Here is a 72,089-nt window from a genome sequence, read left to right on the forward strand (position 1 = left end):
TGGGTAAGAAACTTCTCTTTATGTTCTGTTGCAACCACTTCCTCACTATTATCATGAAGACGGTCATATTCTTATATCGGCACATCAAATATGTAATTAGCTTGTAAATTCATACTTTCTTTAGCCAAATAGTTGTTGGTTGTAATGACATTCGCACACTCAAATTTTTGTTGTGGTTCTATAATTGCAGGAATTTCAGCAAACCCATACTTTTGATTCATCTTCATAACCACATCTCCAAGTTGCTTTTGTATTTTCTTGATGTCCTAAGAATCTTTAGTACATTGCTTCTACATCTCCAAATGTCCTTCAGATAACCGTGGCAATAACTTCTCAATATTACTTCCACTAGTTAAATTTTGACGGACAAGCTCACTTTGTTGGAAACCAGAATAATAGGAAGTCTCTTGTTACGGAAACTGATTTAGATTGTGATGACCATGCCTCAAGTTAGAATGACATCCCCATCTAGGATCGTAAGAATCTAAGAACGAATTCTCCCCTTGATACTCATGCCTTAGAGCATTTAAATTTTCATAATAGGGTGTAAACAACTATGAACACGAGTTATCAGAATGGCCATAAGCTGCACAAATACCACACACTTGAGGTCGTGGTGTTCTCCCATTCATGAGTAATGCGCTCAATCTTTGTATATTCTGCTCAATTTTGTCAACTTTTGATTTGATTCAACCCCAATAACCGATTCTGACCTTGGATGCGTCTCATATTACAGGATGGGTCCCATATTACAACTCATTAGCAACTGTCTTAGCAATCAACTGTTCAGCAGAATCATGAGTCAAATTTACAAAAGCACCTCTGGCAGCAGATGCAAGTAGTCTCTTCTCACCTTCAAGAAAACCATGGTAGAACAAGTGAAGCAGACTCCCCGTGGTGAAACCATGTCGAGGGCACCTCTTTTGCAACTTCTGGAATCGATCATAGTACTCTGCATATGTCTCAGTTGCATATTTTTGAAATCCAGCTATTTGACTTCTCATGCTCATCACTCTAGCAGCTGGATAAACTTCTACAAAAATTCTTTTGCTAGCTTCTCCCAAGAAGTAATGTTTCCCACAGAAAGATCTTCGAACCAGTCCAAAGCTGCTCCATCCAGAGAAAACGAAAAAATTTTCATCTTTAAAATTTCAAGATCCGCCATATCAGGTCTCATACATTCAACAATCGTCACAAACCGAGAAAGATGTTGATTTGGCTCTTCACTCGAAAAATCATGGAAGACCGGTAACCTCGAAAGAAAATTTTGTTTAAGCTCAAAAGTACTCCTTTTTCCTTTCGCCCGACTAGGATAAAACATACAAGAATGCCCAATACCAGCAACCGACATTGCAACATCATCATGAAGTGTCAGAATTACTGTTATGTCAGTTAGTCAAATTCCACCTATAGCTGAAACACAACATGCAATAGGCGGAGAAATATGGAAAAGAAAAAGAAAAATATATGTACAAAAAAACAAAACAAAACAAAAGCAAATTTCAATCCTACGCAGCGACGCCAAAATTTGATGTGACTCAACTTAAACCCTTTTTGTGTCGTTTGTAATTTAGAGTAAATATGGTATCGTTCTACGCCGAGGATCGGAGATCACTTCACTTATATTTCGCTAATAATATCAAATATGAATTTGTTTGTGATTTTTAACTAACAACTAATTAACTAATAATTACTGAAAAGTTTGCTTGTAAACAATGAGAGAAACTTGTTGGAAATCATGTAGATCCACCCTAAACCTATGACACAATTCTGAAATTCATTTGATTTATTCTGAAAGACACCTATAGAGAACCTATCATGACCACATAGAAACAAGTTTTGATATTCGTATAACCCCATGACCACATAGAAAGATTAAAATGAATTACACACTTATACAATTAATCTCATGACCACATAGAAAGATTAATTGACTTTACAGAGAGCAATAACAAAACATATTTGTATGATCACATACCATTGTTAATTCATGCATCTATATAAGCATTGACTTATATATATAGGCACAACCAAAAACACATCTCACAAAATCAAAACTGTATAAGTGTCATAAAATTTAAGTCTTCAAAATAGTCATTCAACAATAATAGCCTAGCCCACCATAATCATAGCAAAAGTGATAAAATACATGAGAAAATTAGAATACAATATAAAGTGTAGAGAATGGAGAATTATCCCTATGTTGTTGACATAGAAATCTCCAAGCATAAAATCCTTATTCTTCTCTTGGTGGCTATGGATCTGAATATACTGTCTCTAATAATATAAACCTAATATAAAAAGTATTTTTATTATTTATAGGAATTAAACAAAAAATTTCCAAATCGGAAATATTTTTCATGTCAAAATTCGTAGTTGACTTTTCTCATATGATCCTGGGCTGGTCAAAGTGAAATTTGATATTTGGGCCTGTCTAGAATGAAAGAAATTTTCGCGTGGACTGCCGAATTGTCCAAATCTGATATACATAACTTAAGATACGACCCAAATAATGAGTCTTGCGCTTGTAAACCAATGAATTCGATTTTTCTTCCAATTCAGCTTCATTCTTTTCCAATTTAGAATTACTTACATCCTATAATAAAATATTAAAATTTAATTAATAAAAATCCAATTAAATGCCAAAAATAAGTAATATGAAAACAAAAATCATCCAAAATATACATAAATATACATCCTATGAAACTTCAGAGCCTCATCAATCAAAGCTCAGGATCATGTCGAGAACAAGTTCATCTAAAATTCTAAAATTTTAAGGTGTTATAAAAAAGTCTTTTAAATAATCTTAAACTATGATTATTGTAACACAAATCAAACTTAATCTAAGATATGCAAAAGGTTTTTAAAGTCTAAGGTTCAACAGGAAAAAGAAGACAAATTAAGAGCAGCTGATCAACATTCGTCCTTATCAAAAGAGCAGGCTATTCCAAGCCAATTTCTATAATCTGGGACTTGATAATATCTTGTTACTTGCCATTTGCTCGACTAAACCAGTGACTTGAGCTAGGGTCCTTTAAAATTAATCCCTTAAATATAATATTTTACCTTAAATATAATATAAAATATTAACTCCCGATAGTTACAGTGATAGTTAAGCAATTTGTCTTCAATAATATTTTTTATATTCATTTCTTATTCAATGTTTCAATAATAAGAATACATTGTTTTACTTAAAGTAAGAGAGAGAAATGGGGTATCTCTCCTTATTAAATGGAGTATTATTTAAGAGATTTTTAAATGGAGGAGGATGTTCTTTAAAAAATCAATTGTTTTTTGTAAAACGTGAATTTTTTTATAAATTTAATTATTTTGATTTGATTGCAAAATGTATCTTTACAAATATTTTTAAAAGATATTAAAATCGTAAAAAACTTTTAAAAAAATACTTTTGATAATTTCCCGAATTAAATTACAGAGCAGTATAAGGTAATCTTACCTAAACTGCAATTTAACCAGCAATCATAATCCAAAAGGCAATTTAAATTCTTGCAATCATAACAATTACAATTTACAATCCTCTTCAAAAAAAAGGAATAAATTTTTTGGCCCTCTACGTCTATATATTCTCATGTTGGGATATAACAAAGACACGACTAAAGAATACAAGAACAGAGAAACTATCCGTTAAATCGTGCGCTTGCAAGGTTCTTAAACAGAGGTGATCTTCAATCTCATTTCTTACAAAAATAATTCTTCTCGCTCACTCTGAGAATTTACGAGAACAGATTCGATTCGATATAAGTGTTGTTTTAATATCTAACACTTAGGTACATAATTTCAGAGACAATGAAGATAGTTTTAGATTCGCAGAAGATAATGAATGGAAACCCGTGGACAAGCGTGGGCTCTCTGCTTGCAAGTTTGATGTTTGTCCTGACAATTGTTCATCGACATAGTCCGAATTTTCGACGATTATTCAAGAGTGTAGTGTTTGCTGCAACAATGCTTCAGCAATGGAGTCCTTATCTTCGACAATTACTAATGAGATACATTCAGAAACTAGAGTCAACTTGTGACCCCTACATCCATATCACATTCTATGAACATGCTTCACGTCAAGTCTCGGAGCGTAATGAAGCTTACGTTGCAATTCAGAACTATCTGGAGGCAAGCTCTTCATGCATGGCAAAGCGACTGAATGCTGATTCGATTATAGACCGTGAAACTCTTGTTCTGAGCATGACTGATAATGAAGAGATAGCTGATGAATATCGCGGTGTCAAGGTATGGTGGACTTTTAACACGTCTGTTGTGACAAAGTCTCGGTCAAAACAAGAGAAACAAGGATGTTATACTCTTATATTTCATAATAGGAATCGTGATTTGATCACCAAGTCATATATGAAACATTTATTGGCTCGGGGGAAAGAGATTTCCTTGAAAAATCGTCAAAGAAAGCTTTATACAAACAAAAGCTCTTATTGGATTGAGGCTGATTTTGAGCATCCAGCTACATTTGAGACTCTAGCATTGAAGCCGGAGACTAAGAAGGACATCGTGGATGATTTGATCACTTTTAGCGAGGCCAAAGACTATTATACGAGAGTAGGCAAGGCTTGGAAAAGAGGGTATCTTCTTTATGGTCCTCCTGGAACTGGAAAATCTACTTTGATTGCTGCAATGGCCAATTTGTTGCATTATGATGTGTATGATCTCGAGTTAACTTCTGTCAAGGACAATACTGACTTAAAGAAGTTACTTACAGAAATTCGTGGAAAATCAATAATTGTGATAGAGGACATTGATTGTTCACTTAATCTCACTGGGAAAAGGGAGATGGTCAATAATGGAGAGAAGAAAGAAGATAAACAAAAGACCAGCCAAGTAACATTATCTGGATTACTAAATGCGATTGATGGTCTGTGGTCTTCTTGTGCTGGCGAAAAAATCATTGTGTTCACAACAAATTATGTGGAGAATCTTGATCCTGCATTGATTCGAAGAGGGAGAATGGACAAGCATATTGAGTTGTCTTATTGTTCATTTGAAGCCTTCAAAGTGCTTGCCAAAAATTATTTGGATATTGAGTCTCATGAACTATTTGGAAAAATTGAGGAGTTGTTGGCAGAAATCAATATAAGCCCGGCTGATGTTGCTGAAAGTTTGATGGTTAAATCTGTTGTAGGTGATGGCGAGAATTGCTTAAAGTGCTTGATAAGTGTTTTGAAGGATGCCAAAGACGTCTCAAAAGCCAACAAAGAAGAGAAAGCCGAGGTTGTACAAGTACACAAGAAGGAAAAGACCGAAGAGTTATTAGCAGATGTGGCAGCCAATCGGTGATTAGTTTCATATGTGATCATTACAACAAAACTCTTCTGTTCAGTTGTAACAACTCCAGAAGGCTCAGGATGAGGCAAATCATAAGTAGTCATATCGCAGGAACTACTGAACTGCATACAATCTAAGACGCGCATATGTCTCTGTTTTCACTCTAGACACAACTAACACATGAAGTTTTGGGTTTGTTTAATCAGTGATACAAAGACAAGATTGTATAGATATAGGCACACATTGATTGCTGTTAATGTTTTGATGTACTGCAACAGTGGAGTAGTCACTCAGTTGGGCTATTACTGATATCAAATATGTACTTAAACATGCAGTTTCTATTCTTTTTAGTAGCATACAATGGGCTAATTAGGATGAATCTATGGAAATGTTATAAATTCCAGTGTTACTCATAATACTAAAGATTTTGTGTAACAATGACAGGCACAAAGCATAACTGTAGCACATAACATGACAACAGGGCATTGCATCTTTCAGTTACATGGGCATGTTGCCTGGTTCATCTCTTAATTGCCACATTGTTTTACATTTGAATGTTTCATCATCTGTTGTTTCATCAGTTCTTGCAACCTCATTAACCGAATCATCACAAAACAGAATAACTATGAATATCAGCATATGTGTGTGTGCCATGAGTCTGCAATATCCAGAGCATTCTCCATCATGCACATGCACTTCATGCAAAGATCTGTAATTGCAGGAGTTCAAGCAGTTCTGCAACATTAGTTTCAGATTGCAAAGTGGTGGAACTTTACCAGTTTTAGCACCGACAGGCAATTCCAAATTTGCAATATAATCACCATATTATTTTTTACCCCGTAAAAAACTGCGAAATTTTTATTTTATATCACGAATAATATGTAACAATATCTCAATTTCCTAATTAATTACTTATTGTGTTTGTTTTCTTGCATATTATTAAGTTATAAGAATATTATTATCAAATAAGTTTCCTAGTAGCTTTTTATTTACATGAAATTAAAGCAATGTATATTGCTTTCTTTCATACTCAAACTGTCAAGGACAAAATCAAACAAAATTTTTGATTATTCTTGCACTCAATACCTATATTTTAGCTGTTGTGGGAACAAAACCTCCTAAACCCAATCATAAATAAGATATTATTCCATCACGTAAAACAAAAATATGGTCCTCTTCATCTATATATTGTGGTCTTAACAATAACAAACAGGCCTAGAAGAGAAAACTCTCCATTAAATTATCTGCCTTGTCTTGCCAGAGGTATTTTTTATAACTTTTCTTGAATATTTTGTTTGATCTAAAGCTGCATGTTTTCATATTCCATTAGCTTACTTGGTATATTATCTGTAATAACTCATTGCACATGATTACAGAGCCAATGAAGCAAATTTTACAGCCCTGGAAGATGAAGAGAGGAAAAGCATGGGCTCTATGGTTGCAACCCTGATGTTTGTTGGGACAATGGTTCACCGGTACAGTCCTTCTTTTCGACAATTAGTCCAGAGATACATTCAAAAGTTAGAGTCTAGTTGTGACCCTTACATCCAAATCACATTCGATGAGCGTTCTTGTGAAGCACTCTCTGAGTATAGCAACACTTACATTGCGATCAAGCATTACCTAGAGGCAAATTCTTCGCGCACAGCCAAAAAGTTGAAGGCTGATTCGATAAAAGAAGGTCAAGCTCTTCTCCTTGGTATGGATGATGATGAAGAGATAATTGATGAATTTCAAGGTGTTAAAGTATGGTGGAATTGTAATTCAAAAGTTGTGCAGTTATCGCAGTCAGTGCATGACAAGCAAAGGCGTTATACTCTTAGTTTTCATAGAAGGTACGGTGATTTGATTACTAAGTCTTATATGCAACATGTGTTGAATGAAGGCATAGCTATTTCTTTGAAAAATCGTCAAAGAAAGCTATATACAAACAAAAAACAGATGATCTATGCATATCCTCCTACTAAGTGGGCTCCTGTTGATTTTAAGCATCCAGCTACGTTTGATACTCTGGCATTGAAGCCCGAGATAAAGAAGGACATCATAGATGATTTAATCACTTTTAGCAAGGCTAAAGACTATTACACCAAAGTAGGCAAGCCCTGGAAAAGAGGGTATCTTCTTTATGGTCCTCCTGGAACCGGAAAATCTACTTTGATTGCTGCAATGGCCAATTTGTTGCAGTATGATGTGTATGATCTCGAGTTAACTTCTGTTGCGACTAATACTGAATTGAAGAAATTACTTCTTGAAACTAGTGAAAAATCAATAATTGTTATAGAGGACATTGATTGTTCACTTGATCTTACTGGGGAAAGGACAAAGGTCAAGAATGGGGGAATGATGGAAAAGAAGGAACCGAAGAAACTAAGGACAAGTCAAGTTACTTTATCTGGCATACTGAATGCCATTGATGGTATCTGGTCTTCTTGTGCTGGAGAAAGAATTGTCGTGTTAACAACTAATTATGTGAAGAAGCTTGATCCTGCATTGATTCGACGAGGGCGAATGGATAAACATATTGAGTTGTCCTATTGTTCATTTGAAGCATTCAAGGTGCTTGCCAAGAATTATTTGGATGTTGAGTCTCATGAACTATTTGGAAGGATTGAGGTGTTGTTGGAAGATATTAGTATAAGTCCAGCTGATGTCGCAGAAAATTTGATACCTAAATCCTCCGAAGATGATGGTGAAAGTTGCTTAATACGTTTGATAAGTGCTTTAGAGGATGCGAAAGAAAGAGCAGCCAAAAAAGAACAAAATCTCAAGGCTAGAAATGAAATGATGATGAAGAAGAAGGCTGAGGAGTCATCAACACCGGTAGCAGCCAAGCCTGATTACTCTATCAGATACTACTTGAATTATGTAAGTAACTATATATTTTTTGAATATTTAAAGTTTTTTTCTTTATCAACATACAAATGCATTATGCAACATAAATTTTCTTTACGAAGACATGGTTCAACTACCTACACTGCAATTATGCCACAAACGGATTAGTAGCGGAATTTATTCATCAATTTTTGTTCTTCTTCTTAAAAAATATTTTGCTTGCTGCAGGTGCCAGATCGAATAGGACAATGGTGTTGGAGGAAATGATCTGCCTCTTCGAGCTTCCCTCTACTAGAAATATAGGAAGATATGACAACCTTTAGAAATTATAAATGCAGTAGTAATGCAATATTTGTTTCAACATAGTTCTTTCAGTTATGCGTCTGCTATTCAACAGCATAGCTGGAACCTGTAGACTGTAAGCAATGTTAGGACATAATATTAAAGAGATTTTGGTAATGGTGCAATTAGTAAAGTTTCTGATTTTATTTGTCTGTTGATTTGTTTTTAGTCTGTCGATTTGTTTTGGGATTAAAGCATTCTTCATGTAGCTTTCCATGTAAGCATCTGTTTGATTTGCGAGGTTTCAATAAAAAGTACATATTGCTGAATAAGAATTATGATTTCTGATGGAACTGTTGATACAAGGATAGAGGTAGAGCATACTTATTATCATCACTAAAGTGGGTTTTCTTTTTCTTTTTTCTTTTTTGGTTTCTTTTTTCTTTTTTGGTGAGCCATAGAACCATAAATATAGATCACACGCTCTGGAATAACCTTACCTAGTTTTTGGAAAATTGATATGACTAGATATTGTTGTAAATCTCACTAACAAATATAGCAAAATAGAAGCAAGTGTATAAAGAATTTAGCAAGTTTAGGCCAATACCACATTTAACAAAACAAAACATGCAGGTAAATAAAATCAGTAACTGAAATAACGAAGAGAGAAAGAAAGATGTATCCGAAACCATAGCTTTTAACAGTGACTGAAATAAAGGTTCACAGATACAAAATGCCCAGAAAATGATCACAGCTGAGTCACCAGGCCTTGCTCGAAGTCCTGGCTGTTCTTGAAGAGAATATTGCCCCTACCTGCTGCGTTTGGGATGCGCACAATATCTCCACCAGGATAAAACAGCTCGGAGTTTATGTTAACAGCAGCAACAGAAGCTCCACTTCGACCAGCACCTCAGTCACCGGAAAATATCAGCACTTCAGGACTTGTGGGAGAGAAATGCAGAGAGGTTGAAGAGAAGAGAAGAGAATGTAATGTGTAGTTACTTATTCATTCAGTTTAGCCTCTATTTATAGGAGAGGAAAAATGAAACTGTCCACACACTTAATGTCTGAATTAAACTGCTTCATTAATGAAAAAATCAAAACTGATCAGATTTTGAATTCATTAATGAAAAAATCAAAACTGATCAGATTTTGAATTTAAATTATTTGTAACAGTTTTTTGATTCATCAGTACTTAAGTTCTGATTCTGATATCAGAACTTGTTACAGATCAGATTATTTGCAAGTTCAATATATTTAGACTAAGCCCACTAACAAAGTGATTTAGCTATTTCAGTACCCAGCCCAATAATCCAGTCACCGATAAATAAATTCGAATTAAAATAATTCTCAAATAAATAAAATCCTCGCCCAGGTCGCCTCGCGTGCGCGAGACGCCGAGACATTCGCCCAAATCGCCCTTCGACCCGGTGCGTGGCGGGGTGCGCATGTGTGCGCGTGAAGCACACAACAACACAATGGATCATCACACACCTTAGTAGTTGTATACTACTCATGTGGGTAATACCATATAAATCACACAACCCCCTTTATTTATTTCAATGTGGGACAAACATTCTCAAATTTTCCAAGCTTTTCCAAGCTACTTTCAACTCTCATTTCATATGGATTTCATTAAGAAAATTCTTAAAACCATACATGAAAATTTAAGTTCAAATATCATTGAACAATTTTCAATCATTAGATTTTAGGATTAACATAAAGAACATAATTAAATTAAGCTCTAAAATCCTAATTTTCTAACAGATATAAGTTCTTGGCCATCAGAATATATTCATGTTTCAGGTATGACTAAGAGGAAGGCCTCAACTTCTGTTCAACAAAAATATACTCCTATTAGTTTGATAAAATTGGATCAAGCAGCTAAGTCAGGATGAAAGAAATAGTACACAAACATCAAATATATAGGTAAAAGAGTCGGATTACCACGAAGTCCAGAGAGTTATGGGATTCTTATTGACAGACAACAGTTAGCGCAGACATCTGGTCTTACAACTACCGGAGCTCAGAGCTAAAAAATGCAATGTCAGTTTAGTTAATCAGGATGCCCAAATGTTATTGGTACAAAAACTTAAAAATTTTCATACTATCAATCTCTTTTTCAACCAACTTATAATATCTTGAATAGCTTTCACAAACTTACATATGCATGTGGTCAAGAAACATGCTTAAAGAAGACGCATTTCAAGTGTTAGGAAAAACAACAGGTCAGCCACCTAAATGAAAGCGCTAAGCTAATGGAGATAAGTTACTATGATAAATTCCACAAAACAAATTTTTTAGCTTGCCAAAATTTAGTAACTCCCATGAATTAATTAAAAGCATAATTTTCAGGATAATTCCTAGATATAACCTATATTTCAGGATTTGATAAAAAATTCACCAAAAACATTGTAAGGTGGGAATCATCAGAAGGGGTTGAAAAAATAGGAAAATTTTGGAACAAGGGTTTGATCTGCAAATATGAAATGCAAACTCTCTTACATTATACAAACTCTCTTACATTTGTAAAAACTACAAAAAGTAGCATATCCAACTATCGAAAATTCCAACACAAGATATAACACTGTACCTTGTACCTGTAAAGTACCTTCACAAAATTGTGATCTAATTTTATTATATGTTTTAAAAGGTAATTATATGAGATTTCTGTTTTGTGTGCGGATTGGTGACTCATACTGAACGATTCTGTTCAAAGAAAATCAACATGACAGCAAGTGCTGACACAAGAGAATGGGGGGCATGGCTTCGTGCTCCGGCGAGGAGGGCAGGTGGCCAAGATCGGAGTAAATTTTTACGGGATGAAAGAGATGTTGATTGGGGCGCAAATCAAGGAAGTTCTAACGTCCAGCAGCGTTTTTCGGGGGATTTGGATAAGCAAGTTGTTCAAACTGATATGTATCGGGGTAATTCTAGTAATGCCTTATCTACAAATGATAGAATTATGGGAGCTTATTCCGGAATAAATAATGAGGCTGTTTTGGTGGCAAATTTCAAAATTCATAATGGGCCTCCAGATGATGAGTTAAATGGGCTTAATATGGAGGAAAGTAATAAAAGAAAAAGAGGCCCAGACATGCATATGTTAATGGAAGTAGAAGGTAACAGTAGAGAAGTTCACCCTGGAACTGGTCTTTCTAGCTCTGATTGTCCAGTTTCTTCCCCAACTGATTTGGCTAAGCTTGCAGTGCAAGCTAGCCATCCGCAATGAATATCCTAAGTTGGAACTGTCAAGGGTTGGGTTCCCTTCGCACAGTTCGAGCCCTTGGTGACCTTATAAAGTCACATAAACCTGATTTTATTTTCTTGTCAGAAACAATTTCTTTTTCTAATAAGATTGAAGAGTTGCGTGTTTCTTTTGGTTATGCTCAGTGTTTTTCAGTAGATAGAGTTGGTCGTAGTGGTGGTTTGGCGATTTTTTGGAAGAATAATGTGAATTGCGAGATCACAGGATATTCTCGTAATCATATTAATGTCAATTTTCTCCATAATGGTGTTGTTGTTTGGTCTTTGTCTTGTTTCTATGGATTTCCTGAGAGCACTCGCAGGAAAGACTCATGGGATCTTATTCGTCAGTTAGCTGGTATGACTCATCTTCCGTGGACTATTATCGGAGATTTTAATGACTTGTTGGTTAGTGCTGATAAGTGGGGGGGGAAATCCTCATTCTCGTTCTCTCATGACTGGTTTCCAATCTGCTATTGATGATTCTCTGCTGGTTGATATTGAGTTGCAAGGTGGTAAGTATACTTGGGAGAAATCTCGTGGTACTAATGGTTGGGTTAAAGAGCGTCTAGACAGAGCTTTTGCAACTCGTTCCTGGTTGCACATGTTCCCTCTTTGTAAGCTTTCTCTTATTCTTACACCTGTTTCGGATCATGAACCAATTTTCTTGGACTTATTCAGCGTGTCGTTCACTCGAAAACAATTCCGGTTCCGCTTTGAGAATACATGGCTTCAGGAATCTGGTTTTCATAAGGAAACTACTGATTTTTGGCTTTCTCTGCCTCCCTCCAACATCCTCCCTAAGCTTCTTTCGGTGTCAAGTTTTATGGCCCGATGGGGAAGGAACTTCTTTCATAAGTTTCGAGACAAAGTGAGGAGATGTAAGGAGCTGTTAACAGAGCTTGTTAGTCGTATTGACAGTGATGGAGTTAGGTTATATTTGAATGAGAAGGAAAGGTTGAATGAGTTGTTGCTTCACGAAGAGATTTATTGGAAACAAAGGGCCAAAATCTTTTGGCTGACTGAAGGTGACGCCAACACAAAGTTTTTTCACGCATCAGCCTCCACTCGTAAGAAGACAAACCAAATTCCGTTTCTGGTCAATGACATGGGGGTGCAAGTCAATGACATGGAGGGTATGTGTGATGTGGTTAATACGTACTTCACTGATATTTTTAGAAGTGAGCAACAAGACTTGACAGATTCTGGTATTGAGGAGAACAGATGTGTAACAGAAGCTCAGAATTGTGTTTTGGTGGCAGAGCTCACGTTTCCAGAATTTACTACTGCTGTCAAACAAATGCATCCGGACAAAGCTAGTGGTCCGGATGGTCTGAATCCAGCTTTTTTTCAACAATTCTGGCCTACTCTTGGGAAGGAGGTCTTCAACTGTTGTAGAGACTGGTTGCAATCGAACACATTTCCAGCAAATTTGAACGACACAAACGTTGTACTCATCCCCAAAAAAGATAATGCTGTTAGTATGAAGGACCTTCGTCCTATAGCGTTGTGCAATGTGCTTTATAAAATTTTGTCGAAGGTGTTAGCCAATCGACTCAAACGTATTCTGCCTCATGTAATCTCCGAGAACCAAGCTGCATTTGTTCCTGGTAGGAGTATTAATGACAACGTTCTAATAGCTTTTGAGCTTATTCACCATATGAAAAAGTCATCGGGAGGTCGTGTAGGGGATGTAGCTCTTAAACTAGACATATCTAAAGCATACGACAGGGTGGAATGGGGGTATCTGAAACGTCGAATGATAGCGATGGGGTTTTGTTCTCAATGGGTCAAGTGGATGATGTTGTGTGTGACAACGGTGTCGTATGACTTCTGCTTCAATGGTGCTGTTATTGGACCGATCATTCCGTCACGGGGAATTAGGCAGGGAGACCCTATTTCCCCCTACCTATTTCTTTTTTATGTCGAGGGTCTATCCCTTTCTTTGTCTAAAGCTGCTTCTGAGGAGGTGATTCATGGCGTTAAAGTAAGTAGGTCGGCACCAGCTATCTCTCATCTTTTGTTTGCAGATGACTCATTTCTGTTTTTTCGTGCAAATACTCTCGAAACAGAGGCAGTTAAGTCTATTTTAGATGAGTATGCAATAAGTTCAGGCCATCATATTAATTATCAGAAATCGGGCATATTTTTCAGTGCTGATGTTAAGCAGGAGCAGAAGGTCATAATCTCGTCTATTTTGGGGGTGTCTAATGATTTACAGAATAGCAAGTACTTGGGCTTGCCTTCTCTAGTGGGTAGGTCGAAGAAGCGGGTCTTCGGATTTGTTAAAGAGAGATTGTGGAAGCGATTGCAGGGGTGGAAAGCTAAGACAATATCTCGTGCAGGCAAAACAGTTTTGATTAATAATGTGGCTACTGCTATTCCTTCGTACTGTATGTCTTCCTTTTTACTCCCACGAGCTATGTGTAAGGAAATGGAGGTACTGATGAATAAATTTTGGTGGCAATCAGGGTCCACTGATAGGAGAGGAATCAACTGGATTGGATGGGATGGGCTAAGCATGTCGAAATGTCAGGGAGGGTTAGCTTTTCGTAACCTCTACGGTTATAATATTGCCCTCATGGCCAAACATGTGTGGAATTTTATCAAGAACCCTCATTCTCTAGTGGCTCGACTTTATAAAGCAAAATATTTCCCAGATGCTCACATCTTACAAGCTAAAGCTCCTCAAGGGTCAAGTTTTATTTGGCAAGGAATTATTACAGCAAAAAACGCAGTGTTGCCAGGCTACCGATGGATTCTGGGAGATGGGGAATCGATCAAGTGCATGCATGATGTATGGTTGCGGGGTAAAGATGATCTTCGAGTGGACCAACTACGTGATTATGAGAATAGAGACCTTGTGGTAGCTCAGCTTTTTAAGCACGGTACAAAGGAGTGGGATGGTGATAAAATAAGGAGTCTGTTTTCTGAAGGTGATGCACAGCTGATTATGGCAACTTCTATTCCCTGCAGGCCGGCCGTGGATCGTCTAGCTTGGTCAAAGACTACTAATGGCCAATATTCTGTGAAAACAGGTTACCAGTTTTGGCATGCCCAAAATATTGGCACTGGCACTGTTACACAATCTAGTGGGTGGAAGAAGCTCTGGCATTTGGAAGTTCCTCTTAAGATCAAAGTATTTCTATGGCGTCTTTGCAGGAATAATGTGCCTGTGAAAAGTCGATTGCAGTCTAAGGGAGTAAATCTTTCTCTTGAATGTCCCATGTGTAACTCTGGTGATGAAGACCTTATTCACATTTTTTTCACCTGCCAGTTTGCGACGTTATGTTGGCAATACTCAGGTATGGTCTTTGATTTGTCTCTGGTGGGGTCTGCCCCCTCCTGGCTACTTGATAAGTTTGAATCAGGTGTTCATGAAGCTTTCAATATTGCTCGAGTTCTTTGGGGAATTTGGTTTTTTCGAAACAAGAAAGTCTGGGATCACAAAGTCGTTACAGCTGCTATTGCTATGGATTGGAGCGCTAAGGTTATTTCTGACTGGAAGGAGGCTAAAGCTAAGCGTGTTGGTCAGGTTGGTAGTACTCCCAGTGCTGCATCTTCTACTCGAGTGACGTGGAAAAAGCCGGAGGGTGGAGTTCTTAAACTAAATGTTGATGCAGGTGTGCGTTTCAGTGAGGCCTCGGTCTCGTTGGGTTTGGTTTTGCGTGACAGCGAGGGAGTTTTTGTGATGGGTAAAACAATTTGTAAAGCCATGGTGGCTACTGTCCTTGAAGCAGAAGCATGCGCTATTTATGAAGGTCTCCAGTGGTTGTGCTCGTTAAATCATGAGGTGGTGGAAATTGAATCAGACTCTCTGCTTGCTGTTAGAGCCTTGCATGACTCCCAGGAAAATCATTTAGAAGTTGGTCACATCTTGAATGACTGCAAGCTTATTTTAAATTCGAAGTCAGGTTATTCAGTTTCATTTGTTAAACGACAAGCGAATGGAGTAGCTCATCTAGTAGCTAAATTATCCTGTTCTCTAAATTGTCAAAAGGTGTTTACGTCTCCTCCAGATGTATTGTTGGAGACTCTTCTGTATGACATTTCGTATTAATGAAATTTGTCTTTTATTCAAAAAAAAAAGAAAAAAAAAGGTAATTAACACTTACTTAAAATGTCCGATTACAACATTCAAGAGGAGAAACTAATTAGAAATTTCAGTCCTCTTCATTTATATAGCAGAGCAGAGTGTTGAAACATAGTCTAAACTATTAAACAGAAGGTCTCATGCCTGGAACTGCTCTCAACTGTATAAAGGTATTTTTTTCCATTCTCTTTTCTTATATAATCTATCTGTAGGTAAACTCCATCATCCATTAAGTAGGTAAATTTCTAGTTTAATGCAAACATGATTAACATCGTTACTTGTGTCATACAGTACTTTGTGTTGTGTTTTCAATGCCAAAGAAGAAATCAAACAATTCTAAGATTTGCATATAGTGTGAGTGAGTTTGAATTCAAATATTTAGAAAAGAAATTCTATGACAATTACATGTTGGATATCTCCCGCCAAGATTTTTGAAATACAAATTTATTCATATGGCTTTATTTAATTATTTTACAAGTAACCACTTGTTATGCACAATTTTAAATGCCAGAGAAGATGACGAAAGGGAAACATTGGACAAGCATGGGCTCTTTATTTGCAAGCTTCATGTTCGTCGGGGGAATGGTTCATCAATATAGTCCCTATTTTCGACAATTACTCAAGAATTACATTAAGAAAATAGAGTCACGTTGTCATCCTTATATTGAATCACATTCAATGAGCATTCTTCGGGCCAACTCTCTGATAATTGCAATGCTTTTGTTGCGATTCAGCCCTATCTGGAGGCAAATTCTTCACGCACAGCCAAGAAGTTGAAGGCTGATTCAATAAGAGAAAGTCAGACTCTTGTCCTCAGCATGGATGATAATGAAGAGATAACTGATGAATATCAAGGGATTAAAGTATGGTGGAATTGTAACACAAGAAGTGTGCCAATGTCGCGATCAAAACATGATAAAGAAAGATGTTACACTCTTGTTTTTCATAGTAGGTATCGTGAATTGGTCAGAAAGTCTTACATGCAACACGTACTTGCTGAAGGGAAAGCTATTTCTTTGAAGAATCGTGAAAGAAAGCTTTACACAAACAAAAGGCAGATGTCACATCCTGCTAGGTGGATTTCTGTTATTTTTGAGCATCCGGCTACATTTGAGACTCTTGCATTGAAGCCGGAGATAAAGAAGGACATCATGGATGATTTGATCACTTTCAGCAAGGCTAAAAACTATTACATGAAAGTTGGCAAAGCTTGGAAAAGAGAGTACCTTCTTAATGGTCCTCCAGGAACTGGTAAATCTACCATGATTGCTGCAATGGCCAATTTGTTGCAGTATGATGTGTATGATCTTTTGTTAACTTCTGTTATGGACAATACTGAGTTGAAAAAATTACTTATTGAAACTTCTGGAAAATCAATAATTGTGATAGAGGACATTGATTGTTCACTTAACCTCACGGGGAAAAGGGAGACAGCCAAGGTTGGGGAAAACAATGGAAAGAAGAATCAAGAGACAAGTCAACCTACATTACCTGGAGTGCTGAATTCCATTGATGGTCTTTGGTCTGCTTGTGCTGCCGAAAGAATCGTAGTATTCACAAGTAACCATGTGAGCAATCTTGATCCTGCATTAGTTCGAAAAGGGCAAATGGACAAAAAAATTGAGTTGTCTTACTGCTCATTTAGAGCGTTGAAGGTTCTTGCCAAAAATTATTTGGATATTGCGTCTCATGAACTGGTTCCAAGAATTGAGAAGTTGTTGGCAGAAACTAATACAAGTCCAGCTGATGTTGAGGAAAATTTGGTGCCTAAATCAGCTGATGATGATGGTGAGAGTTGCTTAAACTGTTTAATAAGTGTTCTGGAAAATGTAAAGAAAATTGCCTTGTCAAGTGCCACTTGAGAAGTGAAACACAAGATTGAGATTCTTAACAAGAAAGACAATAAGAAGAAAAAGGTGGAAGAGTCAAGCAGTGGCATCGAAGTGTGATACTTACCAAGACATGTATGAAAATCTAGCTTGTTCAGATTGTTATAGTAATTTCCTTTCTAGTTCTGGCATTGCTGTTGAAATTAACAACTTTCTTAATCTTTTTTTTGTTAATTCGGTGTCCTGATCAGCTTTGGCGCACCTCTGCTAATCTTAAAACTCTAGCCTAATATACTATAAGTTTATGCATTGTATTCAACTGTTACCTTTTAACACACTGACAGTTTGAAACACAGCTACAGCAATACAGAAAAAGAGTAGTATTTCATTTCATTATGTAACTAAGATTTTTTACGTTGTGCATGTTTATAGCAAGCCTGTTCAAAGTTTTTTTTCTTTGGTCATGGTAAAGACAATTCAAAGTTGGTTATAAGTTCTATACTCTTTAATTGTATTTTTAGAGAATTGAACATCAATTAATTAAGAGTGTTGAATTGGTTCATAGAGCAGTTGACCACTCCCCTGTGGGTCCACAAACATACTTATTTAAAGAGTAATTTTACTAGTCCATTACATGTCAAAATGGGTGAATTTTTTTCAATTTGTTGTAAAAAAATTATAAAAAAATAAATAAGAAATTTTAAAAAAACATATAATATTATATTTGTTACTGCAAACTATCAAAAAAAAAATATTTATTCAAACATTTTGGATAAGATAACATAAAGAAAACTGACTAGAAAGTAGAAAAAAATATATAAAATGAATTAAAGAAAGCTATCTTGCACTTCTCCTTGCTCTAAAAATTTTGCACTAAAATTTATCTGATTGATTTGCTGAGAAAGATAAAATCACAAGGCATTTCTCTTTCTCTCATCTCAAATCCTTAAAACAGAAACCACACACACAAAAACACATACATATATGTAGAGATAGAGATAGAAAGAAACAAGTTTATGATACATTTCTCATAAATTTCAATAAAGTTCCCAGCTTTCCTCTTATTTAATCTGTAAGTAACTTTCTTGATTGTTTTATTGTGTGTATCATGTGTTTTCTTGCTGCTTTTTATCATTATATTTGATGTGTTTAGATCTTGTAGTGTATATGATTGCATATATGTTAAAGTTGAGTTCTTGATTATATGGGTTGGATTTAATGTTGAAGTTCTTGATCTGAATTAGTGAGATCTGATTTGGGTAGTTAATGGTTTTTGATGATCAAAGATTTAATCTTTTTAGCAGTTTGAATATGTGTTTTTCTTATTAAGTTCTTTTGACTTGTTTTGATGCGATGTAGTTTGTAAAGATTGGATTTTTATTGGATAAGTTCTTGATCAGGATTGTTGATCATTGGATTCATGTGTGTCAGTGTTTGTGTCATAAGTCTTTTTCTGCATCTGGTTGTAATGAAGTGTGGTTAATTTATTGAGAGAGTCTGTTTGGACAGAAAAGGAGCGTTCTTGATTTCGTCGTATTTTGTTCTTATTGTGGTATTTTTGTTTGTTGACTGTCTGGATATGGATTCAGTGTTTTGAGAAGATTTTGTGGCAAGTGGTGTTTCCATTTGTGATCCTCTATGGTTTATTTTGGCGGCGACGGTAAAAGGGAGCAGGATCAAGGAAGATTAACCGAGGTTGGAATAGTGTTGTCATCAGAGTTTGATCAAGAAAATATGTTGGAGGAAAGATCTTTTTTGGTTTCGAGGAGATTGTCGAAAAGCTGTGATGAGGAAAACAGCTGGGCTTGCGTTAATTATCGGATGGAAAAGATTGAAATTCGGCAGGGAAAGCGACTTTTAGAATCTAATGAAGATGATGAAGTTGGAGCTAGAAAGCTGCCTAAGCAAATTAATGTTTCTAACAGCTTAGATTTAGCTCTAACAGCACAAGGGGTTTCCATGATCCCTTTTGACCAGTCTGGTAATCAACGTCATGCTGGTGATAATTCAGATTCAAGTTCTCTTATTCATGCCATTGGCCGTGACAACTCAATCAGCGCTCTTATTCGGTCTTCAAGATCTGATTATGGTGCCCTAGCATCTTTAAATAAAAGCTTTCGTGAGCTAATTCGCAGTGGTGAGCTTTATAGACTGAGACGGCAAAATGGTGTGGTTGAACACTGGGTTTATTTTTCTTGCCAACTACTTGGGTGGGAAGCCTTTGATCCTACTTCTCGCCGTTGGATGCGGTTACCAACAATGACTTCTGATGAATGCTTCATGTTTTCTGATAAGGAATCTCTAGCTGTTGGCACTGAGCTTCTCGTGTTTGGCAAAGTCTTTTTGTCCCTTTTCATATTTAAATACAGTTTATTGACTAACACCTGGTCATCTGGGATGAAAATGAATTTTCCAAGATGCTTGTTTGGGTCTGCCAGTGTTGGTGAAATCGCTATTTTAGCTGGCGGTTGTGATTTATCTGGCAATACCCTGAGTGTTGCAGAGCTTTACAATTCGGAGTTAGGAACCTGGGAAGCACTTCCAAATATGAATAAGACAAGAAAAATGTGTTCAGCTGTTTTTATGGATGGGAAATTTTACGTGATAGGAGGAATTGGAGGCAGTGATTCACAGCTTCTTACATGCGGGGAGGAATATGATTTACAAACTAGAATTTGGACTGAAATACCTAACATGTCTCCTGCAAGGACTCGTCCAGATGGGGAGATTGGGATGCCTGTTACAGCTGACGCTCCCCCTCTTGTGGCGGTGGTAGATAATGAATTGTATGCAGCAAATTATGCAGAGATGGAAGTGCGAAAGTATGATAAGGACAGGAGAATCTGGGAAACTGTTGGAAGGTTGCCTGATAGGGCAGATTCTATGAATGGATGGGGATTGGCATTTAGGGCATGTGGTGACCGCCTTATAGTAATCGGGGGTCCTAGAGCTGCAGGCGAAGGATTTATAGAAATTAATGCATGGGCTCCAAGGGATGGACCCCCTCAATGGAATTTGCTTGGTCGCAAGCAATGTGGTAGTTTTGTATACAATTGTGCAGTGATGGGATGCTAAAACTTTTATACAAAGCCAAGAGCATATGCATCTTCTACTGCATCCTGCTCAATGTGCTCTACATGATTGCTGGTTTCTACATGGGAACAAGGTTCTTGCTAATTGGTAATTTATCCCAAATTTGTTCTTTTCTCTTAAATGTTTTTTTAATTTACTTATTATTGTCTTTTCTGATTGGAGGATGGGAGAGGATATTAGATTGACTCAAGATATGGGAGTATGTTATTTAAGGAAAGAGTTCTTGTGTTAATTTCTTTTTTAACTTCAACATACATTGTCTCTTTCATTGGATTTCCTATTCTCATTGATCGCAATGTTGTGAATTATAGGTGTGGGATAGGATAAAAATAGGAGATTATGGTAACTTGTTAAGATAATGCCTTGTAGGCTGGCTTTACTATTGCTTTTGCAGAAGCTTTTAAATTCACCAAATTTCAAAGAAAAATTCCTTTCCTGGTTTAATTGTCCCATATTAGAGTTTAAAGTAAAACAATCCTAGTTGTTTTCGAATATATTATAAAACTTGTTGTAATTTACTTGTGCAGATGATTGGCTACGATTTGGTATCAACCGTCATTGCATTCTATTTTAATCTGTTGTCACACTAAAGATTTCATTCGATTCTCTATTTACCTTTTTTTTGTGTATATCTTTTTGGTCATTTGCCTCGTTTTAGCTGCATCTCTGTAATCACAATAATATTTATTATTTTAGTGTTATCAATTGAATTAACTCTAAAATAGTCACATTCTTGTTTGTTGCGTGCGTAATTAATTGTGACTGAAAGGAAGATAGTGCATTAGATTTTGGAATTCCAGAATGATGTAAATAGTTGAGATATTTGTATGTGTATTCTTGCATATTGGATTGTAGAATTGTACAAGGCAGGTCATTTTTCTAGCTTTAGTTTATATGTACTGCTTATGGGCCAGTGGGGTTAATAGTAAGTTTTGAATCTGATTTTCTCTCCCCTCAAGGTATCTCTCATCTTATGTGGATATGCACCGCTTTAACTTGTTCAGTTTCTACATTTACTATAATAAGAAATAGTGATGTCAATATTGAAAATTGAACGGAGATTGTGCATACTCAAATTTAATGGCTGTATTTAAAGATGTAAGAGGAGGTTATGTTGGTTACGTTTTTTTTCCTTATTCAAGGTAAAAACAAAAGGCGTGTAGGAATCATAATTCATTGCGATTGACGTGTGCCGAGTTTATCCGCCAGCCGTTAAACATTGCAATTATCGTCAATATTACTCTCTTTTTTGTATTGCTATGTTTCCTCGTGACGCTTGGGTTCACTTTTTTGAGTAAAGCCGGGCGGCAGGAACATGGTATGCAAAATGCTTTTTACTTTTGGAAGCGTGGAACGCGTTCTTTAAAGCATCACGAGCAAACCGTTTGTAGACCAAGTAATCACGTCATTTCCTTGAAATATTGTTTTAAGTGGCAAGTTTCATGACTGAATTGATAAGAGGTGATACCCTTCATTTTTGTTTTCATATGTACGTGAATAGAGTGGCGTATATGAAAAACCTATTGAAGTTTGAATTTACTAAATAAACTGAACTGATGGCGCTGAAGGCCTTATGTGGTGGGAAATGATTAATCAACTCTACCGTATTGAAAAGATCTATAGGATTTACTACGGAAATTGAATTTGGTGATAGGCAATAGTATTGGATTGTGTAGTTTGGTAGCTAGCTGAGTATAGTATTTTAAAATGAAATATGTTCTACTATTTTTTAAAGCTTCCTAATACTTCATAAGGCTAAAACAAGACTTATTTGCTTGAAGTTTTGTTTGGGTGTTTTAGTATTTATTTTGAAAATTGAGGAAGAAGCAAGTAACTCGCTTGTATGTTGGGCTGCGAGGATGTTTGAGAATGTTAAGAATGAAGCCCTCGAGCTTGTAATCCTCAACATGTTTGATCTGTTTTATTTTCTATGCTATAATGATATAAATTCATCTTGTCATTTCCCTTCTCTTCGAGGAGTATGGTTACTTTCATGCCATCTTGATTATACTACGGAGAAAGAACACTTTGGATTAGTCTATTTTGTTACTCAAGATTCTATTTGTTACAAGATAAATTATTGTTCTTGGGACAGAGTTCCGAGTGCACATTTGCAGTTGTCTTGACTCTTAATTACATGGATGTCACTCTCGGATGTTTTTGGCATTGTGTCTTTCTATGCTGCCATTCCTTTTGTATACTGTAATTGCAGTGTCTAGGCAGTAATAAGCTACTGATCCCCTTTTGAAAGGATATCTGATCAAATTGTTGTATTAGAACTCTGAACTACGAGGGAATTCACAGAGCTGACATTTGTCGACTCTGTGCATGAACAAACCATCGCAATCTCTTTCCTTAGGTGCCTGGGTGCACCTCCTAATCGTGATCATATTTTATTTTTCGAGTACAGTATTATTATCCAAATTTCGTAACAATTTTATTTGAAATTTAATGGCATTAGACGTGTTTTTACACAGTTGTTTCTTCACCCCAGTGGAACTATATGACATCATTTGAGTTTTTTTTTTCTTTTGCTAAATACGAAATATTAATTTTACTTTTACTCTCAGGAACGCAATCTTTGCAATAAAGATCAGTCAAGGATATGCTATTGTGGTGAATTTATTTATCACCCCTAATTAAGCCTCTTACGAACAAAGTAATGTTAAGCAATTAAATTTTTTTATTCCTGACAAAAGAAATTGTTTAGAGTAGTGCCACCTGCTGCGTACCTAAAATCCGTTTTCAAAAATTTTCATGAATAACATGAAATTACATTTTGTTACCGTTTTGTGCGCATATATATGCCGGTCACGTCTTATTATCAGAAAATATACATTTTATAAAAGCATTTGAAAATTATAACATTTCTTTATCATCTTAGTTTATTGAGCGATTGAATACTATTTTACGGCACATATCTTGTATCAACAACGAAAATTGGTCATGTTAATAACAGTCCCATTAACGACTTAAAATGCTTCTATTTTTTAATGTGAATTATAAAAACTGACGTTAGCTGTCATCTCCTACAGTAGATAAAGTAATAATCTTATTGATAACTGAGAATATTAAGATCTCTTTCCAACGCTTTCAATTAATTAAAGTCAACATATGATCATTTACCGAATTAGACGTTAACGGTGGAAAATATTTAAGAATAATTTAGCTATAGGGGTACTAATCAAAATCTGTATTCAATCAAGATTTGTAAGGATTTTTAAAATCTACTTATATGATTTTTATGAATTTACTTCTATATTTTTAATCTTTAAAATCTCAACAAAATTCATGAGATCTTGAAATATTTTTGAAAAAACTTTAAAAAATTATCAAGATTTTGCAATTTTTTTTATTAATTTTGTTAAAATTCATGAATAATTAAAATCAATAATTTTTTTAAAATTAATAAATTATTATCAATTTTTCAAAATCTCAATTGAATACGCCTGTAATTTTTTCTCTAAACAGGCACAGAACATGCCGGGGGTTTGATTGGCCAACTTGTACAATATCTTTGAATATAAGTGGAAATCTTAATCTTGGCATTCGATTAGTATACATTGAGAATCAAATAATTAAAGTACTTGAATATTTAATTGTTTCCCCCCAAGAAAAGTTATAAAAAAAATGGTCCACTGGGTGTGTTTATTTTAATGATCAAAGTTTGTGTAATTATAGCATTCCAGCGGGATGACATGAGAAAACTTTACCTTAAATATCACTTTTCCGTCCAAATTATATTTTCATTTTTGAATTTATGTGTAATTTAAAGTATGTCAAAACATAAATTTGTTATTTTTTTCAATTTCCTATATATAACTTAAATATTATATTTATAAAAAAAATTTAATAGAAATTAACAAAAGTATACGCTCAATACACTTTAGATTAATTATTTTTTTGACAAAAGATTTTTTTTTAAGATGTAAGTAGTATTCTAAAAAATCCAGATTTTTAAAAACATTCTCGATTATTCCCCCATTAATCCTTTAAAAATATTTGGCCGATTTATTTTTTGAGATCTGATTATATTTATAAATTATTTTTGAATTATATATTTCATAATAAATAAGGTAAATATATTATATATTATAAAAATATTTAAATTATATCCGATTTTTGTTCCGATTAATCCCCGATTTGCCGATTAATCCAGGTTCCTGATTTTTACAACTATGGATGTAAGGAGTACTCTTGTTTATACATAATTGCGGGGAAAAGAACATGCTGTCCTAAAAATAATTAATTAAATGCTGACACAGGGAGACCAGATTAGAGCTTAATTTAGTTAATTGCTGCCCTTGTCTGTTTGAAGAAATCTGATTAGCTTGATCTGAACTCGCGGTCTACTGGAAATTTAAAATATCATTGGAAAATTTACATAGTTTTTTTACTAAGCACTTGCAATCATAATAAAATAGGAAAGTGTGATTCCTCTTTAGTTTTGTTGAGTAATCTCGAACATTCAGAGAACTTTTTCTGTTTTTTTTATATCAACAAGTGCGGTGTACAGTTTTTTTTAATATTATATTATTTTTAAAATATAAATTGAATTACAAGTTTTAAGATGCAAAATTTTTTAATTTAAGATTTTCACATGCTATTATGTAATAATAATTATATATATATACATATATATTTGCAAAAATATATAACGGTTCATATTAAATTGATTGTATATGAATCATGGTTCATAACTACCAAATATTTAGATAAAATTGTTCGTATACATATTATATAATAAAGATATAATTTAATATTTTAATTTAGAGGTATTTAAATTTGAAAATATAATATTACTAATTGAAAATTATAGTATTATTGTTATTTATTTGTGTGTTTACGAAATATAATTATTTTTTAATTTAAACGATAAGATTTTTCTTGGTTTAATAGTATTAGAATCACATTTAGTTTTATTTTAATATTTTTCTTCTTCCGAGACCCATTATACTGATAAATTTAACTAATTAAATTTAGTTTGATTTTAATTTTGTTTAAAGCCGGACAAATATATACTTTTGTTTACTCAGATAAATAGTATATTTTATTTTGTTTTAACTGTTCGAATTTTATTTTATTTTTAATTTCGTTTTATCGTGAATTAGTTTTTATAAATTTTTAGCTTGGATATATAATAAATGTTGTTTTATTTTAGCCCGATACTATTATTCCGATCGATAAATTACCAGTTCAATAATATAATTTTTTTGCCGAATCAATACTAGTTATAATTTTGTTTTAACCCGAGATCCATTACACCGACCAAGTTCAACTTATCATACTTAATTCGATTTTAAATTTATTTTAATCTCCATCAATAGTATAATAGATGAATGGTGTGTATTATTTTATTTTATTTCAATGTCATTAATCAACCAACAAATTATCTCTTTTGAAATTTTGAAAAAAGTTGAGGAATAACATAGATACAAAAACAATCATGTGTATTATATAAACCCCGGAACTATACAAACTCAAATACATAATTGACAACCAAATTTTTAATGTTTTATCCACGAATGTTTTATTAAACAAATATTTATTAATTTGAAATAGTTAAAAAAATAAATTATCCAAACAAATATAAAAAATTACAGAATTTCGTTTAATTTTATTTCGCATCTATCTTGAGTTATATAAATCAGATTTTGACGGTTTTACAACTCACGCAAATCTTACAAAATAATGTTTAATTCAGTGAATGTTCAAAAAATTTGTACAAAAAACTAGAAGTTGAAGAAAAAAAATTATTACGATTTTTGTATTATTATTCCATTCAGTTTATGACACATACTTCTCTTTGATTTAAATTAGTAAGAGGATTTGATATTCCATTCAACTTAGAATACCTACTAATACTTGGTTATAGAATATTCCTCTATTTTAGATCCAATGGCTCTTATCAATTTGTTAAAAAATCTAACGGTACATATTAAATTGATATTAAAGACACCATAACTATCAAAATTTGGATAAGAAGATCCCGGTATGCATATTACATATAATAAAGATGTAATTTGACATTTAATTTTTTTATACACAACTAAAACTACTGTATGAAAAAATATCAGAATTTATTTCCCAAATAAAAGTATATATCATGTACTAAATTTACAAAAAATAATTTAAAAGTAACTATTAATATTATACAGTCAAAATACTTTAAATTCGGTTAGAGTGAGTAAGTCCAACAGTGTTCTGGTTAGTTTCATTATAAATATGATAAAATATTAATTCTTAGTAATTTAAGACATGATTTTGAATTTTAACTCCAACAATGATTCTTATCTTTCTTCCTTATTATTATTATATTAATAAATTTGAAAAGAAGTGGACAAAAAGTGCAACAAAAAGAGAGAGAAAAATAAAAAAGAAAAGAGAAAAATGAATTTTTTATTGCTAAAAATTTTATAAAAAAATACTAGAAGTTCCTTAACAATAAAGAATAATTTGCATGTCTTAGTGATTTAAGGAACCACTAAAATATTGATGTGTCAGTTTTTGTAAGAATCTTTATAATTGAACTTAAGAGTGTATATAGGGAAACCGTTGTATTTAGTGTTATATGAGCGGCCTTAAAGGACCAGGAGGTGCTTCCCCAAAGTCGTCCCATGTGTCTTCCCTGGATTTGAATAATTGCCCAGTCGCTGTTAGATGTAATTACATGTGATGTGATTAGTTCTTTTGTTTTTAAATTAGAATATTGCTTTACCTAATTTCAGGACTACCTATCGTAACCATTCAAGTAAGTGTATGCATCAATTGCACGTTACCGCTCATGTTCACGGATTTCAAAAATTAAAATTTATCAGTTGAGATATTTATTCATGATTTTTTGATTAATTTTCAAAAATTAAACAATTTATTAGGGATTTATTAATAGTTCATCGAATCGGTTAATTACGTTTAATCAATTTATTGGACATTTTCGAAAAACTGTCAATTTCTTACAAGTATGCTTACTGGCGAAAGATTATCCAACAATTATTTTATTAGTGAAATCTATATTCCTTATATTAATCAAAATCATGTTTTATTGGTGCACACAAGTACCGAATTATCAAAATACCAAATTTTGGTATTTACATAACGTAAATTGATTTATATTTTATATAAAATTTATTTTTATTAATGAGTATTTATTCAAGTGTCTATTTACTTTTAAATTGAAGAATATTTTTTTTATTAATTAAGTAATATTAAATAAATTATATTGAAAAAGTTAATTATAAATAATAATAAGATAATATTAATTTATGTAAAATAACAAATATTTGGTTAATAAGATAATTAAAATTAACATTCTTTATTAATAAGTGAAACCATATTTCATTACAGCATAAGAGTACCAAATTTTGTTATTCGCGTAACACAAATCAACTTCTATTATCAATTTTGTTTTCTATTAGTTAGTGTTAATCAAAGCATCTCTTTGCTTTTAATTTGAAAAATATTTTAATCTAATCCAATAAAGCACAAATTAATTATTTCGCATTACAAATACTAATTCAATATTTTAATCTGCTTCACACGGGTTATCAACGATCTATACTAATAAGCGATCACATGTTCTATTATAATACAAAAGTACCAAATCTTAATTAGAACTCATTATAAAAATTATATAACTATTATTAGGATTTTATATAATTAAATCTCAACTAACACGAATTGAATTCTACACTGAGTTTATTTTATTTTCACATTAATTTATGTTTGTTAGTGTTCACCTAAACGTCAATTTATTTTTTAAATAATCATATTAGTAAAATCTAACATGTTAGATTAATATAACAAGTAAAATAATTAGGTGCATGATTAGAAATATAACTAAATTTATAAATCATATTAGTCAAAAAACAATTATACAGTGAAATTTTATAATTAAACGTGATTTCGATTTATTTTAAATATATAATTCAAAGGCATTTATTTATTTAAATATTTTAATCTGTGTTTCACACATATTATTGTGAGATTCAATTTTATAAAAACTTAATATTATTTTTAATTTTGGGTCCATGTTAGACAACCAATATGTGTTTATATATATATATATATATAGGCAAGACTCTTTTTAAAATTCTTAAAAACCCTTAAAACCTATACATCTTAATTAAATAGTTCAATTACAAAATTTTGCCTTATATATTAGGGTTCTGCATTAGAATTCAGCAATTATATTCTGAAATTTTTTAAGCATATACAATCATGCAAAAAACATATGTATAGATTTAGATCTTATACTCTATTTGAAATTTAGGATATCGCACAGCGTACCCCTGTATATATATATTTAAAAGAGTGTTAAAGTTTTAAATAGCAATCAATTGCGTAGATTTCTAAAATCTGAAAACGGGCCCATACATACATGATACATATGTGAATAAATCTGTGTCTCTGTCCAAGAAATTTGTCTTGTCCAGGAGCATCCAGATTTCAGAAACCCCATCCTGGAACTGCATGTGTAAGTTTAATAATGTTATCCACGTCTCTGATCTAGTGATCTTATTTCGTCAGCTCTGCGCTGAGCTACGTGCAGTTTCGCACTTCCACAAATTCAAATTTGTAGACATTTCCCGGTATGGATAGACTCTGCACAAAAGAATGAGTACCATTCATTGCTCATCCTATACTAGATATATACTAGAGGGCAAAGGGGTCGTATTACTCTCTTTTCCCAAAATAATACAGTATTCAAGTTGATTTTTAATTTAAGATACGTGTACTTCTATGATATGCTTCTAATTTTCTGTGTTAAAATTGAAAATTTATTAAAAAAAACACATAGAAATTTTTTTTCTAATTAATTACACACGCAAATATTAGAACATGAACTATTATTCTGAACTATTATTCTCCCACGTAGGAAACAAGAGCTTAATAACTGCACTAACCCTTTTTCCTTAAAGTCGAGAACGATATGAATAAGCAGGGTTGTATAAACGTCTACACATGTATAATTATCGTATTTATCTTTCATTTTTTGCGAGGTCAACAATTTATTATTACTCCCTCCGTCCCATTTTGTTTGACTTTCGGTACTGTTCACGGTAAGCGAGTGACTACTAATTTATGTCTAATTTATAATATCAAACATAGTCATGAGTGATCTCGTTGGATTCGTATTTATCAGTACTTTAATACAGTGAAATTTTTATTTTTAATACTAATACGAATTTAAAAATATTAACAATCAAAAGTGTGCATTGACAAACGTGTCAAACACAAATATGAAATGTTTTTAGGGACGGATGGAGTAAAAAATATCTATAAAAATAATCAACTTAACGAGCACGTAATGAAGAATCTTATACTGCGGAGCATTCATCAATCACATCTCTGATATATGTAACATTATTGAGAAGACAATTTAACAATTCGATCTAATCATGAAAAATATATTTAAGAAATATGTATACCTCATTTATCATAATGAATGCAAAAAATGAATTATGGTATTTCATGTAGATCCTCGTCAATAAATCAATATTATAATATTTTCACATATTATATATAAATACACAAACTCACGTAAGAAAAACAATTAAAACTAAATCCTCAAGAGAGACAAACGAATCCAAATATAAGTAGGAAAATCTAATTACAAGTTAAAGCTACTCTTAAATCCATATACTAAATTTAAGCTTCGTCAAACACCGTTCTCGATATAGTTAAAAGAAAAATCACGCAACTCTATTAACTAAAATGGTTAATTAAAATAATATAAAATAATAATTAAATAAAATTTGCTGAACTTGTTGAGTAAGTTGCTTCAATAAAATTAGACTATAATATTAAATTTATGAATTTACGTGTACAACTTTGTGCTTTATTACAATTCTTGAGAGTTTTGATACATTTAACCAATCTTATATATCTTGGCTATAATTTTACTTAAAAAAACTTGCATGATTGCAATTTTTCAAATTATGTATAATATGCGCCAACCAAGAGTTTTCTTCCCTGAGGATGCTCTTATCTACTGTGAAAATCTCGTATACATGTCATGAAGATTTAAATTGATACGTTTTGAATATGAATCTTCCACTAACCTGTCTTGATCATGTTGCATAATAGGTTGTGGGCAAGCTTTTCCAAAGTACAAATGATGTCGCACGACAGGCCTATTCTTTACCTAATTTCTTATTATTCCACAAGAATATTTAATGGTTCTTTTTAACATGTGTTAAGGGCACACAATAAATAATAAATTTTATGAGTTTGGTGTATTTTTATTGGTGGAGTTGTTGTAATTACAGGGGTCCATCAATATTTATAATTAGAGGACCAATCAAAATGCACTAAAATTATTATAATTGGTACTAATTGTGTGCCCAAGAGCACACATCAGAAAACTCGATATTTAATTTATTATGCATCAGTTCGGTTATAGGAGTAACAATTCATTACATGGGACCATTCCCATCATCCCATGACACAAAAGCAAAACAAATCACACCTCTCCCAACCATTCTCTTTAATTTGCTTCCATCCATACAAATCTCCCCTTTATTTGACGCCATTCATTTATTCATTTCTTTATCTTAATTAATGCAGGGGCGCATATCAATGAATTATGGGTGTCTAACCTTTTTTCTATTCGAGGAGTCCCCCGTACCTGTTAGCGCTGTAAACGAGTCAAACTGTTCGTGAACAACTCGAAACCGGCTTGTAAAAAATTTGAATTTGGCTCGAAAATAATCGAGACGAGCTCGAGTTTCAAATTATTCGGTTCGTAAGGTTCGCGAGCTTTATCGAGCCTCTATTATTTTAAATTTTTTCATTATAAATATATCTTTACGTAAATATTTAATATTTTTATATATTATTTATTTTTTATCGAGTTAAACTCGAGCCGAACTGATCATATTTCGAATTTTTGTTAATATTTAGTGAATTAATTCGAGTTTTCGAGTCAAACTCGAGCCTACCGAACCTTTTACGAGACGAGTTTCGAACTTAAAATTAAAGGCTCGATCGAGTTCGAGTTCGAACTATTTTAATCGAACTCGAGCCGAGCCTGACAGTATTGGACTCGACTCGTGACCCATTATATATGAAGAAATAAATAATTGTATGTATGACTTGTAGTATATAATTAATGCATTCCGTAAATCGTATAAAAAATTGCATTCCATACTAGGCCACAAGAATCCTTGACCACTAGGCTGGAACTCAAGGTTAATTGTTTAGAAGTAAAAATAACATATATTTTAATCAGTGATTCCTTAGCCTAATGTTATTATCTTTGTTTTTTTACGAAATATTAAGACGTGATTTCTTAGCCTAATATTATTATCTTTGTTTTTTACGAAATATTAAGAGTTCGAATTTCATCAAATTAAAATGTATTGTGTAAATGTGTTAACTATATAAAAAAGTATAAATAAATCTAAGAGTAATTCTAAAGATCTTAAAAAAAAATCAAAACTTTCAGAAAATATTAAATTTTAGTTTTTGATTGGCTATTTTATCAAAAACATAAAAGATTATATATGTATTAATATGAGCTCCGCGAGCCTGTCGCTTAAATGCGGTTTACCTTGATTCACGTAGTTTGCAGGCTATTACGTGAGCCCGTATGGTTTATCCAGTGCGCACCCGAAGGATAGCTGCTGCGGATTAACTACGATAAAAAAAAATATGTATGAATTTTAAACTATATTGAAAGTTATTTTTATATTTTTAGCGGTACTCTATTTCTAAATGATGTTCTTGCATCAATTATTAGCCCATATAATTAAGAAAATATACATCTGAAACATCATACGAATCACATATTATTTTGTATCCAACATGCAACTTGCGTATTAAAAAAATGATTGTTGTTTCTTCACTCCTCAATTTGACCGGACTCCATTTCCCTCCCTATATAAACGCTTTGCATTTCTTATCTCTCTCCTCGTCTCTCTCTTTATCTCTGTCTCTCTCTCTCTCCATATAACATACATTGTGCTTGTGCACAACTATCTCATAATTACATGGCCGAAACACTTGCAAAACGCCATAGAGAAGAAGAAGAAGAAATTAGTGATATCCAAGATGAGAATAGAGAAGCAAAGCGTTATAAATCATACAACACTACTACTAACAATAAACAACAAGCACTTGTTTCTTTTCTTGAACAACAAGAAGATCAGGATGATGTCATAGTTTCCTCTCAAGACCTATCACTTTTCTTGACTAACCTTCAACACGAGCTTTTCTCCGACCCATCACCATATCTTCCCGACCCATCACAACTCGGCCCACATGCGGCCCACCAAACACTTGTGCTGGACCCTACTACAAAAGATTGGAATATATGCTCGAAGGAAGATGATGAAAAGGAGAGTGTTATAATACGGCATCTTCTTGAAGCTTCTGATGATGAGCTAGGTTTACCAAATGAAGTAGGCGTTGATCGGACGGTGAGTAGTGGTGATGAAGATTTTAACGGTCTAGATGATAAACATAATTCATCTTTATTTTGTGATGGATTGTGGGAGCTCGAAGATGAGGCTGCTAACTATGATACGTTGTTGCAGTCTCAACTTTTCATGTAGCCCTAGCTTTTTATTTAATTTTAATTGAATATATGTAACTTAGTGAAATATTTTGAAATATAAATTCACCAACAAAACTTTAATTACCTAAATACGTCATAATATATCGCTAATTTAGAATATCGGTACAAAATTCGACCCTTAGACAAGCAATTAGACATGTAATTTTCTCGACAATTGTTAGATATAGTTTATGTATTATATTCACATTTTAGCTCAAGAACTTAGAAAATAATATTGTTCCGCGGTAAAATACAATAACATTAAAATGTGAAAAAATTATAAAATTGTACAAAACGAATATTTTCACTTATAAATTATAAATCGAGATCCTCATTCTCTTGTTCTTATTGAAGGAATAATACTAGAGACCCCAAATATTTTTTCCAAAAGTTTCCCCGAATGTTAATGTGTCAAACTTCTAACTCGTAAGTTTCCTAATAATAATATGGACCACGCATGCATACATATGCGTCCTCGAATTAAAATCCGTCACGTGTATGACACATCATTCGGTATAAAATTGAAGGAATAAATTTGGGATATCTAGCACTTATAAATTAGTGACCCCTCTTATTGAAGCATCTTACGAGAGAAAGTTGGTATGTCCCAGTTTTCACTACGACATGACAAGATAAGTTTTGACAGGAGGATCTCGACGAAGCCTAGACGTGAAGAACATACATGATGGGAAGAGACGAAGCAAAGTGAGACGGGAGGCTGATCATAGACTTGATACAAAGAAGAAGGCAAGACATGAGCACATGAGCGTTTAGCTGTTTGGATAAGCATGAAAACTCAGTCTACCAACAACTCTAGTTAGTAGGGATCAAAGCTAATAGCAAGCCCTATTCTCTAACAACTTATACCAGCAGGAGATAATGGGGGAAGGGGGATAAGCATGAATTTGAATGATGCAAAAGAAGAGGAACAACCGGGAGTAGGAGATACATATAAGCATGACACAAGAACACACACACACACACACATGAATTGCAGACAAAAACACTAGGATAAGAACACATGAACATGATCATATATCTTGTATTAGAAAACCTACCTTATAACACATAATATATCTTGTAATCGATATCAAAGAATTGTAAAGTTCTTTAGGTTGGGTACACGATCCCACCCGCGATTTTTATCCATTCACGAGTTTTTCGCGTCACCAAATTCTTATGTCATTTACATTTTCTATTTAGCTCATTTTAGTTTAATACACGAATTGATCAAATTGATCCTTATTAATTAACCTACAAATTTTGGTAAAAATAATTAGCACCGTCTGTAAAAAACTTGCTAAGAATTTGATTGATTTGCTACAATGACAAGCAACGAGCCGGAGGTAGAAACCACAAACCAAGGAGCTGAGACAGAGATCAACAAAGAAATAACTGCAACATTGAAGAAACTACAAGAAGAGATGGAGAAAATGTATTCTGAAAATGAAGCATTGAAGAAGGAGATTACTACGGCCAAATCGAAGACGAAAACTGCTACAAAAATGACAATTCCAAGTGTAGTCAGACGTTTAAACATGGATGACGTAGAAGAATGAGATCAACATGAGGAACCAAGAAAGGATATTGATGATGTTATCAAAATAGAGGAGATTGAGAATGCAACTAATTACAATGATGATATAGAGTGACGACATGATGAACGATACTATGATGATTATGAGGAACGAGATGAGAATCGCGACAGGAGAAGATCACGACATAGGAGTTTGAAGTCTCGAAATCATGTTCCAGAAGAGTTTAAAAGGGAGTTACAAGAGGTAAGGGAAGTGATCGAGAGGATCCCTGGCGTCCCCAAGCCATTGGAGAAAGCGACCCCTACAAACTATGCAGATTCGCCCTTCGACGATAATATTGCTTTGGTAAAAATACCAAAACACTTCACAGTGCCACAGATGAGGCCATATGATGGGACCAGTGATCCATTGGAACACATAGCGCATTATAAGCAAATAATATTCACAGTTCCCATTACACGAGACTTGAAAGAAGCTTGCATGTGTAAGGGGTTTGGTTCAACACTATCGGGACCGGCTCTACAATGGTTCATTAATTTTCCAAACAGGAGCATTAAAATGTTTGCCAATCTGGAACATGCATTCAATATGCAGTTTGCAAGCAGCAGAGTGTTTGAGAAAACTACAAGTGACTTGTACAATATTGTGCAACGCCATAGAGGACCACTACGTGATTACTTGACACGATTCAATAGAGAGAAGGTGACTATAACCAATTGTGATATTCTTACATCTATTGAAGCATTGAGGAGATATTTGGAAAGAGAATCACCACTATATGAAGAACTCACAAAGTACCCATGTAGGACTATGGATTATGTACAAGCAAAGGTTATGGTACAAGTCAGACTAGAAGAAGACGGGAAGGAAGATGATGATAAGTACTATAGAACTTCCAAAAAGATCACGAAACCAAGGTCTAGGGAATACAAACCCTATTCAAGGCCTATCAAAGAAGAAACATACGTCAATACTACACGAGAACGTAATGAATGGAGAAATGAAGAACGTATAGACTGGAGAAAAGACCCCAATTTACCACCAACATATGATAGTTATGGCTTCTCAATAACACCATCAGCCATGATAAGGGAGTTCACAAAGCTGGGAAATATAGTCAAGTGGCCAATAAAAAGTAACAAACCCAAGGCAAATCTAGACTCTAAGCTATGATGTGATTACCATGGAGATTATGGACCCAAATCCTATGATTGTGTAGCTTTGTGAAATGAGTTACAGTTCTTGATCAAAAAGGGCTACTTAACTGAGTTCATGACGGCTAATAAGACTGCACACGTTAGAAGAGAAAGGTCACTAAATAGAGATGACAAAACACCAATGAGATAGCCACCATCACCACATCATAAAGTGATTGCTTTCATTGCAGGAGGTTCTGAAGTGTGTGGGTCGACATACTCGCAAGCCAAAAAAATGTCTAGGGAGACGGACATACGAGTTGCTCAAACATAAGTTGACAATAACAATTTACCTTAACATTTCACGAATCAGACAAGGGGAATATTCGAGAACCACAACAAGACAGTCTTGTCATCTCACTTCCAGTGGGAAATTGCCTAATCAAGAGGATTTTGGTGGATAACGGGAGTGCTACCAACATCATGATGTTAAGCACATTAAAGCAAATGGGTTTGGCAGAAAGTGACAGGATAAAGAAAATGACAATATTGGTGGGATTTAGTGGAGAGATTAAACGCACAATGGGTGAAATTACGTTACCTACATGTGCACAAGGAGTTACTCTCTTGGAGAAGTTTTGTATAATTGATGTTGATTCCACGTATAACATAATTATGGGAAGACTTTGGATTCACACTTTGATAGCTGTCTCGTCGACGTATCATCAAGTACTCAAATTCCCGACAACATGGGGTGCACAAGAAATTCAAGGAGACCAAAATACGGCTCGGGAATGTTATAAGACGTGTTTGAAGCCAACTATCCGACACAACAGGAACAAAGCACCTGTAGCCATAATAACGGGAATTGAGAAGTTAGCTGAGATTGACTTAAAGATAGGGGATAAAAATGCCTTGATAGAAGAAGACCTCTCACCAACAATTGAGGCAAACTTGGTGGAGTTCTTGACAACCAGACTGGATGCATTTGCATGGGAACATGACGACATTACGGGTATTGATCCTGACATGATAACACACAAGCTAAATGTCGATCCAACTTTTACCCCTGTACAACAGAAGAGAAGAAAGTTTCCAACAAAAAGAAACAAGATAATCAATGACAAAGTAGACATACTATTGAAGGATGGAATGATCAAAGAAGTAGATTATCCTAAATGGTTGGCCAATATTGTTATAGTACAAATAAAGAACGAAAAATGGAGGGTTTGTGTTAATTATACAGACTTGAACAAAGCATGTCCCAAAGATCCTTATCCATTACTCCATATTGATACCATGGTGGACTCAACAATCAGACATGAGCTACTTACCTTCTTGGACGCATCATGTGATTTCAATCAAATACAAATGGAGTCGTCTGATTGTGAGAAAACAACGTTCGTTACTGACAGGGGGATATATTGCTATCTAGCCATGCCTTTTGGATTATGTAATGGTGGTGCAACCTTTCAGAGACTTGTCAACAAGATGTTCAAAAATCAAATAAGTCAAACAATGGAAGTCTACATAGACAATATGGTGGTCAAATCAATGAATAATGATAATCATGGTCGTGATCTACAGAAAGTGTTTGACGTTCTAAGATTATACAACATGAAGCTCAATCCGTCTAAATGTAAATTTGCTATATCTTCGGGAAAAATTCTTTGACATATGGTGACAAGAAGGGGAATTGACGGGAGAGTTGCAGCCCTGAATAAATTTATTTCTCAATCTTCAAACAGGTGCAAACTTTTCTATGACATCTTGAGAAAGAACAAAGGGTTTGAGTGGACGAGTAGACATGAAGCTGTGCTCGATGACTTGAAGACTTACCTTACCACTCCTCCACTCTTATCCAAACCATCTCAAGGTGAAGATCTTTATGTTTACCTGTCTACCACTGATCATGCTTTGAGTGTAGTACTTGTCAAGGAGCATGAAGGCGTCCAATCGCCTATTTACTATGTCAGCAAAAGCCTAGTGGATGCGGAGATAAGGTACACATCTCTTGAAAAACTAGTACTTGCATTGGCCATGACTTTTACAAAGTTAAGACATTATTTCGAGTCTCATCAAACATATGTCTTGACAAATTTTCCTTTGAGGGCTGTTTTGAGTAAGCCCAAATTGACGGGAAGGATGGCTAAATGGGCCATCCAGCTAAGCATATATGACATCGTATATGACACTAGAACTGTCATAAAATCGCAAGCTTTAGCTGAATTTGTGGCTAATTTCAGTCCAAGCCAAATGACATCAGTTGAAGAGGAGTTGTGACAAGTTGTTTCGGGAGCGGACATCAAACCATGGACATTATATACTGATGGGGGTTCAAATGTGAATGCAACAGGCTTGGGGCTTGTACTAAAATCTCCACAGGGGGATATAATAGCATTTTCAATATGCTGTGATTTCAAATCTACTAATAACGAGGCTGAGTACGAAGTATTAAATTTGGGATTGACGACTTCCAACGATATGAAGGTAAGACACATCGACGTAAATTGTGACTTACTATTAATTGTCAATCATATAAATGGCTCTTATGAAGCTAAAGATCCCAATATGATTACGTACCTAGATGTCACTAAGAAATTGACAAATTATTTTGATGCATTCAACATACAACAGGTACTAAGGGAGGGCAATGTTCAAGCTGATGCACTAGCTGGGCTTGGGGCTGTTTTCAAAGGCCTTAATTTGAACAACATCCCAGTTTTACATATCATGAGGCATGCCGTCAAAAGGTTAGCACATGAAGTAGACGTGTTGGTCCTTAAACCACAAGATAACAATGGAGATGAAGTTATGGACAATTGGATTCAAGTATACAAAGACTACTTGTAACATGAAATTCAACCTAGTAACAATAATGAAGCCATAATTCTCATAATAAAAGCATCAAGATTTACTATTATGGACAATGTGTTGTTCAAAAAATCATCTACAGGACTACTTGGCTGACATGGTTTTGAGGGATGCACATGAAGAAGAATGTGGAAATCACACCAATGGGAGAAACCTCTCATTAAAGATATTACCCTTGGGTTATTATAGGCCAACATTAAGGCAAGACGCCTTGGAGTACATGAAAAAATATGACGCTTGTCAAAGACATGCTCCCGTGATACATCAACCATCTGAGCACCTGAACATGTGGCTCTTCATGAAATAGGGAATGGACATTGTGGGAAAGATGCCACCTGCACCTAGTCAGGGAGTCTTCATGTTAGCCATGACATATTACTTTTCTAAATGAATTAAAGCGGAGGCGTTCAAGCAAGTCACGTCAAAGGAAGTGATCTCGTTCATCAAAAGGAATATCTTATGCAAGTTCGGTTTGCTATCTGAGATTGTTTGTGACAATGGATCACAATTTATAAGTGACAAGACATAAGCATTTTTCAAACAATGGAACGTCAATTTAATCAAGTCGACACCAAGATACCCTCAGGCTAATGGGCAGGCTGAATAAAGTAATAAAATCATAATCAACAATCTTAAGAGGAGGCTAACAACATGCAAAGGGAAATGGGATGAAGAATTACCTTGGGTATTCTGGTCAGACAGGACCACCCCAAAGATGTCGACATGATAAACACCCTATAGCTTGGCTTATGAAACCGAAGTTGTCTTACCAACTGAGGTCATGATGCCCACTGCCAGATATGGGTTGTTGATGATGGATATGAATGACAAGGAATTGAAGGATGATATAGAATCGGTAGATGAACTTCGAGAAATGGCAAGGACACGTATGGTGTCCTATCAGCAAAGGGTTGCAAATACTTACAACAAACATGTTCATTTGAGAGTAGAGGTGGTAATTTGTGTCGTTTGTATACTTTCGTGTCGTGTACTTTTGTATTTCGTGTACTGAAATGCAAACACATATCTGAACCGTTTAGCATTCCCGTACTTAAGGGTAAACACATATCCATAACTTATCGTTTCGTGTTCGTTTCGTGTACATTTTGTGTACAAAAATAAATAAATTAATAAATTAATAAATATATAAAATATTATATATATATACATATAATATTTTACATATATATATATTTATACATATATATTAAATATATACATATATATATATATTTATATATAACGGTATATTTTGAATATATTTTCATAAATATATATGAATTTATGTATATATACATATAATATTAAAGTAATATGTGTATTTATATAAATATTAAAAAAATTGATAAATTTATTATTTTGTGTACTTTCGTGTCGTGTCGTGTATCCAAGGGTAAACACATATTCGTACATCTTTAGATTTCGTGTTCTTTCGTGTCGTGTACTTTCGTGTTCGTGTACTTTCGTGTTCATGTACAAAAAAGCTGAACACATATCCATTTATATCGTGTCATTCTCATGTCGTTTTATCATGTCGTATACCAAATTGTCAGCTCTATCTGAGAGCATTCCGTGTTGGTGACTTGGTGTTGAAGAAGACGTTTCAGAACACCATAGATTCGACAGCAGGAAAGCTTGCTGACACTTGGGAAGGTCCCTACCTCATAGATGCAGTCGTCGGACGTAGAGCTTACCAATTGTCCAGCTTGGATGGCAGTCAAATACCAAGGAGTTGGAATGTTTTACACCTAAAACTTTATAACGTATAAAGTTTTCTAATCCCTCTTGTTATTTCGATTCTTAGGAACTTCTGAGAATAAGTCGTTAGGACATAGTTGTAGTCATTCTTGACTTTCATTTTATGCTTTTAGATATGACTTATCATTTGATGGAATTATTTTTCCTCATTACCTCGCATTATGTGCTACATGATCGTATGAATTATCCTTACTATACGTGCTTGCCCTTGTGATTTATGTGTTGCATAATGTTTATTTAATGTACTTTGTCGTTGTATAATTAAGATTGCTTTTATAATTGTCATGACTACCAATTTATTGAGTCGAAAATGTTATTACAAATACAAGGGTTGATCACCCTGTCACGATGTTTAGTTTCTAATGAAATCAAAATATAAAGGGATGACATGTATAATCAACATGAAGGTCTTACAGGACCGATAACATTATGACGATAATACTAAAATAATTTTACACATCATTAAACAAATGGCATGGATAATTGATGAGTTTCAAGAGGGATAAAGGCCTCTTAGCCACTCTACGAATGTGAAAGGCATATGTCATAGCCTATTCGTTTATTCGAGGATTTAACTCAACTCAAATAAGAATGTAATAAGCAAATAGTGGATCTATCGTCAGAGAGATCTCACAAAGTAACATCTGTCAAAGGGTTAAGAAACATTATTCATCTACAGACTTGAAGACTTAATTCACTGGAAGAAGCTCAAGAAATTGATCAAGCCTCAGTGATATAAATCAAGATTGTGGATTTAACCAAGTGACAGAGATCTCGTCAGGGTATCAATTAATTACAAGGATTTAGTCTGAAGAAAATCAAAGTCAAGACGTGAAGAAACATCACGGAAGTTAGTCACTCATGAACCAGACAGTACATCGAGTGTCAACGTTGAAGTGGTGGAATTGATTCATATATTTCAGTGATTTTCAGAAGTTCTACAGGAGAATAGATGCTCAAGATTAATATTAATTCTCTACTAATTAATTAAGTCATATAATTTAATTAATAAAATAAATTATATCTGCAAAGATTAATTTATTGGTTAATTGAATTAATTGATTAATTAATTCAGAATTAATATTAAGGTTTTTCAGGATTTTAATTGATTTAAAATCTGTTATTAATTCTCAAAGGTAACTGATTGTATTAGTATGACAATCGGTATGACAATCAATAGTCATACCGAAAGTCATGCTAATTCAAAAGGATTGTCTTATCAGATTTTTTATTACATTAAAATCTATTATTAATTCAGTAAGACAATCTGATTTTGAACTACTATGACAATCGGTATGACAATTGATAGTCATACCGAAAGTCTTGCTAGTTCATTCTGATTGTCTTGCCAGCTCAAAGAGATTGTCATGCCAATACATTCTACTCGACTGTTGGATTAAACAAAAGCAGCAGAAGACATTCAAAAGATCAAAAACATACAGAACACACAAGTCAAGAAAAACAGAAGCAGAAGACAAAGGCACATCATTTCATTTTTCATCTGCTTTCTTCAAGATTAAATTTCTAGATTGTAAAGTTAAATCCAATCAACTAGAAATCTTTATCTTGTTCTTGTGTATCAATCTAGCGGATTAAAATCCCTAGAACTTAATCTCAAATCGCATTTAGCATTTGATCTTTTAATTACAAAAATAGAAAAAGTTCATGTCGAATTTATTCAAGATTTGTAATAATTGATTTGAGATTAATCCCTTGTAACCGATACCGTAGTTGTAACACCTTTCAAGTTTAATAAAAGTTTTATTTAACTTGAATTTTATTTCACCTTTTTTATTCCGCATTTTATTCGATTAAACGGTATTGTTTGCATTCAACCCCCCATTCTACAAACAAATTGGGACCTAACAATTGGTATCCGAGCCTTCTGATTAACGTACAAATCTAGATCCTAGACTTTTGTGTTTCTTTCACTTCTTGAATTTTTTATTCACTCAAAAAATTCATAATGACTACACAAAAAGTTAGAACCGTTAAAATTCCACTTTTCGATAAAGAAAATTATGTTATGTGGAAGAAGAAGATGCTACTGTTTTTACAAGTTGCTAATCCCAAATATTTGCAAGTGTTAAAGAAGGGTCCAAAAATTCCTATGGTTATTGAACCAGAGGTAATAGAAAATGATGTGGTGATCACCAAAGCGAGAACTTATGTGAAGGATCCTGAGGACTTCTCTCCTGCTGAAATAGAAGAAGCCTCCCTGGATGCTAGCCTTCAATTAATCTTAGTAGATTCCCTTAATCCCTTGATGAATAGACATGTGATGAATTGTAAAGATTCCAAACATATCTGGGAAACTATTGAGATTATTAATGAAGGCACAGAGGAAGTTAGGGAGAACAAGCTAGAAATCCTAACCTCTGAGTATGAATACTTTAAATCCAATCCAGGGGAAGGAATCACTGAAGTGTTTGAGAGGTACAATGCATTGATCAACAACCTGAACATTAATGGTAAATACTATTCCATCAGGGAGGTCAACAAAAAGTTCCTCTTAACACTGCCAACTCATCTCGAACATAGAATCACTGCCATAAGAGAAGCAAGAGATCTGAGTGAGATTTCTTTGGAGAGGCTCTATGGTGTGTTAAAGACTTATGAGTTGGAGCAGATTCAACAGAAGGAAGTTTACGGGAAAGGAAGAGTGGTCAGCATGTCTACTGCTCTAGTAGCTGATGAACAACAACAACAACCACAATATCAACAACAATCTCAACAGTCAGAAAGAATGGTACAGTCTTCCAAGGTTGAAGATAATGTGATAGTAGCAGAATTTGATTCTCCTACTACAAATCAATCAGGAGATGATTATTATTCCTTGGAAGAACTGGAGCAATTGGAGGATGAGTCAATGGCCCTGATTGTCAAGAGATTCTCAAATGTCAGATTCAAAAGGAATCCCAAAATTCAAGTACAAGTCCAACTACAACAGATTCCAGAAAGGTGGATCTTCATCCTCTAACACCAGCAGTGGTGGGTATAAAACAGGGATGGCTGATCGAAGCACCATTCGATGCTTCAACTGCAATGAGTTGGGACACTTTGCCACAGAATGCAGGAAGCCAAAACAAGCTAGGAAGAACTCTTACGATTCTAATCAGAAGAGTAAATCTGAAAGGGCTTACCTGGCAAAGGGAAGAAGCTGGGATGATACTGACAGTGAAGATGAAGAAGTTGGGAATCTTGCTCTCATGGCTAGTGATGCAAGCACCTCATCGTCAAGAAAAGAGGGCATTAAACAGGTACAACCGGTAGTGTGGATTCTTGACAGCGGATCGTCAAGACATATGACCGGAGATAGAGCCCTGCTATCAAATGTGGTTGAGAAAGCTGGCCCAGTGGTTACCTTTGGAGATAACAGCAAAGGTTTAACGGAGGGATATGGCTGTTTGCTAGCTGGAAATATTATCATTGAAAATATGTATGTTGTGCAAGGACTTGAACACAATCTGCTTAGCATTAGTCAGTTCTGTGACAACGGCTACAATATTTTATTCGACAAGCTGAAGTGTCGGATTCTGCACAAGAAAAGTGAAAAACCCTCCTTAATGGGAATCCAGAAAGGAAATATGTTCGTAGCTGACATGAACTCTGGAAGCAATCCTGAAGTCAATTGCTTCTATGCAAAGGCATCGTCAGATGAGAGTTGGCTATGGCACAAGAGACTTTCTCATCTCAATTTCAAAACAATGAATTCTCTTGTAAAAAGAGAATTGGTAAGAGGTCTGCCTCAGCTGGAATTCTCTCCAGAAGGACTATGTGAGGCTTGCCAGAAAGGAAAGTCAAAGAAAGCAAGTCACAGAGGCACTGACACATCTTCCATAACTGGTGTTCTGCAATTATTGCACATGGATTTATTTGGACCAGTTAATGTCCTTTCGATGTCAAAGAAGTGTTACTATCTTGTGATAGTTGATGACTATTCCAAGTATACGTGGGTTTTATTTCTTTACTCTAAGGATGAAACACCACAAGTTGTGATTGATCATATCAAAATGATTGAGTTAGATTCTAACGTCCCTGTTAGAGCAATAAGGTCAGATAATGGAACAGAATTCAAGAATTCACTTCTCAATGGATTCTGTACAGACAAAAGGATTACCAGACAATTTTCAGCTCCTAGAACCCCTCAGCAAAATGGAGTGGTAGAAAGGAAGAATCGTACATTGATTGAAGCTGCAAGAACGATGTTAAGTGAATCAGGTCTTCCAATGTACTTTTGGGCTGAAGCTGTCAATACTGCATGTTATACTCAGAATCGAACTCTAATCAACAAAGACTTCATGAAAAATCCTTATGAGATTTTGAATGAACAGAAACCTTCTATCAAATACTTTCATGTATTTGGTGCCAGATGCTTCGTGCTCAAGGATGGAGATGAGCGTCGTGGTAAATTCGAGGCAAAGGCATATGAGGGTATTTTTATGGGATATGGAAGAAGATCATACAGAGTGTATATCATTGATCAACACAAAGTAACTGAAAGTGTCAATGTTACATTTGATGACACTAAACTCCCTAGTATCCAAACTGAAGATCCTTCTGAGAAACTGAAGTTTGATGATATGTCAGATTCAGAATCAGAACATGGTCAAGAACCTGAGGTTGTTGTTGGTGAAGAACCTGTTAATCATGATGATACTCAAGGTAATAGTGATGGAAACTTTGTTAACAATGGAGATACCACTGCTACTGATGGAGAATCTTCAAGTCAACATGGCAACAACTCAGTGGGAGATGCTGAAGGATCATCTAGTAGGACACAACATCACAATGAATTTCAAGGCGAATCATCAAGATCAAATCTTCCAAGACAGACTGTCTGGAATAAAGCTCAACCTTTTGAGTTGATTATTGGTGATCCAGATGTTGGAGTCAGAACTAGACGTGCTACTCAAAATGAGTGTCTGTTCTCAGGATTTCTTTCTGAGATGGAACCTAAGAAGATTGAAGAAGCACTAACTGATCCAGATTGGGTGATTGCTATGCAAGATGAACTCAATCAGTTTGAAAGTCAACAAGTCTGGAAACTTGTACCTAGACCCTACACACAAGAAAGCTGTTGGTACTAGGTGGGTATTCAGGAATAAACTAGATGAAGATGGTATAGTTACAAGAAACAAGGCAAGACTGGTAGCAAAAGGGTATTCTCAAGCTGAAGGCATTGATTATGATGAAACCTATGCTCCAGTGGCTAGACTTGAGGCCATCAGGATATTTCTGGCATTCACAGCATTCTCAAACTTTAAAGTTTATCAAATGGATGTCAAGAGCGCCTTTCTGAATGGAAAGCTGGATGAAGAGGTATATGTAGAGCAACCTCCTGGTTTTGAAGATCCAGATCATTTGGATTTTGTCTTCTTTCTTTTCAAGGCTATCTATGGGCTAAAATAGTCTCCAAGAAAATGGTATGACACTCTCTCTGAATTTCTTATTGAAAATAGCTTTATTAGAGGTGTCATAGACAAAACTCTCTTTTCTAAAAAACATAAGAATGATACTATATTAGTCCAAGTCTATGTGGATGATATAATATTTGGGTCTACTAATGATAATCTCTGTAAGAGATTTGCTAAGTTAATGCACAGCAAGTTTGAAATGAGCATGATGGGAGAGCTGAAGTTCTTTCTTGGATTACAAGTAAATCAAAGGTTAGATGGAACATTTATTTGTCAATCCAAGTATCTCAAGGAACTCCTCAAAAAGTACAATCTAGAGGATTCTGCATCAGCAAGGACTCCATCAACTACAGCTGTCAAGCTTGGACCATGTGAAAACTCCATTAAGGTAGATGTCACAAGCTACAGAGGTATGATTGGCTCGTTACTCTATCTTACTGCAAGTAGACCAGATATTATGTATGCTACATGTTTATGTGCAAGGTTCCAAGCGGATCCTAGAGATATTCATCTCGTTACTGTTAAACGAATCTTAAGATATCTTAAGGGAACACCAAATCTAGGTATTTGGTACCCTAAAGAATCCGGTTTTAACCTTGTTGGATATACAGATTCAGATTACGCAGGAAGTGTTGTTGATAGGAAAAGCACCTCAGGAAGTTGTCAATTCCTAGGAAGCAGGCTAGTCTCATGCTACAGCAAGAAACAGCAAACAGTTTCCAACTCAACGGCCGAGGCTGAATATATTGCTGTTGGAAGCTGCTGTGCTCAGATCTTGTGGATTAGGAACCAGCTACGAGACTATGGCTCTGTATTGAACAAAATTCCTATTTTATGTGATAATACAAGTGCAATAGCCATCACCAACAACCCTGTGCAGCACTCGAGGACAAAGCACATTGTCATCAGGTATCATTTTATTAGAGAGCACGTCATGAGTGGTACTGTTGAACTATTTTTTGTTCCAACAGAAGAACAAATAGCAGATATTTTCACTAAACCACTTGATGAATCCATATTTACCAGATTAGTTGGTAAATTGGGCATGTTGAATAGTTTTAGTGATTAATTTAGTTAATATCTGAGATCTGTTCTTGAATGAATTTACAAATGAATTTTTCATAAATGAAAAATTCATTTGCAAATTTATTTTATCATTTTATCATGTTTCTTGCTTATTTCTATGGAATTTTTATTATCTTATCTTATTTATTTACTCAAATTGTTAATTTTAATGTCTCAGAATATTTTATTTTCTCTAAAAATATTTTTCTATCAATTTAAGTTGTTAAAATTCAAAAGAAATCTATTTTTGGACTGAAAATATTATTATCTCTGAAATATTTTAATTATTTTATTTATGTAAATATTTTCTGCCATATTCATTTCAGTTTTCTGTAATTGTAATATTTTATATATTTTTTGTTTATGTTTATGTTTTTTTAACAGTTTTTATGTTAATTATTCAGTATATTTAAAATACTTAATTTATTTTATACTAGAATGACAATCGGCAAGACAATTAAATTGTCCTGCTGAAAGTCATTCCAGTACTAATACTTGTTTTATTTAATCAGTTTAATTTTATAACTGGCAAGACAATCGGTATGACTATTGATTGTCATGCCAGTAATAAAATTAATATCAGATATATTATGTTTTATTTTGTACTGGTATGACAATCGGTATGACTATCAGATTGTCATACCAGTTATATATATTTAGTATTTATTATTTTTATTACTCCTATTTCTTCTATTTTCTAATTTGTTTTTGCCTTGTAAGACTATCGGTATGACAATCGGTGAGACAATCCCGGATTGTCATACCAGTTATACTACTTAACCTGTTTTTATGTGTGTTTTAATTTCATCAGTTCATTTTCTTTGTTTTTCAAAAATTTCAACAGTTTCTCCTTCTTTCTCTCTCTCTCTCTTCGATTCAACCACAGTCACCATTGTTTTTTGCTCGAGTTTTTACTCAGCATACAAAAATCTTCACTCCTGTGATATATACATACAAGTATATACATACAGAAGTGCTGTTGGATTTTTGTTAAAAAAAATCAATCAAATCAAAATCAGTTTCTGTTTTTTTATTTTGGGTATTTTTAATTTTAATTTCAATTTCTGATTTGTGTCTTTTGGTTTTTCAAAACTGTGTTTGTGAGTTAGGAATTTTAACGAGATATATTCCTTTCTAATTTTTTTGATTATAATTAATTTAATTCGAATTATTAAATTAATTTAATTAATTCAAATTTTCTTAATATTATTCTTAAAATTCTGAAAGTGTGTGTCTTATTATTATTTTAAATGGCTCTCAATTTCCAAATTGTCGCGCATAATCAGGTTGGTTATTTTAATCCGGAAAAATGTGATGTTGAAAAATTTAAGCCTTGGATTAGATTTTTAAATGACCATTCGATTGTTAGCTCTGCTATTAAATTGAATGTGATTTTAAATGTCGATCTTCTTAGACTGATTTGCACAACCTCTACTGTGGCCGATGATTTAAAATCTTTTTCATTCACCGTGGCAAACATACAGTATGTAGTTGATGAATCAGTCATCAATCAGGCGTTAAATTTTCCATTGGACAATTTCTGTAATTTACCCTCTGAAAATGATATCACAAACTTTTTCCATGCTATTCACTATCAGGGGGTGATCAATTTAACCAAACTTTCAAAATCCAATTTGGTGTCTGAATGGGATATTTTCTTCGATACACTTTCTAAAGTGTTTGCCAACTGCACTAAATCCAATTTTCACAACATCACTTCCACTCTGCAGTATATTGGTCTTGCGGTTGTTTTCAATCAAAGGATCAATTTTGGCAAACTACTTTTTCCCATTCTCTTGAGACGTCTCACTACTGCTTTACGTGATCATTCTACAAATCGTAGGGTATCATGTTACTATGCTCGTTTTCTCATGCTTATAGCAGATCATCTTCTCACACCTGAACACAAAGCCCTGTTTGCTAACTCTGCAGTAACCGAACCCCCTCCAGTAAGCAAAAAGATTTACACCCGCCAAGACACAACCTTTAAATTCATACAAGTTCCAGTACTTGTATCTGCTTTCATGGCCACTTATATTCCTTTACCTATTTTCAATCTTCCCGGTCATGAACAGCAACCTCAACCTCCAGTGGTTCAAGCCACCCAGGCTCCTCCAACATCAGATGCTCTTCCATTACAGGTAGTAATTCCTCACTCTCACTCCATTCCTACTTCTGTTGAAAGACCCTCAGTGGTTGATAGGGCTGACCATGAAGTTGTAGAACCACAGCTTCAATCCCAGGCCATAGAGCCAAACACAGAGTCACATACTATCTCAACCTCTCCCCCACTGTCTAAAATGTTACCCAGGAGATTAATAGGAAGTAGTGCATTGTTAAATGTGAGTGAACCCTCAGCTCTGCCTCCTCCAAAGAAAAGAACTTATACTGAGGCATCTGAAAGCCCATCCTTGTCCTCCCAACAGGACATGGACTTTGAAATGGCCGATGAACAGTTATTAGAGACATTCTCTCAACAGGATGAATCTATTGAAATTCGCCATAGGGCCATGACATCTTGTAATGAGTCAAGCACAATTCCATTACTCACAATGGAACCATACATACCCACAGATGATACTCAGGACACAGAGCGAGGAGTGCACATAGAGTCTGTTACAGTGCCTGCCATAGTTACGGTAGAAGAGCAGTCACATGCTTCTGAGGGAAAATCTGACTCTCAGCCACCCTTAATAGAGTCATTTTCTCCCCTCCCAGATCAAACACCTCTGGCTCCCTCACGGGATTCTCCACTCGCAGATTTATCTGGAGAAAGTGGAGGGCAACTCGGTCAATCTATCCCTGAAGCAATTCAGACATCTATTTCACATGAAATGATAGGTTTGACTGAGGATCGGGACTCGCGAATTCCCATTGTACCACCACTGACCTCTCTTGAAGAGGCTAGGGTGATTTTAACTGCAGGTACAGAAGAACAGCAACAGGAAGACTCCTCACAAGCAATTATATTGAGAGAAACACAAGCACGTGAGGTGAGTGAACAAAACACGAGTGAAATTCAGGTGAGAGCACACACAGACACTGATACTGTAAACCTGTTAGCTCAAATTGCTGCTCTAAAAGAAGAACTTGCTAAAAGCCAAGCTGAAGCTCAAGCATTCAAAGCACAAGTGGTTGAACGGTCTTCTTCTTCCACCTCTGTCAACAATCAGCTGGCACTCATAAGAAATGATATCTCAGATCTCAAGAACACTGTCACACCAAAGCTCAATTCCATTCAGGAAACTCCAACTTTATCATCTGATGACATTTCTAACTTCTGCTCTCTACATACAAGGATGACTTCTCTTGAAGATTTGGCTGAAATGAATCATTCACTGGATTTCTCTAGATTTCTGAAGATAGAGACAGGTATGGAACATCTGAATGAAGGGATGAAGCACCTGTACTACATGATCCAAAATTCTTACTGTCCCAATGAAGAACAAAGGACTTACTTTGAAGGGCCGTCTGGTGGAGGCTCAGGCTCGGGAGGTGATGGAGGTCATGGAGGATCTAAAGGAAAGTCAGTAGAGGATCCCTCAACTAAGGGGGAGAAAAAAGGGAGTAGTGGAAAGGGGAAAGAAAAAGATACCTCTGCTGGGGACAAAGGAAAAGCTGATGATGTCTATTACAGTGGAGAACAGGATGACTTTGACATTTTTGACATTCCCACTGAACCAGTCTTGGAAGATAAAGATGGTTTATTTGAAGCTGAAGAGGAAAGTGATTTTGGAGATTGGGAAGAGGAAGCTACAGTGGATCCTATCTTTGAGAAAGAGTTTCAGCAGCAGCAGTCAGAGATGAAAAGAAAAGAAGCTGAACTCAAAAAGGTCTCTCAGGTCATTGACATGAGGAAAGACATACAAAGAACAGAAACTCTTCAAAAGCAACGTCTTCATGACATTAAGGCTCAAGAAAGGAGAAGAGATGTCAGACTGAAGATTGGTGAGAAATGGGATGAAGCTAGGAGAGTACTTGATATGCCTCAGCTGAGCACTAACAATGATAGACAGTTCCTATATCTTCTTGACAAGCTGGAAATCTCAAATCCTAACAATGACATGTACATGAATGCTATCAAGACTGAAGTCTCAAGGATCACAGCTGCTTTTGATAGATCCCTAAATGAGATGAGCATTTTTGTATATTGTCAGAGTGAAGGATCTTTCAAGGTGTCACTTCATCTGTTTGAGAATCGTTCTTTGTCAGAGATTTGGGTTCTTCTCAACAAGGTAAAAAGAAGCTCAGAATTGAATGAAGTTCTTCGAGAAAGGCTTAAAGAGTTTGCCAGTAGGGCTAGTCCTCAAGTGGTCAACAATCCTCATCAGGTGAGATTCTTTAAGTCTGATTGTCTTCAAATCTGTCAGCTAGATGTACAATCTCTTAAAGACTACTCAGCTAAGCATCTGGTCTGGATGGAACATCATTTAAGAACTGCTGGATACACATCCATGTTGAAGACTCAAGCTGCTGATTTGATTCAAGCTTATTGTGAAAAGAATATTAAAAGGTACAATCAGATCAAGAATAAGCTGAAGTCAGTTGGAGTTCAACCAGTCAGACCAGCAAGCTTCACTTCAGAAAATGATCGTGTCTTTGACAAAGAGTTGCTTCAAGATTTAGAAGAAGGTGAAGTCAGAAGGGAAGACAACTGAAATCAATTAGCTCAAAACTCAATGTAATATGATTAGAGCTTTATGAATCAAGATAGTCTAATGTAGTTATATGTTCAGGCTAGAGGAACATCTATCTTGTATTCACTTGTAAATTTCTTTTGGAATCTGGAAAATGTTAAATATAATCCAGAACTTTTCTGCTATTTACTTTGCATTACTGTTTATATCTTTTTCTTATTTGTTAGTTGAGTTATCCTCTAGGTATTTGTTGTTATTGTCTAACAAGCAAATAGGGGGAGATTGAAAGGCATATGTCATAGCCTATTCGTTTATTCGAGGATTTAACTCAACTCAAATAAGAATGTAATAAGTAAATAGTGAATCTATCGTCAGAGAGATCTCACAAAGTAACATCTGTCAAAGGGTTAAGAAATATTATTCATCTACAGACTTGAAGACTTAATTCACTGGAAGAAGCTCAAGAAATTGATCAAGCCTCAGTGATATAAATCAAGATTGTGGATTTAACCAAGTGACAGAGATCTCGTCAGGGTATCAATTAATTACAAGGATTTAGTCTGAAGAAAATCAAAGTCAAGACGTGAAGAAACATCACGGAAGTTAGTCACTCATGAACCAGACAGTACATCGAGTGTCAACGTTGAAGTGGTGGAATTGATTCATATATTTCAGTGATTTTCAGAAGTTCTACCGGAGAATGGATGCTCAAGATTAGTATTAATTCTCTACTAATTAATTAAGTCATATAATTTAATTAATAAAATAAATTATATCTGCAAAGATTAATTTATTGGTTAATTGAATTAATTGATTAATTAATTCAGAATTAATATTAAGGTTTTTCAGGATTTTAATTGATTTAAAATCTGTTATTAATTCTCAAAGGCAACTGATTGTATTAGTATGACAATCGGTATGACAATCAATAGTCATACCGAAAGTCATGCTAATTCAAAAGAATTGTCTTATCAGATTTTTTATTACATTAAAATCTATTATTAATTCAGTAAGACAATCTGATTTTGAACTACTATGACAATCGGTATGACAATTGATAGTCATACCGAAAGTCTTGCTAGTTCATTCTGATTGTCTTGCCAGCTCAAAGAGATTGTCATGCCAATACATTCTACTCGACTGTTGGATTAAACAAAAGCAGCAGAAGACATTCAAAAGATCAAAAACATATAGAACACACAAATCAAGAAAAACAGAAGCAGAAAACAAAGGCACATCATTTCATTTTTCATCTGCTTTCTTCAAGATTAAATTTCTAGATTGTAAAGTTAAATCCAATCAACTAGAAATCTTTATCTTGTTCTTGTGTATCAATCTAGCGGATTAAAATCCCTAGAACTTAATCTCAAATCGCATTTAGCATTTGATCTTTTAATTATAAAAATAGAAAAAGTTCATGTCGAATTTATTCGAGATTTGTAATAATTGATTTGAGATTAATCCCTTGTAACCGATACCGTAGTTGTAACACCTTTCAAGTTTAATAAAAGTTTTATTTAACTTGAATTTTGTTTCACCTTTTTTATTCCGCATTTTATTCGATTAAACGGTATTGTTTGCATTCAACCCCCCTTCTACAAACAAATTGGTACCTAACAGAATGCATGCATCGACGTACGATAATGTATAAATAATGTGTTTCTTCGATTTGACGAGCGCCATTATCTATGCGAGTAAAAAACCAAACCCATAACAATAACTTACAGTAATAAGGCAAAAATACACATGTTTATTAGAATAGTATGCTTTACGAGACTACATGAAAGTTTAATGTGATAGGCAATTGATTACAATGTTTAACAATAAAGAGTAAGTTGATTATTTTAAACAATAAATGATTAGGCGAAATTTTTCTTACAAATTGTCCAGATAACTAATACCCATAAAGGCTCACAAGTCTGCCAATAGTGTGTGCTACATCATTAAGAGAAGACGACAGTAATCAATGACGAGAATTAAAAATGATAATATTTAAAAAGCACAAGTTAAAGATGAAATATAACGATAACAGAAATAGAATTACAAGATGATATGCACGAAGGCATATCAAACATTTAACATAAAACCGACGAAAAACAAACCAAGATCCCCCACTATAAGGCGAAATAGGGATCAATCATAGCAAAACCAACATAAGACTGAAATGAAAGGTACGGAGATTAAAACAAGTTCATGGAAAAAGCAGACAAGAAAAATATGTAAACATTAATTCACTCGTCATCATGATTATCGTCCTTGGGGGATTTCATTTCCACATCATTGGCTGGAATGTCAAATTCGTCCAAAGGGAAAGCATCGTCAGGAAAAGCTTTGTTATAAATTTTCATGGTCTCGAGAACGTCCCAAGACTTCCACTCTCCTTTGTGGTATTCTATCATAGTATCCACTCTGGTCCTCATAATTAATTGGTGGAAAACCTTTTCATCTTCAGAACGCATATCATGCTTAATATACTACACCTTGGTGGCAAAATCATCAAACTCCTTCTGCAAATCTTTCATGGAGACTAGTCTTTCTTGGGCGAGACCCTTTGCAATCTCTAAATTCTTAGCACAAGCTCTATGCTCCACTTTGATCATCTGCATCTTATGATTATAAGCTTCACAAGCAACCAAAACGCTTTGGAGTGTCTGCATAACGACAAAGGACAAGTTTAAAAAAATATCAGCAGTAGGAATCAAATAGAAGACAAAGATGAAAAAAGAAACTTAATGATAAGACATACATGAAACGAGTAACTAGCACTATCATCAATAATGTCTTCAATTTCTTTGGCAGAAATATTTTTCATTGACCGTGAAAGTATCATGTCATCAAACATATGGGCAAACGTAAAGGGATTTGCATGGACGGCATAGCTTTGAGTCAAAAGTGGCACAGGGGCATCTGAGCTGATGGTGGTAACAGAAGGGTCAACCCTGAATTTCTTAGTCATTGGGCTAACAATAGGGCTTATCTTGGGACTCATTAATATGGGGGCTTTGGAGGACCTAGTTTCTGTGGACTTCTCCTCACGGGATCATTTGTTGAACAAATCTTTACCAGAAATAATGAGGGGCTTAATGATTGGGGGCTTAAATTCTACAATCAAAAAGCATGGCTCAATCCACGACAGTAAAAAAATCCACACAGACAAAGCCAAAAAGAGATATGTCATACAAGAAAGGACATGACATATACCTTTAGCGTACATTCATCCTAAACTCATCTCCATATTCTGATCACTCTTGGGGCTCTCTAAGGTTTCAGGAGAGAGACTCTGGATTGATTGAGATGGCCTGACAATAGGGGAAATAACCAATTTGCCCCTGGTCCTGTTTGTAACACTTTTGGATACAAATTTCTTTGAAACACCAGCCTCATTCTTTGATTGTGTCATCTTCATATTATCAACAAACTCTTCAACATTTACATGTCCAGCATTTCGTATGGGTCTACATAAACAATTAGGCCACAACCTTTCAGCATCTGGTATAGCCCGAATCTTGTTAACAATCGCCTTGACAATATCATTGCTCTCATCAAACTCGAAGTCACAATCTATGTATAAACAAAGATAACAATAAATTACAATAAAACATATCAAAAATGTCTACACGAACACAAAATAAAATGATAACTTATTACATTGTAGATTGAGGGGAAACAACATGATATCATTATACTTGATAGAAATGAAGAAAATTAGAGGTGTATTGACAAATAGACATTCAAGAACGGAGAATTATATCACGCACAATGTGTACAGTGAAAGAATTTGAGACGTGTAGGTAAACGAAAGTGGAAACAAGTTATGTGCCAGAAACAGTACCTGTGTTGTTCCAGCGTTCCTAGAAATAATCAACACCTTCACCCAATATCCTCTTCTCATCAAATAAATATTTCTTTTTCCAGTTCCTATCAGTGACGGTGTCATTATTAAGAATAGGGGGGTCGTCAGTGTCTTTGTTTATGAATCCAATCCTACAATTGATGAACTTCTTGAGACCGTATGAGTGATTCACAACTTCAACATCGATCTTCAATTTTTGTTTCTCTTCAGTAGCATCCTGACATGCCAACGTCCTCCATGCAAATGGAATGAGTTGTATAGGGGAGACGTTCAACGTCTTCAACACATTCACAATAAATTTGGAAAATGGGAAAGTAAGGCCAACATTAAAATGGTAAAAATAGAAGTATACCCAACCTTTTTTGTAGAAGTCAACCCGGATGGATGAGTCAGGAATAATGATATTAGCGTTGGTGTGGAAAAACAACCTCATCTCCTCAAATATATCTGGTTTCATAACACTTGGTTGGCTGTCAGGAACATCGAGTAGATTGGTAACGATCCAATCAGATTTTTCAATTGACATTATGGGGGATTCGTTATTGTGACTTTCAGAACTACGTGTACTTTTCTTGGCCATCGCTTGAAAGCAATATGAGGGTTTCTTTTTTATTAAAACAGAGGAAGAATACAGAGAGACAAGGACAATGAAAGGGGTTTTATAAGGAGTGTCTATAGTGAAATGGGGAGATGGCAGATAGATATGGAGAGAGTTTTTTGATTAACGAGTACCCAATGCATATATATCCCTAGGTTGATTATACGTGTTTCAAGGGGAGGAGGAGTGATTCACACACGCTACCTACATCTGCATTCAAAGCTGTTAATATGATTTCTAGTTTAAAATTTTATAAAATAAATTTCTTTATTTCAATTAAATTTGGGGCTATTGTTATGTCCCAATTTTCACTACGACATGATGGGATAAGTTCGACAGGAGGATCTCGACGAAGCTTAGACGTGAAGAACAGACATGACAGGAAGAGACGAAGCAAAGTAAGATGGGAGGCTGATCATTGATGTGGCAGAAGGCAAGACATGAGCACATGAGTGTTTAGCTATTTGGATAAGCACGAGGACTCAGTCTACCAACAACCCTAGTTAGTAGGGATCAAAGCTAAAAGCAAGCCCTATTCTCTAGCAACTTATACCAGCACGAGATAATGGGGGAAGGGGGGATAAGCATGAATTTGAATGAGGCAAAAGAAGAGGAACAACCGGGAGTAGGAGATACATATAAGCATAAAACAAGAACAAACACACATGCACAAATTGCAGACAAAAACACAAGGATAGGAGCACATGAACATGATCATATATCTTGTATTTAAAAACCTATCTTATAGCACATAATCTATCTTATAATCGATATCAAAGCATAGTAAAGTTCTTTAGGTTGGGTACACAATCCCACCGCGGTTTTTACCCATTCACAGGTTATCCCCGTCACCAAATTCTTGTGTCATTTACAATTTCAATTTAGCTCATTTTAGTTTAATACACGAATTGATCCTTAGTAATTTACCTACAAATTTTGATAAAAACAAAAGTTAACGATTATATTATTCAACTTGAGATGATACGATTATTTCGTAGTCGGTTTCCAAAGAACGTTCTTGCCTAAATTATTTTTTTGGTCCGTAAACATCCGAAAGTATCCTTATATCCTTACCATATAATATGCATAAAAGAGATTTTATCCAATAATTATGGTTCATGTATTATTAATTTGATATGAATCGTTAGATCTTTTAATAAATTGATCATAATAGTAGAATCTAAAATAAAGGATTATTGAATAATCAACGATAAGTAGGTATTCTAAATTGAATGAATTTTCTGTCCTTTTAATGATTTAAACCAAAAAGAAGTAGGTATCCTAAACTGAATTGAATAATAATGCAAAATTCGTAATTATTTTTTTCTTCAAATTTTGAATAATTTTTTTGGACAAATTTTTTTAAACCATCACTGAATTAAACATTATTTCATTATCTCCACATGGGATGTAAAATCATCAAAAAATCTTATTCATAAAACTCTAGATAAAGTCAAAATAAAATCAAACGGAACTCGAATTTTTTTTTGTTTGTTTGAACTTTAATTTCATTTTTTTTACTATTTTAAATTAAAAAAAAAACATTTTTTAAATAAAGAATAAAACATTCGCGCATTGCATGCCGAAACATTAAAAAATTGGTAATCAGTTAGTGAGTACCGCATTTAAGTTTATATCTATACTATTATATAATAGACGAAACAATAAAAGTTTGTTTGGTACGGTCCTTCATTCAATTACATAATTATCCTGACTTAAAAAGTTTTCATATTTTACTTAATTACCCTTACTTACTTAGTAAATAAGCAATTATCTTTTTAAGTAAAATAAGTTATCTTTTTTTATTTTCTCCGACTAAAACAACTTTTTTAAAAAAATACTTGCTGAAATTACTTAACCGGCCTTACCACCTTATTTTTAATTATTAAAATATTAAAACAGATTGACATTCAGATACGTAAATTGGTAAATCACATTTGCAAATCACGTGCAATGCAAAAATATGTACATGTAACTAATTCTAAACTCCGTTTCTGTTTTAGATAAAATCATAATACCGAAAATTTATAAATTAAAAAAAATAAACCTAACGTCCAAAATTCCTATAATTAAAAAATAATATAATAACAATTATTTTAAACAACCTTGCATCGCACGGGTTGTAGGCTAATAATATATTATATACATGATTGCTTTTGTATCTATGCTATTCACCATACTTTTTTAAATTTAAATAGAGATAATTTGTTTGTCGGTATAATGATATTGAAATAAGACAAAATAATATACATTATGTATCTTGACTAAAATAAATCTAGAATACCAATTTATATTGGATAAAGCCTACGCAACTCTATAAAATTTTGGTTTATCCCTAAGAGACTTTATGGTTAAGTTTCGTTAATTTGGTTAATTACCAATTTTATCTAATTTTAATCCTGGCGTTGTGATATATTCCTTGATTTGAAAGATATTTTGAGATATTTTTCATGATTGATTGTTTAAAATTAATTTTTTTCTCGTTTCAGGGAGAAGATAAAACTTGGTCATTATGTTATAATTATTAATCGGAATAAATAATTATTAAAAATTAGAAATTTGGAAAATTATTAACATGCCAAAATGTGTCATAACAGACATCATATTTTATTATTAATTTGGAACACAAGTCTTTCTACAAACTCCTTATTCAAAAAAATCGTCATTCAACCTAAATCCGCGACCTCATAATTCATGAAGGTGTTTTTCCTCATTAGATATAAAACCTAATTCTAATTGAAAGAATACGTACTTTTATATGCAGCTTGTGTGACTGAGTATTTACTGCACACAAGTCTTGAAAATTTGGTAGTGTTAGGACGACTCCAAACCTACATAATGTTAATGGTATTATCATTGTGCCTGATGTGATAGTTTCATCAATAGACCTTACACGTGTGTTTGAAACATGTAGCAAACTCGAAGATCTGCAAATTAACTCATTAGTTATAGATGAAGACGGAGAAAAAATGTATCTCAAAGTACAAACAAGTTCTAAAAAAATCATTTATAAAGATTAAAATAAAAGTTTTAGGACTGATGTCAGAACTCATTCAAAGTCTTAAAGTGAAGGATTGTAGGATCTCAACTTTCAAAGTCGAGGAAAAACATTATGTGTTCCTGGTTGAACTAAATTCTATCAGTTCTTTGGAGAATGCAAAGTTTGATAAGTATACAGATTTTGTGGAGATGGTAAATTTAAGAAAGCTAAAGATCTTATGAAAAATTATTTATAAAGTTATTGGATCGTCAAGGTTGATTCAGAATTTTAGTCTTCTACAGGTAGACGAGGTGGACTTCAAAGCGATTACTATCAACTTCAAATTTTTTATACTAAAGAATTTTTTTGTCAGCTATCTAAAGACTACTCATAACTTTTCAGACGAATTTCAGTTGAGACCTAACAGCTTTATTTTTACTTTTTTTAACATGAACAAGACTTCGATGTGCATCGCAGAGGACAACTGAAAATACTAGAAATGAAATGTATTATTATATTTTTAACAAATGCAACAGTAAATTTTATATTTTTTTATTTTGATTATACAAATTCTTTTATAATGTTGACACATCTAATTTGTAGTCAAACTTTGACTCTCAGCCCATTAATCATTAATTAAAGTTTGAAAGTTAGTTAGCCAGTTACGTAATTATAAGGACATTTTAATCTATTTACTAATTTTTTTAGGGATAGTTTTAAAATTAATTTTTTAGCATTATGTATATACTGTTAGATGAGTTAGTTAGATTTTTACAATTCATCTTCGTTTTCAACTGTTTTAAATTTATAACATGTAGATGAAAATATTTTGCTTAATTTTGTCGAAGGAGAAAGGAAATGACACGTTAGACTTTCTAAATTGTACATTCAAATTATGATTTCAAATTTTGATTCTGAATTAATTTTTTTTGTCATGAAGAATATGTTTTATGGTAAGGAGAATATGCTTTCAAAGCGAGCATTTATTAAACTAAAGAATGGGTACAATGGAACAATAATTGAGAGTCACAAATATTTGCTAGCTATATGAAACTTGGCAGTTTAAGCGAATTACCATTGCAGATTTAAAACTATTCTTTTCTCCGGGTTTTTTAAGCGGACTTGCGTCGAATTGATAACAAAGAAATTGAAATATCAACCTCCATCTGCCAAAATTTATGTTTCCACACATTTTGATAGGTTCAGAGGATATGTACATGGGTGTGTGTATATGATATTATGTATTATCATTGTCTCATTTAAAAATGTTTTATATTAATAATTTTTTTAATGCATCAACTAATATTGATAAAAACTAGATATATTATATAAGTGCACATGCCATGACATAATATTGTGAATGTAAAAGGTGAAATGCTGCATCAGTTTCATTACTCTCCTTCAAACGGAGTGGAGTTAACAGATGTTGTGTAAGACATGCATGTACTTAACAAAACTAAGTCATCTTAACAACCCTAAGAATAAGTTGTATGATAATCTAATTATGTTCTGTAATTGTATTTACTGAGTTTATAAAAATGCTATGTAGTTTAGAATAAAAGAATTTTCTATGAACAGCCATCAAGCTAATGAATAAACTCTAGAAGAAGATCAATCATGATCATGCCTCAGAGAGAAGTATAGAAGCTTGAAGTTGAATAATGTTGTTCAAGGAAAAATATTTTAAGTCAGATATCGATAAGTCATAGATCAAGAAATATCGAGAAGTATGTCGAGAAGTCTAAAATGACTTGTAGAAAAGTCTCAAGAGATATCGACAAGATAATCTGCATGTAGAGAACTGAAGATATCGACAAGTCAAAAAGTCCATGTAGAGAACTGGAGATATCGACAAGTCAATTCCTCATGTAGAGAAGTAGAGATATCGACAAGTCAAAAAGCTCATGTAGAGAACTGGAGATATCGACAAGTCATTCTACTTATAGAGAACTGGAGACCTCGATAAGTCAAAAGCCATGTAGAGAACTGAGATATTGATAAGTTATTTTTCTTATCGATATGTAACATCTCTACACAACAAAAGAGATCTCGACAAACAACTTCATAATTCGGAAAACAGACAACTTGAAGATTAAAGATTATCAGTCAACAAACAATTTTATCACTAAATTGGAAAGCCTACAAATGCAGCTTGAATAATACAAGATTAAGGGTCAAGATAAACTAGACAAAGGAGGGTCACAGACCTAGTTGATTCTACACAGATATGCTAACACTAGAAATGGAAATAGACAAAGTAGCTTTAGAAAATGTGTTAGTCTATTTTAGTGCAAGTTATGTAAACCGTGCATGTTGATCTATAAATCATGTCACGGGTCCTTTGTTTAGTAGTAACAAACATGTCTAGAAAATCTTGTAATTCTCTCAAGAGAAGTAGCTGAGATCATATTTTATAAAACACAAATTTGTAGCAAGACAAATTTGATTTAATATAAATCAAGTGAGTTTTTGATAATTTGTTTGTGTGATTGCAGCTAGTATTTTATCACTACAAATTCATACAACGGTTTTGTTCCATAAGCGAACAACCATCACAGTTAATCTAAAAATCAAGAAAACACATTCACCCCCCCCTCTGTGTTGCACTTCATACCTAACAAGTGGTATCAGAGCAAAATCTGAAAGTAAACAGATTAGATCTTGGAAGTATGAGTGCACAGAAGATTAGCAGTATCAAGATTCCTGTCCTTGACAAAGTAAACCACACTCTATGAAAGAAGAAAATGATGTTGTTCATCAGGATGTCCAATCCAATGTATATTGAAATTCTTAAGCATGGACTTTTTATTCCTATGATAAGGGTTCCTGAATCAACAGAAGGTGATATGGTCATTCCTGCACACTTTGGTCCTAAAGATCCATCTACCTACACTGAACCAGAGAAGGGAAGGTTGCACTTGACAGTGGCTTACAACTCATACTCATTGAGTCTCTTGATAATGTGATGTACATCAACATTATCAACTGTGAGTCAGCTAAGCAAAAGCCTGCAGTTAGTCCACTCTCAATACTGGATGTAAGAAAAAGCCTGCAGTTAGTCCAATTACCAAAACACCAGCAAATGAGATCAAGAATGATAGTACTGGAAAGAAGAAAAAGGACATAAATAGAAATATAGATGTCAACAAAAGCAACAATTATTACTATGTTGCAGATGCTCCCACAAAGTAGTGTAAAAAATGTGGCTCAACAAATCATTTAACTCACCTTTGTAAAAAGGTTGTAGTGAGCCAAAGTATGGAGCTTACAAATATAATGAGGCACAAACAAATGACCCCTACTCTTTCTGTGACAAGTTTGACTGCATTCCATGCAATATGAAAGTTATGACCAGTTATCATAACCTAAGAAAGGATCTAAAGGAAGTTAACTTTAGATCAGTGATCAAAGAAAAAAATATTGATCAAACTAAGAATGTAGTTTCTTTTGAATGTTCAAATTCTACTTCTGCTAACTCTGTCAAAACGAAGAAAGTTTCCAACACTGCTTGGGTGGCTAAACACGCTTAAACCTCATTGTGTATATGGAAAGCAAAATAAGGTCATATGGATCATTGAAAGTGGATGTTCCAGACATATGCCAAGTGATAAAACTCTGCTATCACAGTTTGAGGAGATGGATGGCCCTTTGGTGACCTTTGGATAAAACAGCAAGGGAATCACAATGGGATATGATAAGTTAATTTATGGAAATATTGTCATTGAAAATGTAGCACCGGTTACAGGTCTTGAAATAAATCTTCTCAGTATCAGTCAGTTTATAGACAAAGGTTTTAAGGTTATTTTTGACAAAGAAGATTGCTCAATTACAAGCAAGAAAACTGGTAAAGTTGCTCTGAGAGAAGTAAGAAAGGGAAGCTTGTTTGTTGCAGACATGAACTCGACAAACAAGGACAAAATATGTTGCATCTACACCAAGACATCTAATGAACAAAGCGAACTCTGGCACAAGAAGCTCTCTCACTTGAACTACAAAGCAATTAATACTCTGGTGACAAGAGAATTGGTGAGAGATATGCCAGATTTTGAATTTGTTTAAAATGAAGTTTGTGAAGCTTGTCAAAAAGGCAAAATGACGAGGTCAAGTCACAAGAGCAAAGATGTGAATTCCATTGATGTTCCACTATAACTTATCCATATGAATTTGTTTGGACCTGTAAATGTCATGTCCATATCCAAAAAGAAGTATACTTTGGTGATGGTGGATGAGTAGTAAAGGTACACTTGGGTGGAATTTATGCATTCAAAAGATGAAACTTCACACATCATCATTGAACACATAAAGAAAATTGAGAAGCAGGATGAAGATTAAAATTCTGTCAAAAGATTGAGGAGTGACAATGGTACATAATTCAGAATTATAATTTTAAGTGAATTTTGCAAAGATAAAGGCATTGTTCAAGAATTCTCAGCTGCAAGAACACCTCAACAAAATGGTATAGTTGAAAGGAAAAATAGAACTCTAGTTGAAGCTACAAGAACAATGATGCAAGATGCCAAGCTGCCAACCAGTTTTCGGGAAGAAGTTGTTAACACATCATGTTACACTCTGAACAGATATTTACTAAACAAAAACATTGGCAAGTCACTGTTCAGTGGCATTTATATCCACTTAGAATGCTTCGTAAAGGCTCAAATTGGTATTTTGTACTCAAGTTATTTGTGTATTTGATGTGTTTTTGTAGTGTTTTGCATTTCAGGGCATAATCGGAAGAAGGAAAGGTTTTTACATTTTTTTATGCTAGAAGAGTGTTAGGATGGAACCTCGGCCAAATGCGCGAAGAAACCAGCAAAAGAAAGCAAGATAATTAAGTTTTGGCAGAAGCACAGGGCGGTCGCGCCCAAGTCCAGCGCGGCCGCGCTCGGTTTTCAGAATGTCAGGGCGGCCGCGCCGCTTCACAGAGCAGTTGCGCCAGGTCGAATTCTGAGAATCCTGATTATATTCTTAGACTGATTTTCTGGACTTCTATTTGAGTTGGGCTGCTATATAAAGACACTTTTAAGACGTTTTTCAAAACAGAGGCTGACGAGAAGGCAAGAAGAAGGCCTAATAGCACAAATTCGATGTTTTTCAAAACAGAGGCTAACGAGAAGGCAAGAAGAAGGCCTAATAGCACAAATTCGATGAAGGAGAAAAAGAACTAGTTTTACTTGTGATTCTTTGCTTAAATTGTAATCTTGGATGCTCGTTTTCTTGTTTGTTGAACCTAATACTCTTGATTACATACTTTGATTATTTATTCAGTTTATAAAGACTTAGTTTATTAGACCATGCTTTCATCGAAACCCACGGTGATGATGAGTTCGGTTATGAACTAATCGTTATCGTGGGGTTCTGGCGGATTTACTTATGGATTTCAATAGTTAATTTGCTTCGATATCTTATTGTGTGGTGATTGTATGATATCCTAGTATTGGTTGTGCTTATTCGTCTTATGAGCGTCACGAACTTATAAGATAGCGTGTCAATCTCTATTGAAGCGAAAGTGAATTTAGAGGTTTAGAACTTGCCATGCTAGCATAGGTTCATGTATTTTTTATGCATGATTCGTAGGTAATTTTAACCATCTTACTTGCCCTATATAATCACGAAAGATAACTTGCGCATTAAACCTGTATGTTGTCAAATTATATAGACATATAGCGTCTCAACATATTTGGTGTCTATTCAGCTTCTATCTCTTTTGTGGATGTCTGGTAGTAGGGTATTCGTACAACGAAAGTTGGCGTTTACTAGTTCCGTGTAATCTGATTAGTTGTCATCACCATTGCATGTTAAGGTTAAGAACAATGACTTTGAATGAAGTAGTAATGAAGTTAGAATCCCATGTTTGTCTCATATAAGTAATTCAACCTCAATTCTCTTAGTTAATGCTATTTAGTATAATCTCTTAGTTTAATCAAACCCAATTTGTTATTTGTCTTAGCATTGAACGATAGCCATATCATTGTTGCATAAGTGCATAAATTGAATTTAACCTAAACCAGTCTCTGTGGGAACAAACTAGAATGAATTCTATATTACTTGCGAACGCGTATACTTGCGTATAAATTTAGCGCGTGTTTTCGTCCTAACAGTCACCCTACTCAATTTTTTCAAAAGGAAAGCCTATTGTAAGCATCTTCATGTGTTTGGAAGCAAGTGCTTTGTGCTAAAAGACAACTTTGTATATGTTGAAAAATTTGACTCCAAAGTATTTATAGCCATTTTTCTTGGATATTTATTAGAAAGGACTGCATACAGAGTCTATGTGCTAGAGCAGAAGAAAATAATAAAGAGCACATATATGACATTTGACGATGGCAAGTATCCAGGCTTGGAATGCCTTGATAAAAATTAAACTGAAACTTTAAAGTTTGAAAATCTCAATATTGACAGTGATTCTGAAGATGAAGCTGAAGTCAATATAAATAATAAAATGGAGGAAGAAACAAGTGAACCAATGACATCTGACAATGAGAAATCATCTCAGGCAAGAAGCACACCTGAATTTGATGGCACAAACTCAGGGGAGAAGAAGATAATGGTTCTGCAAGTCATGCCAATAATAAAGAAACTGAGGACAATTCTAGTCAACAAAATTATCACACCGGAAAATGGGATAGAAGTCACACAAGAGATACTATTGGTGATCCTAATGTTGGAGTGAGGACTAGAAGTGTCACTGCAAATGAATGATTGCATGCATGCTTTCTGTTTCAAATTGAGCCTAAGAAGACGGAGGAAGCTCTTCTTGACCTTGATTGGATAACTTCAATGCAAGAAGAGTTAAATCAATTTGAAAGAAATAAAGCTTGAGAATTGGTTCCTGCACCAAGAAATACAAATATCATTGAAAAAAATGGGTGCACAGGAACAAAATGGATGAAAATGGAATTGTGACAAGAAACAAAGTAAGACCGGTTGTCAAAGGCTATTCACAAGAAGAAGGAATTGATTATGATGAAACTTTTGCCCCAGTTGCAAGGCTTGAAGTAATAATAATTTTTCTTGCATTTGCTGCACATTCCAACTTTAAGGTGTATCAAATGGATGTGAAAAGTGCATTCCTTAATGGTGAACTAGAAGAAGAAGTCTATGTGCAACAGCCACCTGGCTTTGAAGATCCATAATTTCTAAATTTTGTTTACAAACTTTTAAAGGCTCTTTATGGATTGAAGCAAGCACCAAGAGCATGGTATGACAGTCTAAAGGCAAGAACTCAGGTAACATATTGCAGCAGATTAAATCCTGATAAATTAAAATAAATTTGATTTAATTAGGAATTAACTGAAATATGATCTATAAATATTTCAAAATTCTCTATATATTTTTCTTTCTTCAAATAAAATCTAGCTTGGAATTTTTCTGATCCTAAGAAAAATTGTCCAAATTTTAGTTCACATCATTAATATGTGAAATTAATATAAGACAGATTTAAGAAAGATCAATAGTATGTAGAGAATTGAGTTCTCGATAAGTCTAAATGACTTCTCGATAAGTCATTTTCTGACTTCTCGATAAAGTTCTCGATATGTCTTTTTCATGACTTCTCGACGGACATCTCGATAAGTCTTTCTATGACTTCTCGACAAGTATTGTAGAGATCTCGATATACGTATCGATTTGGAGTTCTCTACAGTTCAAATTTTAGACTTTCGATAACTCAGAACTGAAATAATTTAATTCAATAAATTATTTCAGTAAAATATTTTTGAAATAAAATCAATTCTAATTTTATGTTGATTTTCTTAATATAAAATAGAAAAATTTAGTCCAAAAAGAATAAACCGGGTATTTGTACAATATCTCGATAAGTCATTATCTAGTTCTCGATAAGAGTCAGGAAAGTGACATCTCGACATGAATTCTCTATAGGTCATGTGACTTCTCTACAAGTAATTTCAACCATTCATTCTTCTTTTGTCGATGTCACATCTCTATCTTATAAATACCTAGACTTCTCGACATAACTCCTTTTTACGCTTTGGAGATCTCAATTGGCCTAGTTTCTGCGTTTTTTACCATTCTCAAATGTTTCAAACTTTCTTTCTCTCGAAACACTTACCCAATAAAACCCAAACTCTTCAATGGCTGCTAACAACGTGAGGGTTGTTATCCACAATGATGAACCAACTTCTTAGCTTTTGTTGATCCAACTCAAACACCAGATAACTTTAAGTGCTTTGTAAAGTTTATTGTTGATTTCTATATTTCAGGAGCCTTAACTGCAAACCCAATGCTCTACTTGGATGTTCTAAACGAAATATGGAACACTACAGTCATTAACACCATTTTTCATGATAATCAAGCAGTTTCCATGGTGGTTAACTGCACAATAAGGGGTGTGGTTGTCGAGTTCAATTCCAATGACATCAACAAGGCGCTGGGTATTCCTATAGACAATTTGGTTGAAGCTCCCACTACTCAAGAGTTGTTTAAATTCATGGACTTCATCAACTACAGTGAAAAGATAGACCTGGCTAGGCTCAAGAAGAAGAATCTGAGAAGGGGGTGGTCCTTTGTTTTTGATTCAATTGTAAGGGCATTTACATGCAGGAAGACTGGTTATGACAACATCTTTAGTGTGGTCCAAAAATTGGTGTATTCAATGGCCTACAACGGACATGTCAATGTTGGCAGCTTGATCTTGGAGGAGCTAAGCACCAGGCTCACTATGCCATTGGTAAGCAGGGGTTAAGGAAATCTTATTTCCAAGGTTTATTATGTCTACTTTAAATTATAAAGTTAATGACACACATATGTTAGAAGTTATAGATAGAAATAAAATAGACATTTACAAACAAATGTCCAAAATTCTATTTGGCTCACTAATTGCAAAAAATCAGGTAAAGGTGAGTCTAAATGTTACTGACTTCATGTTGGAGAATTTTAAAACTTACCCTTACCCTATGCCTGATATGAGAACTAGTGAAATATTCAATACAGTTGTGGCTCCTGATCCTGTAGAAGAACCCAAACAGGACAACCCACGGGGACCTTCCATAGCTGAAAACCCTTCTTCAAAACCACTAGAGGCTAGGAAACCAACTGCTTCATTCTCTCAAAAGGATGGAGTGAGAAAAAAGAAGAGGAAGCAACCAACCCTAGTAGTAGTTAGTGAGAGTCGTGAGGATCAAACAGAAATAGTATCACCCTTGGTCAAGAAATCAAATAAGCAAAAGAAAACTGAGTTGACCACTCAAGTGACCACCTATGTATCTTCCTAACAAGATACATTTGTACAAAAGGGATCTAAACAGACTCTAGTGGCATCTTCTCAACAAGGTGTCACTATTGAATCAAGCATTCTCCCAAATGCACCATGTAATGAGTCTGCACCCCCTCTTGAGCACTCTCAAGAGGGTGAAAGAAGTAATTTGGTTGGCACACATATAAAAGGAACATCTCTTGAAACTCCCTCATCCCTTCAGGGGGGTTGTCAACACTCACACCTGAGCTCGCAAATCTCATTTCTCAATTTTTTCCTAATTTTAATGAAGGACTTGAATCATCTTCTCAAGTCATGCCAACATCAAGTGACACAGTTCATGAAACTGTGATCACCACTCAGACACAATCTCTAGATGATGAGAGACTACATGCTGAGGTAGACCTTGATGACACCATCATAAACACAGGGGTTTCATCAGTTTTAACTGAAGAGCTTGTGCAAGTTTCCAATGCACCTTCATATGCACAACAGTCTTCACAGAGTGATAGGTTTGAGGGTAACACTCTTTAAGGGAACTACTCAAATCCTCTCCCATTCAACTGGAGGTTTTTCATGAAGAAACAGCTCCCCTAAAAACCCTAGCTGAAATTGCTTTGATAATTGAATCTAGGAGTTTAATTTCCAATGATCCAGCTATTGGGAAGGCAAGTACTTTAGCACATTCAAGTGCCAGCTCCCTGCAAGAGGAACTAGGGTTTGAGGCCATGGTACATGACAATAACCTGGTCAACTCCCCTCCAATTCAAGTGGAGATTCAGTAATCAAGTGAATAACAAACTGTCAAAACCACAGTTTCTCCTGTGAGTCAAACTGTGACATCAGTCACAGGGGTCTCCTTATCTTCCATTCCATCCACCTTCACTCAAATTTCAACAAACCCGAACCAGCCTTCCACTTCTACTCAACCTTCACATCTTTTGTCTCAGTGACTACATGACACTCAACCCCCAACCCAATATGTAGATGAGATGTTGGTAGATCAAATTGAAAGGTTTGCTAACATTGCTCAACAACTGCTCATATCAAACATGAAAAACCAAGACTACCAAGCCATCATTCTCACCTAAGGGAGGAAGTTGAAAAACAACAAGATAAAATTGTAGATGAAGCTGACAGGGATGGCAACATGGATGTCTGGCTCTCCGAAACATTTTCAGTCAATATGGAGGAGGCACTTTCCAGATTCAGGGAGGATTATATTACAATTCTAGGTAGCAATGTCAAGACACTCACTCCACATGAGGTTTATGATGCCATCAAAAAAGTCTACAAAGCTCGACTCAAAGCCTTCAACTTTAGTGGCAAAGCTATAGAACAGACTCTTGATGGTCATCAAGGTGCAGTCAAGGAGCTAGTGAACAAGAGAATTGATGAACTGATGCCTACACTGAATGACATGAAGACCAAGTACATCAAGTTATCTGATAAAATTCAAGCTTTCACTCTCACTTCAGTTGAAGAGAGTATCAAGAAACTAAGGGACTCATTCATTGCACCTCACAATATAATCCAACAGCAAATCACAAACAACAATGACAGCAAGGTCAAGTTGGAGCAGCTATACAAGGCTAGGTTTGAGCCATCTGTATTGGTAATGGAGGAAGTCAAAAATGCAGTGCTCAATGCTCTTGGTACCCCTCTCTTAACAGAATCACACACTACTCCCTCCACATCCTTAACTTTTCAAGTCCAAGTTCTCCAAAATCAAATTACTGAACTACAAGCTTCCAATGCTTCTCTTACTTCTCAAGTCTCTCAACTCACAGCTTTAGTTTAAAGTCAATAGCAGGATATCAAGTCCCTAATAGACTCCCAAAAGTACTTTCAAATGCAGACCAATGTGCCTCCAAGAGCTATTATGGGTGCTTTGAAGGTTTCACTTCAAGAAACCCCATAGATGGTAAGGGCCCAGATCTCTCAACACTTAACCTTGCCTGTTATCAAGCCTAAGGAGAGATGATGGAGCCTAAGCTAAAATCACGCCAATCGAGTCAAAGTGACCAGTCAAAATTTCAAAGAAAAGAGAGTGGTTGTGACCAGTCAAAATTTCATAGAAAAGATAGTGGTTGTGAATGTAAATGACTCTGGTGTTGACAGATGCATGCAAGTCTCCCTATCTTTTCTACAATCTAGATGGGCATCTGAACTGGATATATTAATCAACAAGGTTAAGGTGATGAGTTCATAGGACACTATTTTGATTCATGAGCTTAAAAATGGTCAAATAGGAGTTTTCCATGAAGCCTACCTATAGCCAAGCAAATTAGTGGCCTACATTTGCCTCAACACCAAAAGATGCAAACACTTCCAACTACCAAAGCACTGTGTCATGGGCAACGAAAAGCTGATGATGGTAATAGAGACTGAGTTGAAGAGTAAGAAAAATAAAACTCATAAGGATGTAGAGATGATCAAGATCTTTGCTAGATATCTGAAGAATGCAGATACTATGTTACCAAGGACATAAATAAATCAAAAAGATGATGACTTGGATGATGATGAGCAAAAGAAAGATGAGCATAAATCTTTTGGCTCAAATCCAAGTCAATCAAGCAAAGATAGTGGAAGTAATAAGGATAATAAATCTAGCAAAGATGACAAGAAGAAGGGAAAGGATGAGAAGAAAGGGAAGGATGGCAGTAAGAAGAAGAAGGATGGATGAGATGGAAGAGATTCAAAAAAACACCTTCAACCCAAATATCCAAAACCGTGTCAATCCAAACTCAAACATCTAGCCAAACACTATCTCAAAATATCCAAACCTCAAAGCCCAAGTACTTGTATAAACCTACTGCAAATTCTCTACTCAAAATTCTTATCAAAGAAAATCACACTTCCTTAAAGAAACTCTCCAAACCAACTTCATTCAAACCTCCAACCAAAACTCATTTTAAGTCTGCAGGGAGAAAATAAAAAATGATTCAAGTTGAAGCTGATGCACTTTGAGATTTTTTTAATCAAAGTGACTTTCTACCTATCTCAGAAAACATAACAGATGATGACTACCATAAACAGCTAGCTGAAGATATAGTCAAAGTTTGTGTTGTATCTTTATGAGAAGTCAAAATTTACTTCAGGGATGGCACCATCAATTTATTGAACAAAGAAGTTATTGAGAACTACTCAACTACAGAACTTGAGAGGATGATTAGTTTGATGAATGCAAGAGATTCTTTTACAAGAATCAGGAAGGAATAGTTAGCTGAGAGGGTGAGAGAGAGAAACGAAAGACATGCAAGGGAAAAAGCTGAGAGGGAAGAAAATGAAAGGAAATATGCTCAGGAAATTGAGATGTTTGAGTAAAGGTCAAATGAACTAAAGGTTGAGGGATTGAGTAGAGTTTCTCCAAATGGTATGTTTCTGTACATCAAGACTCGCAAGCTATCAAGGTACAGAATAAATCATCTTGACAGTTACTCCTTAAGTGAATGGCTCAAGCTGGTAAAAGCTCTAAGAGGAACTGAAATTATTGAAGAACTTGAGTGCCTAGTCAGACTTAAAGATCTAATTAAAGAACAACAAGGCTATGAGAAATTCAGATGATCATGTAATGCAAGAATGTAAAAAAGTTGTACTTTATAAATTTGTCAGTCTTACTTTCTTTAATTTTAGCTTGGGGATAGTCTTATTATCAGGCATGAATCTGTGACAAGTAATCTTCTCACAAATTGGGGGAGATTGTTGTGCAAGACATGCATGTACATAACAAGACTAAGTCATCTTGACAACCCTATGGATAAGTTGTATGATAATCTAATTATGTTCTATAATTGTATTT

General features: G+C 34.5%; 5 protein-coding genes across 7 annotated transcripts; all 5 read left to right on the plus strand.

The window, feature by feature from the left end:
• Positions 1–3,774: 3,774 nt before the first annotated feature.
• Positions 3,775–5,649, plus strand: LOC141667934 (AAA-ATPase At3g28580-like). The gene has a single exon (XM_074474580.1). The coding sequence runs from the start codon at positions 3,808–3,810 to the stop codon at positions 5,299–5,301; it is 1,494 nt and encodes a 497-aa protein (XP_074330681.1). The 5' UTR covers positions 3,775–3,807; the 3' UTR covers positions 5,302–5,649.
• An 801-nt stretch (positions 5,650–6,450) lies between these two features.
• LOC141667984 (AAA-ATPase At3g28510-like) lies at positions 6,451–8,577 on the plus strand. 2 transcript variants are annotated; one of them, XM_074474640.1, is made up of 3 exons: positions 6,451–6,552; positions 6,666–8,154; positions 8,350–8,577. In XM_074474640.1, exons 2-3 carry the CDS (start codon positions 6,715–6,717, stop codon positions 8,386–8,388), a joined length of 1,479 nt encoding a protein of 492 aa, XP_074330741.1. In that variant the 5' UTR covers positions 6,451–6,552; positions 6,666–6,714; the 3' UTR covers positions 8,389–8,577. The 2 variants fall into 2 exon arrangements, with proteins under 2 accessions (XP_074330741.1, XP_074330742.1); XM_074474641.1 differs by having other exon boundaries at positions 6,518–8,154.
• A 3,054-nt stretch (positions 8,578–11,631) lies between these two features.
• Positions 11,632–17,604, plus strand: LOC141664581 (uncharacterized). Its single transcript, XM_074470539.1, has 4 exons — positions 11,632–12,007; positions 12,063–15,690; positions 16,254–16,311; positions 16,426–17,604. The coding sequence occupies exons 1-4, from the start codon at positions 11,632–11,634 to the stop codon at positions 17,602–17,604; spliced, it is 5,241 nt and encodes a 1,746-aa protein (XP_074326640.1).
• Positions 17,605–18,405: 801 nt separating this feature from the next.
• Positions 18,406–21,569, plus strand: LOC141666573 (F-box/kelch-repeat protein SKIP11-like). 2 transcript variants are annotated; one of them, XR_012552292.1, is made up of 3 exons: positions 18,406–18,643; positions 19,161–20,751; positions 21,192–21,569. XR_012552292.1 is itself a non-coding variant. In XM_074472636.1 (2 exons), the coding sequence occupies exon 2, from the start codon at positions 19,210–19,212 to the stop codon at positions 20,644–20,646; it is 1,437 nt and encodes a 478-aa protein (XP_074328737.1). In that variant the 5' UTR covers positions 18,406–18,643; positions 19,161–19,209; the 3' UTR covers positions 20,647–20,937. The 2 variants fall into 2 exon arrangements, 1 of the variants encoding a protein (XP_074328737.1); XM_074472636.1 differs by lacking the exon at positions 21,192–21,569 and having other exon boundaries at positions 19,161–20,937.
• A 16,002-nt stretch (positions 21,570–37,571) lies between these two features.
• LOC141664582 (uncharacterized) lies at positions 37,572–39,075 on the plus strand. The gene is made up of 4 exons (XM_074470541.1): positions 37,572–38,139; positions 38,251–38,384; positions 38,532–38,726; positions 38,851–39,075. The coding sequence occupies exons 1-4, from the start codon at positions 37,572–37,574 to the stop codon at positions 39,073–39,075; spliced, it is 1,122 nt and encodes a 373-aa protein (XP_074326642.1).
• The last annotated feature ends 33,014 nt before the right edge of the window (positions 39,076–72,089 follow it).

The sequence above is a fragment of the Apium graveolens genome, chromosome 6, assembly GCF_009905375.1.
Source record: "Apium graveolens cultivar Ventura chromosome 6, ASM990537v1, whole genome shotgun sequence".
NCBI classification, from domain to species: domain Eukaryota; kingdom Viridiplantae; phylum Streptophyta; class Magnoliopsida; order Apiales; family Apiaceae; genus Apium; species Apium graveolens.

What these genes read in the sequence shown, in the direction of transcription:
- LOC141667934 (XM_074474580.1), top strand. Translation starts at nt 3,808, where the DNA reads ATGAAGATAGTTTTAGATTCGCAGAAGATAATGAATGGAAACCCGTGG.
- LOC141667984 (XM_074474640.1), top strand. Translation starts at nt 6,715, where the DNA reads ATGGGCTCTATGGTTGCAACCCTGATGTTTGTTGGGACAATGGTTCAC. An exon ending in TCAGATACTACTTGAATTAT is followed by an intron (nt 8,155 to 8,349) that starts GTAAGTAACTAT and finishes TGCTTGCTGCAG; the next exon opens with GTGCCAGATCGAATAGGACA.
- LOC141664581 (XM_074470539.1), top strand. Translation starts at nt 11,632, where the DNA reads ATGAATATCCTAAGTTGGAACTGTCAAGGGTTGGGTTCCCTTCGCACA. An exon ending in TCTTATTCGTCAGTTAGCTG is followed by an intron (nt 12,008 to 12,062) that starts GTATGACTCATC and finishes CTTGTTGGTTAG; the next exon opens with TGCTGATAAGTGGGGGGGGA. An exon ending in TCTTTATTTGCAAGCTTCAT is followed by an intron (nt 16,312 to 16,425) that starts GTTCGTCGGGGG and finishes ACATTCAATGAG; the next exon opens with CATTCTTCGGGCCAACTCTC.
- LOC141666573 (XM_074472636.1), top strand. Translation starts at nt 19,210, where the DNA reads ATGGTTTATTTTGGCGGCGACGGTAAAAGGGAGCAGGATCAAGGAAGA.
- LOC141664582 (XM_074470541.1), top strand. Translation starts at nt 37,572, where the DNA reads ATGGTGACAAGAAGGGGAATTGACGGGAGAGTTGCAGCCCTGAATAAA. An exon ending in CGACTTCCAACGATATGAAG is followed by an intron (nt 38,385 to 38,531) that starts GTAAGACACATC and finishes AACATACAACAG; the next exon opens with GTACTAAGGGAGGGCAATGT. An exon ending in TTATGGACAATTGGATTCAA is followed by an intron (nt 38,727 to 38,850) that starts GTATACAAAGAC and finishes AATCATCTACAG; the next exon opens with GACTACTTGGCTGACATGGT.